Genomic DNA, 72,089 nt, shown 5'->3' on the forward strand with positions numbered 1-72,089 from the left:
TATATTAATATATTTGTTATTTGTTTGCATCTCATGTATTGGAACAAAAGGTTTACGCATGTCATTCGATATACTTTTTTTTAACTTCTCCTTTTTTTTTAACTTGCCTAATTTTAAGTCAAGCGAAGTGAAATTAATTAGAACGTTTTCAATATATATATATATATATATATATATATATATATATATATATATATAGAAAGGGAGAGAGAGAAAACGTTGTAATTAATTCTAATTCGCTATTCTGCCGATTGATATCGTTTAAATATATATGGGGTTCTCCTGGCCGGTTAACAAACGGAACATTGAAGTGGGCATTGTTTTCATCAGAATCTGTTAACGATAAGAAGGATTAGACTCACTGCTTCGTTGGATCTGCACTCTGCTTATACCTCGCCCACCGATGTGGCCAACAAATTGACGATCTTCTCATGAGGTACAGCCACTACGCTCTGGTTGTTGATCTCAATGATTCGATGACCGACACGAACGCCACCCCGCTCCGCAATGCCACCACGCAGCAGACTGCAGATCTAAGGCGAAATATTCAAAATATTAATTACTGCACAGTATATCGTTTCGTTTTCGTTTGGTCTATTTTTTTTTTTTGAATATGAGTCGTTTCTAAAATCACAAACCTACACACAGTGTTTCGCAATTTTCGCTCGACACAGTTTTCTCAATTTCAGCAGCAAAGACAGGAAGCCAACATTTGGCAACGCTCTTTTCACATCGCTTGAACGGACCTGACTCTACGTCACCGAATTAAGTTTCGATCAGTGCTCACACTGTTTTTGTCACAAGCGATGAAAGTGTGGTAGCTGCTGAAACCTAACGAGATTCGAAGCCGTTCTCTGAATCTAGCCCTCTCCTTGTAACCAAAACCCTTTAAAGAATTATTTCATATACACTTCTCGTCATTATGTTAGCGGCCCCTTTTATACCGCGATCCCATTACAAACGGCAAATCAGAGTATAATGGTTTTGTGCAAATGTATGTTACAGGCAGAAGGAGACGTGGCAGACCCCATAAAGTATATATAGTAAGGAGCAAAAGTGTTTCCATAGTTGACACTGAACTTTCTGAGTCAATAATATCCAACCGAATAAACCAAATCAAAAAAAATTTCTTTTCCAATAATATGTATTTAATTCTTAACAAATTGCCGTATTTAACAAAAACAAAAGTTAATCAGTAAAATATTCAAACAAAGAAAACTGAAACAAAACGCATGTGTATAATTTTGCACCTTCAGTGAAAAAATTAAATATGATTCAAAATTAATATTTTGTCCACAGACCTTTATTAGCTATTACACTTTTTATTCGGTTTGGCATACTCTCAACCAACTTTTCTATGGTTTCCTTTGGAACTCGGTTCCACTTCAGTTCTACACGCTTCTTTGGCACGACCTTTGGATCGTTTAGGTTGGATGGCATTGATTGATATTGCCCGAGCCGTCGCTTTACGATTGACCACAGGTCTCAATCGGATTGAGGTCGGAACTCCATCAGCATAAAATCTTGGTTTTATAACCATTCGCGGACAATTTTGGCAGTGTGCTTCGGATCTTGTTGAAAAATGATTTCCGTTACGGAAATTCCATTATATTAATCTTGGTCAGGACGACAAGCCGAGTCGATTGAGTCCTGTCCCTAGCTCTTATAGATGCTGAGATCGACGCGTTCGCACATACGAGCAGACGGACAGACAGACAGGCATGCAGACACACAGAGGGACAGGGCTAAATCGACTTGGCTTGTCGTCCTGATCAAAAATATATATTATTTATGGGGTCTGCCACGCATCCTTTTACCTGTTACATACATTTGCACAAAACCATTATATCCTGATTTCCCATTTTCAATGGGATCAGAGTATAAAAACAGGGCGCTAACCTAATAACGAGAAGCGCATGCTTAATCCCGAAAACGTTCTAGGCAATCTGAAAGATCCAAAATTTAGTGCTAATAGTGCCACGCAAGGCTGGCACTCGCCGGTGGAACTATTTTTACACAGACCAATCTGCCTTGGCCTTGCAGTTTCCGCTATTTAACTAGTGAACGCAATGGGCGAAGCAGAACTGAATCATCTGAATCTGGATGTCAAAAATTCACACAGCTATACAATACTATATCCCCAAATATCTAAAATAAATAGTTAAGAGCTATTTCAGAGGAAGAACACTTCTGAGGGTCCCCGAACTCATCTACTGTCAGTTGGAGTCCCCCAAGGATCAGTGCTGGAGCCTGTGTTATGAACTGCAATGTATGGCGGTTGACTGCACCTTGATCTGCCGCAGACTCGGCCTTTCCATAGGAAAGGAGCTTAAAAATATAGAGGATATGTGTAGCTCAAGTTGCAGAAACGGTCTGTTAGTCCGTCAGATAGTTAGTAAATCAGCAAGTCAATCAAAGCAAAAGTCAATATTTATCAGTGAATCAATAAAATATGCAAGTTACTGTCTCAATCACTATTTTATTGCTTTTATTACTCACCACGCCATTTTGCACGCTGAAACCCAGTTGATATTTGGTCTCTGGACGCTTGATTTTGACCTCGACGACTGGCGCACAGGGCACAACAGTGAATTTGACAACGGTTTGGTTTTTAGTATTCTTGATGTATGTCTGGCAAGTGGAGAGCGGTAGTCCGACCAGGCTTAGGCCGTTTATGGCGATCAGCTGATCGCCAATATTCAACTGGCCGCAACGTGCAGCAGCGCCAGAGCTCATGAGATTCGCAATGACGACTGTGGGCAGCATGGAGCCCCAACCGCTTTCGACAATAACCACACCAAGTATTTCGCCCTTGGCTTTGGGCACAACTACCTCCTTTTGTAGCTCTTTCTTGGCAAATATCTCGAGCTCGTCGCCAAAGATCTCCTGGCTGTTAAGCACCTCCTGGTAATCCATTTCCTTAACAAACCGATGATCCTCAATGCCATTAGCCTTTAAAAACTCCATGTAAGCCACTTGGAAGGCCTGCCCAATCGACTGTGCTATGAACTGCGCTTCGTCACTTTCAAACACGTGGCATATCATTTTGGGTGTGCGATTGGGTTTCGGCGCATCATCGATGTCCTGTGGCACGAAACGCCGCCGTGCCATCAGTACCACTAGATCCCCAATGTCGGCTATATAGGAGATGGTACGCAGAGCATGATCCATCATGATTTCCTTGAGATCGGTGTTCAGCACCATTATCTTCTCCGTCGAGATAAACAAATCCACCTCAGTACTGGGTTGCACATCGCCATCGGGTGCCTGATTCGAACAATTAGAAAATGTTACTATTAAGTATCTATATATTTCGTTTCGATATTAATATGGACTTTGCTTAGCTTCTAAGCATGTTGCATAAGGTAAACGAAAACTTAATTAATTTGGAGCAAATTATTTGAAATTGTGTTAATTGTTTCTATCTACTTACCAGAGCCTATGGTATACGAATTTAGCGGTTCGATCATGGATGGCAATACGTGGGTTCATTTAGCGAATTCGTCACATTCATAGCGAGCAGATCAGTTTGTTAGGTTGATGTAAATGGTAACAAATTTACGCATGAAAAAATAATCAAAAATTCCATGATTGTTCAGTATCAAGTATCTCTAGTAATAGCTAATAAAAATAAATAAATCCATGCATATTGCAAAACGCAAAAAGTAAATTCAATAAAAAACAATTACGAAAGTCGAGGTCCCCGACTAGGTGATACCTTGATCCCAGTCCTAGCTGCGCTTGCTAATATTTTCATATTACGATATTACCATTAATGTGCATCACTACTTCAAAATTAAACAAGTAAGAAAGCTCTAGTCGGGGTGCCCGACTAGGAGATAGCCTGATCCCAGTCCTCTCTGCGTTTTTTAATATTTTCCGTAGTTTGTATCGAGCATTAAAAAAATACAAATAAGAACTTACATTACCACACCAAGATTCGAACCCACATTTTGCGCATCAGCTATACCAACACTGCCACTTCATAATTAAAAAAAAAAATAAATCAATAAAAAATGTCTCATCATCGCGAGGATTGAACCCGAGCAGTCAATGCACTGCTTTCTTAAGCAGTTGCAAATTTGAATCGCAATTTCGATTCTTCGAATAGAGGACAATACACGCATTTGAATGTATGTTTGCACACGCATAGGGAAAATGCGTGCGCGTGGCGCTGCTGTCATGTGCTTTTGCAAATTGGCCAAACGTTTTGTTTAATAATTTCTGTTTTACTTAATGGATTTTAATTTTCAGCATATGATCTACATATTCTATTGGCTTCGTAGAGATGCAAACGCCTTCACATAAAGACGCAAGTTTCAACTAAACTTAAATTTTAAGAATTTGGGAAATTTTGGAGTCGGTATCCAAAATCCAACAAAAATCAAAACTGCATAAAATATACATAAAACTAAATAGAACATTTGGCTCTAGCTCTTAATACCTCCGAGATATAATTTATTAACTGCATTTCAATCATGTTTTTATTCGATAACAATTAAATGCGAATAGTTATCGAATATTTGAAACAAACTTGATCTGCGCGTGCTATACACGGTCCTACAAACAAATTTCAAGTCTCTAGCTCTTATATGCGTTTGAATCTCTACCAAGCCATTTTCATATGCTAAATTTCATTAATCCATTAAGTAAAACAGAAGTTATTAAACAAAACGTTTGGCCACTTTGCAGAAGCACATGTCAAGCAGCGCCCAGCGCACGCATTTTTCCTATGCGTGTGCACACATACATTCAAATGCTTGTATTATTTTATATTCGAAGAATCGAAATTGCGAATAAATACTGCTTGAGTTATCAGCTGCGACTTTAGTTCAAATTTGCAACTCTTCTTCTAAGCGGTGCAGTGGCAGAGGCGGTGCTCGTAAGCAGTTAGATCTGGAGTTCGAGCCCGATGCCGATGAACTATTGTTTATTGTTATATTTCTAACTATAAAGTAGCGGTTTTGGTAGACTTGATGCGCGTTGCGTAAAAATTGTGGGTTCGAATCTTGGTGTCGTAATGTCGATATTTGTTTTTTCCTTTTTTTTTTTGAATACTCGATACAAGCCACGTGAAATGTTAAAAAACGCAGATAGGCGGACTGGGATCAGGGTATCTACTAGTCGGGCATCTCGACTAGAGCCTTCTTGCTTGTTTTTGACTTAATGTACTACTTCTGATATATGTTAACGTTGTTTAATTCATGTATGGAAATTGCCATTAGATTCACTCTTCTAGTCTTCAAGTCCTCTCAACAAGTCATATATTGCTTTCAAAGCATTAAAAAGCAGAAGTTTTCTCAAACATAGTGCTTACTTTACTTGTTACACTTGTTACCCTTAAATTGTTACTTTTCTGGTTATTCACGGTTGATCGAAGTTTATATTCTTCTCAATTTTATGTTTAGATCTATGTTGAATACCTGTTTATAAATAATTATTGTACTGTTCCATAATTTGGCAAAACATTCTTGTAATCTATGCTATCAAGTGCCATTGATTTGATTTGAATTTAACGTTTTAGAACTTTGGAATTGTTATTTATGCACTTTGTATCGTTTCGTATCGTTATTCGTTATTCGTACGGGATTTATTTCAAAGCTTCCACGACAATTAACTGATTAAATTAATACTGTCCATTATTTATTTCTTTTGAGGGAAGTGGTGTTTCTACTTTAATAGTCAAAATACCACTCATAATGTGAGCTTGAAGGCCTATTCCGGGTATAAGTAGTATGTAGAAGAAGGCATTTCTTCATAATTTGAAAATTAAAGAAACTAATAACTGCAAATTTTTTCTGACACTTTTGTTTAAATTAATTATGACATTCACCATTTGGGATAGGCATAGAACCTTTGCTTAATAACTTTCACATTATTGAACGAATTTCAATGACATGATCTACATATTCGATTGAATATTTTTTAGCTGAAAGACTAGATTTGGAACTGAACATCAATTAAAAGAATTTAGCGAAATTTGGAGCCGATATTCAAAACCTAATATAAAAATTGTATAAAATAAACATAAAAGTACACTCTAACGGAATTCCGAAAATGTTTGTAATCAGTAACGTTGGGTCTACCACGCGTCCTTTTCGTGTCACATACATTTTAACAAAACTAGTATTTTTTGCTTTTGCTGTTGCTATCCAAATTAATTATTAAGGTTGAGCGTCCCTAGGACAATCTAGCATAGTTAGCATCATGAGGTTTGGATTTTTCAAAGCTTCCAGCTCATTAATAATTGGGTAATGAACCTGAGTGGCAAACTCTTCGACGATTGAAAAACTATAAAGGTTGCAAATGTTTTAAGGTTTATTGAACAATTACGTCTTAATAGCATATCATGTCTTATGTAACTGTAAATGAGTTAATAACAAGTAAGAAAGCTCTAGTCGGGGTGCCCGACTAGGAGATTCCCTGATCCCAGTCCTATTTGCGTTTATTAATATTTTCCGTAGTTTGTATCAAGTATTCAAAAAAAAAAAAAAGAAAACAAATAAAAAACGACATTACGATACGATAGGATTCGAACCCGTATTCTTTGCGCACCGTGCAACAACTCTACCAACACCGCCACTTCATAATTAAAAAAAAAAAATAAAACAATAAAAAATATTTCGTCTCCGTCGGTCGCAAACCATGGGTCCTGCTGCATACGAACGACGCCTCTACCAACGCAGCCACTGTACCTCTTGCAAGAGTTGCAAATTTCAAGTTGAGTAGCAACTTATAATTCAAGCAGAATTCAATCGCAATTTCGATTCTTGGAATAGAAAAGAATACACGCATTTGAATGTATGTGTGCACACGCATAGGAAAAATACGTGCACGTGGCGCTGCAGACATGTGCTTCTGCAAATTGGCCAAACGTTTTGTTTAATAACTTCTGTTTTACTTAATGGATTTTAATGAAATTTTCAGCCTATGATCTACATATTCTATTGGCTTGGTTAAGATGCAAACGCCGTCACATAATGGCCCTAGTTCCAATTAAACTGATATTTTAGGAATCTGGGGAAATTTGGAGTCGGTATCCAAAATTCAACAAAAATCAAAATTGCATAAAATATACATAAAACTAAATAAAAATAATATGGAGGCTCTAGCTCTTAAGACGTCCGAGATATAATTTATTAACTGCATTTCAATTATGTTTTTATTCGATAACAATTAAATGCAAATAGTTATCGAATATTTGAAACAAACTTGACCCGCGCGTGCTATACACGGACCTACAAAAATAATTCAATTCTCTAGCTCTTATAGATGCTGAGATCCACGCGTTCACACATACGGACAGACGGACGGACGGACAGACGGACGGACAGACAGACGGACAGACAGACGGACAGACAGACGGACAGTGATCAATCGACTCGGCTTGTTATCCTGATCAAGAATATATATACTTTATGGGGTCTGCCACGCCTCCTTCTGCCTGTTACATACATTTGCACATAACCATTATAGCCTGATTTCCCATTTTCAATGGGATCAGGGTATTAAAACGCTATTAGCTTTAATAAAACAGATTCCGAATTTTGTAGATGAGATAAACAAAACGACAATTCCGGTAAACCGATTCTTTGCCGAAAATTCGAGAGTAAGAATTACCGGGCAGCTATAAAACGAAACATCCACCAGTTTTACTTAAATTTAACACATAGTGGAGTTGCTAATAAAGAACGCACACGCCAAAACGGAGGTATGCATGTGATGACAGCATTCTTACGGTAGCACTATTGGATCATTGGTCTAAGAAATCATCTGGAGCATAATGGGTCACTATGAACCACCTTTTTCAATTAGGTGCGCTTAAGGTAAAAGGCGGAAGTTCTTTAACGAATATATTGCTTTTTTCTTGTGTATTCCAAACAGATTTGTTTATTTATCAAAAAAATCGTTCTTGACAACTTTGCACAGATTCTTTGTAAACCAGGAAAAAGCATACAAATCTAATCCGACAAGGGAACTAATTTTGTCGGCACTGCACGGAAACTAGACAAGGATTTTCAATAAGCAAGCGAAAACAAGTCAGAATGTTGCAGTCGACCGACAGCATTATACTGATATCCGATCTAACCGTTATCAGCACCAAAACTTTGGAAGATACATTTTTTCGATTCGACGCGCCGTCAAGAGGCATATATATATCATATCTCAGTAGCAACTTGTTAAATGTAAATTATTAAATTGTTAAATTTTGAGTTTACAGCTAAAAAAAATTAGAATATTCAGTTTGCATAATTTGTCAAGCTTCTAGTCGGCGTGAACATAAAACTTTTGGCAAATCCTTAAAAGGACTCACTAATAACTTCGGCTCACGGGGTACAATTTTTGGATACATCGATAGAGGAGGTAATTCAAGGGAGAGGGAGAGAGAGATTTTCGACGCTTCCAGTGTATAATTGTTTGCCAATCCATAGAAAGAGTCTACAGTAGCGTAACTATCAAATTCATCAATTTGCCACACTGTGCGCGTGTCGGCAATACCTTTTACGTCTGGAGTGTCCACGAGTATATAAGTTAACACATAACATTTAATATAGGGTATTTCATAAGTTTATAATCAACCCTCGCTATCGCGTGTTTCGTAAGTTAAGAAACAGCCCTCGCAATTGCGACACTGCATACTTTGTATCAGCGCGCTATAACTGCAATGGTCAGCGGCGGTAACCAGATACTTTTGTTTACTGCAAGAGTTTCCGTTATTGCCTAAGATTGCTGAGTCGGCTTGCCGACCATGACATTGTGGTGTGATGCGAGTTTTGGCTTAGCTTAAGTGAAATATTCTATGTAGCTAAAAATCAGTTTTGTATTGAAGTTTGAAGAATAAACCCGCACTACTCCGGCACACCGCCGTAATCGAATTGTTATATTTCTGATCATTGCTGAGCCACAAGGCCAGTTAATAGAAAAGGGGGTGAAGTCAAACCCTCCAACATAATCATCATAAGAAGATTATAATTACCCGATCAACGCTGGACCTGCCACCGACGCCTAGCTCATCGCTGGACCAGCAACTTATTGATTAAGACTATAAATACCCGATCAACGCTGGACCTGCCACCGACGCCTAGTTCATCGCTGGACCAGCAACATATTAATTGGCGCCCAACGTAAAAAAAAAAAAAAAAAAAAAAAAAAAAAAAAAATTTTTTTTTTTTTGGAATTTAAATCATGTAAGTGGATACTCCAGCCAACATTTTTTTTCAAACACAAAATTTCTTAAATTTACTTCATAAAAAATTTGTTAGTACTAGTGAGTATTTCGTATTGCAACAGATTAGATTATAATAATCAGAACCAAGTTTCTGAAATACGTGAGAGTGGCTGCTCTGAGAATTTAGGCTGATAAAAATATTTAGTGTTACTTTCTATGTGTCTAATTCGACCCATCTTTTGACGGCCCGTTTAATTTTTCGCGGCCACTGGCCTGCGCATGCCACGGTTCAGCCAATATAGAAGCCCTCGCGAGCAATCTAGCGACTCAGATTCCGACTGTGACACTCGTATCAGAGTTCCGTCTACAAGACTTATACCGGCAGTTCCTCCACCATCAGATAGAATGGATCCAGATCAGCTTAGGGAAGTAGTAAGAACGGCCATCAGCAATGCCTTAGCCGAACAGGCCGCTGCAAACCAGCAGAGGGAGCAAGCATTGACTCAAAGAATTAATGAGTTAGCTAAACAAATAGCAGCAACAAGCTTTGCCACCCCACAAGTAGTAGCATATTCTGCTATAGAAATTAGAAACGATATTCACTGTGACGAGCCGCTAGATGCCGTCAAGTGCTTACCTGAGTTCGCAGGAGCACAGGAATCTTATGTATCTTGGAGGCAGGCAGCATTAGCCGCTTACGAGATCTTCAGACCACATAATGGCAGTTCTCGTCATTATCAGGCTGTCATCATTATAAGAAGCAAGATTAGGGGCCCCGCAGACGCGGTGCTGGCCTCATTTGGTACTGTACTGAATTTTGATGCGATAATAAATCGCCTAGATTTCACATACAGTGACAAGAGACCAATTCATGTCATTGAACAGGAATTAGGTACCTTGAGGCAAGGTGGCCTGTCCCTGCTTCAATATTACGATGAGGTGGAGAAGAAACTCGCTCTTCTCACTAACAAAGTTAACATGTCATATGAGCCGACTTTAGCAAAGGGCCTATGTGAAAAATTCCGCGACGATGCGTTGCGTGTGTTCATATCGGGTCTCAAGCGCAGTCTTACAGACGTGCTCTTTGCAGCAAAGCCCAGAGATTTGCCTTCAGCACTAGCTCTCGCACAAGAAGTCGAGTCAAACCATGAAAGGTACGCATTCGCGGCTAACTTCGCAAAAAGTCTAGAAGACAAAGAGCGCAAGCCGCATGCAAAAGCACAGGGTCACCAACAGGAGAGGCATTCGCAGCAAGCCGAAACACAAGCTAGCGGTACAAAGAATCCGCACTTTAGCAAGCAAAGCAGGGCCCCAGTGCAGTCTGACCAACGAAGCAGCAGGCAGCACAATAATAATGGCGCACCGGTGCCCATGGAGGTCGATCCTTCCTTCTCAAGGGTCTTGCAGCCCACTCAGGCCCCTGCTTACGCGAATAGGAAGCACCCCGCATCTGACCGCACAAGCGGTCAGAGGAATCAGCAGAGGCTGAATCACGTCACACAAGACGTGGGACAGGGGGCAGAGGCGTATGCTGATGCCGCCTCTAGCGCAGCGGCACAAATCAATGACGATAGTTATGACTCTGAAGCCCTCAATTTTTTAGGAGCAAATCCCTGCTACCCGTCATCAGACGAAGAGTAGCAGGGACTGACATGCGATTCCTCATAGACACGGGCGCGGCCAAGAATTTCATTCGGCCACACGAGGGGTTGAAAGGCGTCCGCTCGGTAGAGTCCCCCTTTAAAATTCATTCCATTCACGGCGAGACACAAATCACACACAAATGCTTTGTTTCAATGTTTGGGTTAAAGGCAACCTTTTTTATTCTGCCGGACTTATCAACTTTTGATGGGATTGTAGGCCTTGACCTGCTAAAGCAGGCAGCTGCTTCGCTTTGTCTAGCTTCAGGACAACTTAAGTGGGGTACGGAGGTCGAACAAATCACCTTCCACACGTGCAAAAATGTAAATTTCACGAATGTAGACTGTGCAGAGGCATCCCCTTTAGCTAGAAGTTCTTTTTTGAAAATGCTAAAAGCTAGACAAAAGGCCTTTGCGGACCCAGACGAGGCGTTGCCGTATAACACATCAGTCGTGGCTACCATTAGGACCACAGATGAGCAACCGATCTATGCCAAGCTTTACCCATATCCAATGGGAGCAGCTGATTTCGTTAACAAAGAAATCAAAGATCTGCTAAAAAATGATATAATTCAAAAGTCCGTCTCTCCCTACAATAACCCAATATGGGTAGTAGACAAGAAGGGTACTGATGAAGCAGGCAATAGGAAAATGAGGTTGGTAATGGACTTTCGTAAACTTAACGAAAGAACCGTGCCTGACAAATACCCTATACCAAATATATCAATGATATTGGGGAATTTGGGAAGAGCCAAATTCTTTTCAACATTAGACCTCAAGTCTGGATATCACCAGATCATACTCGCTGAACGCGACCGTGAAAAAACCGCTTTCTCTGTGAACGGGGGGAAATACGAGTTCAAAAGACTCCCCTTTGGATTAAAGAATGCAGCAAGCATCTTCCAAAGAACCATCGACGACATACTGCGAGAGCAGATTGGCAAATTCTGCTATGTTTATGTCGATGACGTAATCATCTTTTCAGAAGATGAGGAATCCCACATTAAACACGTGGATTGGGTCCTAAAAAGCTTATTTGAAGCAAACATGAGGGTCTCCGTCGAAAAATCACGTTTTTTTAAGAAAAGCGTGAACTTTCTTGGTTTCATAGTCACCAGCACTGGCGCCACGACGGATCCCGAAAAGGTTAGGGCAATACAAGAGTATCCAGAACCTAAAACACTGTTCGAGGTCAGATCATTTCTAGGCCTCGCAAGTTATTACAGATGTTTCATTAGGGACTTCGCCGCTATAGCAAGACCCATCTCGAATATCTTGAAGGGTGAAAATGGAACAGTCAGTAAACATAGGTCCAGAAATATAAAAGTTCAATTCTCTGAAGTGCAGCAAAGGGCGTTTCAGAAATTGCGCGATATTTTGTCATCCGAGAATGTAATGCTTAGGTACCCCGATTTTAAGAAGCCATTCGATCTAACGACCGATGCTTCGGCTCACGGCATAGGTGCAGTTTTGTCACAAGAGGGTCGTCCTATAACAATGATTTCAAGAACATTGAAGGACAGCGAGGTTAACTATGCAACAAATGAGAGAGAGTTATTGGCCATCGTATGGTCACTTGCCAAGTTAAGGCACTATTTGTATGGGGTGAAAGACATTAATGTCTTCACTGACCATCAACCCTTGACCTTCGCAGTTTCGGAATCCAATCCAAATGCGAAGATCAAAAGGTGGAAAGCGCGCATTGACGAGTCTAATGCACGTATCTTCTATAAACCTGGCAAGGACAATCTGGTTGCGGATGCCTTGTCAAGACAACAGCTCAACGCTGTAAATGAACAAGAGATTGAGTCCTGCGCAGCAACGATCCACAGTGAGGTATCACTTACCAACACCATCGAGACAACAGATAAGCCCTTGAACTGTTTTCAAAACCAAATAGTTATAGAAGAGGCGCGTTTCCCCTTAAAACGAAGTTTTATTCTTTTTGGAAATAAGAAACGCCACTTGGTCAACTATACTTGCGTCGAATCGCTGCTAGACGAGCTCGAAGATGTAGTTTCACCCAAATGCGTGAATGCTCTCCACTGTAATTTACACACGCTTGCAATGATACAAGATACATTGGTTCGAAGATACCCGGCCACAAAGTTCTGGCACTGCAAAAATCGCGTAGTGGACGTATTGGCAGTTGGAGAAAGAAGGGAAATTCTCACGGCCGAACATAATAGGGCCCATAGGGCTGCACAAGAGAATATTAAGCAGGTACTCTCGGAGTACTACTTTCCAAAGATGGCAAAAATAGCCAATGAGATAGTACTAAATTGCAAAACATGTGCTAGGGCTAAATACGATAGACACCCCAAAAAACAAGAGATTGGGGAAACTCCGATACCCGCACATGTAGGAGAGATGTTACACATAGACATTTTCTCCACTGACAGGAAATACTTTCTCACTTGCATCGACAAGTTCTCTAAGTTTGCTATTGTCCAACCGGTCCCTTCAAGAACCATCGTGGATCTGAAGCCAGCGTTAATGCAGCTGATGAATTTTTATCCAAAAGCCAGATCCATCTACTGTGACAATGAACCGTCATTGAACTCAGAGACCATCGTGACTATGCTCGCAAACAAATATGGGGTCAGCATTTCAAATGCACCACCATTGCATAGCATCTCGAATGGACAGGTTGAGCGCTTTCACAGCACTCTCTTGGAGCTAGCCAGATGCCTAAAGATCGATAAGGGCATAAGTGACACGGTAGAAGTCATTTTACTGGCTACAACTGAGTACAATAAGTCGATCCATTCGGTCATCGACCAGAGACCAGTTGATGTGGTTCAGGCTCAACCAGATGAGCCACAAGAGAAAATACAAGAAAAGATCAGAAACGCTCAGATGACGCTTAGAGCTAGGGAGAACGCAAATCGGCAGAATAGGGTCTTTGACGTTGGTGACAAAGTTTTGGTCAAGTCCAACCGACGACTCGGAAACAAACTCACACCTTTATGTGATGAGAAGGCCGTGGATGCAGACCTGGGGACCGAGGTCCTCATTAGAGGGAGGGTGGTCCACAAGGACAACCTAAGATGACTCTTGTTTTTTTTTATTTTTAAGCCACTAGGCAAACTTGTATAAGTTAGATATAGTTTTTCAATTTACTTTTAGCCACTTGGCATAGTTTTTATTAAACATTTTTGGTGGTGGGCAAACCTTTTAAAAAAAAAAAAGTTGCTAAAAAGAAAGGAAACAACCTTATTTCACAGGTTGGGATCCATAGTACTCCTTTTCTTATCAGTGGCTTCGGCACATGTCACCGACTACTCGCGTGCCAAGTACATTCCCATCATCGACGGCGAAATCTTGATATGGGAAGAATACGCCTACGTTAGGCACTCGGCAAACCTCTCAGAATACGTGCGAATTGTGGAAGAAACGGTCAAATTAATTGACATGTTCCCGCTATCCCACATGAAAAAACTTCTGAGTGTGGACACGGTACATCTACAAGACCTATTGGAGGCGTTAGGCACGCATCATAGAGTCGCCAGAAGTTTAGATTTCCTAGGGTCCATACTGAAGGTTGTGGCGGGTACACCTGATGCCAGGGATTTAGAGCAGACTAGATTTACTGAAAGGCAGCTAGTAAATGCCAACAATAGACAGATAGAAATAAACACTAGAGTTCAAGACCAGCTTAACCAGTTGACATTCACTGTCAATAAGATTCTCAAGATAGCCAAAAACTCACAAGTTGACACTAGCCATTTATTCGAGACACTATTGTCTAGAAATAGAATGCTGGTAATGGAGTTGCAAAATTTAATGCTTGCTATTACTCTTGCAAAGGCTAACATTGTTAGCCCAAACATTTTGGACCACTCAGATTTGAAATCAATTTGGCTAGAGGAACCCACCAACACTCCCATAGGAGATCTTATGTCCGTTGCGTCCGTAAAAGTCCTTCAATCCATTAACACTATACATTTTATAATTAAATTCCCAAAGATTAAACAAGCTTGCAGAAAAATTACGATTTATCCTGTCATTCACAAGAATTTCATATTGCGATTGCCTGACAACATCATAGCCGAATGCGATGGAAAAACCCACACACTGCAGAGTTGCACCGCTTCACCTGGAGCCACCTTTTGTCGTCTGGCATTAGAGAGTTCATGTGCCAAAGAGCTCCATGCAGGTGGCACGGCACACTGTGAAATCCAGCCGAGCAACCTGGAAATAATCACCCACGTAGATGATGGAATCATCATTCTTAACGACGGGTTCGCAAGGATCCAGGTGGATAACGGCACTGAAATCCAAGTACACGGCACGCATCTCATTACGTTCGGGGACCGAGTCGCGATCAACGGGACTCTGTTTTACAACCACAACAACGTACGCAATAGAGTCCCGGGCATTGCCAACTCTCCCTTGCTGAACATCACTGCCAGCCAAGATGTCCTCAGCCTCCCTTATCTTCATCGTTTAAATGAACGTAATTTGGAGGAGATACAGCAATTCAAGAAAGACGCCGGAACTGATCAAGCTTATCGTGTGGCATTCATCATTGGAGCTATATGCTGTGCTTTAATCTACATTGGCCTCACCCTTTGGCGGTTCATCGACGCAAGGAAGTCTGCGAAGCAATTACGAGAAGTCGTCGCCGGAATTGGGTCGGCCGAGGGCGGCCTTACACTTGAAGGGGGAGTAGTTAACACATAACATTTAATATAGGGTATTTCATAAGTTTATAATCAACCCTCGCTATCGCGTGTTTCGTAAGTTAAGAAACAGCCCTCGCAATTGCGACACTGCATACTTTGTATCAGCGCGCTATAACTGCAATGGTCAGCGGCGGTAACCAGATACTTTTGTTTACTGCAAGAGTTTCCGTTATTGCCTAAGATTGCTGAGTCGGCTTGCCGACCATGACATTGTGGTGTGATGCGAGTTTTGGCTTAGCTTAAGTGAAATATTCTATGTAGCTAAAAATCAGTTTTGTATTGAAGTTTGAAGAATAAACCCGCACTACTCCGGCACACCGCCGTAATCGAATTGTTATATTTCTGATCATTGCTGAGCCACAAGGCCAGTTAATAGAAAAGGGGGTGAAGTCAAACCCTCCAACATAATCATCATAAGAAGATTATAATTACCCGATCAACGCTGGACCTGCCACCGACGCCTAGCTCATCGCTGGACCAGCAACTTATTGATTAAGACTATAAATACCCGATCAACGCTGGACCTGCCACCGACGCCTAGTTCATCGCTGGACCAGCAACATATTAATTTATACATTCGTTACGTACGGACAGCACGTCGGATACTGCACAACATACTGTTTCACTTCATGAATGAGTACGAAATTAAAAAAATATTATATTAAATGACAACTGAAATCGGAATATTGAATACAAACAGATACATATGAATACATAATATAAAATGAATTAAACTAAGATTTGAAGTTAAGCTTTTAAAATTAAAGCTTTGGAAAACTAACTAAAGCTCAGAATTAAATCATAGTATACAAGTAACACTAGCAGATACACTGAACCCTGCGACGAGCTGATATCGCAATCTTTCTACAATTCTTATATATGTACATGCATTACAAACAACAAATGCGTACGCACATACCCACGAACGCATAAGCATGCGCTCTGCTTACTGCGGAGTTTACGAGCCGACTGTGCTTGAGCTACAGTTTGAGCCATACCTTGGGATTTTAATTGATGAATAACTTTTCTTATATATGAGGTGACTTAATCAAATTCAGACTGATTCAAATTTTTTTTTATCTTTTGTCGTATTCAAGATACGCTTAAAAAACGGACGACAGACATGATTAGATCGACATAATTTTATGGAGTCTGCCTGCTGCATACATTTTCACAAAACCATTATCGCCTGAATTCCTATTTTCAATGGGTTCAGGGTATAGAGGTTCAGGTTCATTTATATCAATGAACTAAAATTATGAAATTTATGTGTCTTTGAGGCATACATAGTACAAATTAAGAGGAGTATATAGCAATAATCGCTTAAGTGTATTATTTAAATTGTTTTTGTTTTTTGTTATATGCAGGTAATTTAGGTAGTTTACCTTGATACGAGACACGGCCTCCTCAGCCTGCATCATCCGTGTCGATTTTGTGGGTTGGCCCTCACAGACGAGCTGCGTGGAGCCCAAGTATTTCGCCCGAAATAGAACGCCTTCAATGAGCACTGCACCGCCTTTTGGTTTGATTGATTGTTGTTGTTAATAGAAAAGAGAAAATCTATTAGTAAGCAAGAATATAGTATAGTTTTGGTATAGATATATGTACATATATTGTGAGTGTGGGTGGGTGCATGTGTGTGTATGTGTGCTTCTGCACTTCCTAAATGAATTCTTCCCAATCAACCAAAGCACAATGGTCAAACACTAAAACCTCAAAAAGGCCTAAAATATTGTTTTGTTTTTGAGAAAAGTCTAAGAGAATAACACTAAGATTTTATTTAAACAAATATAATATAGTTTCAGAGTGTATCAGCATTAAATTAATTTTTTTTATGTTTACCTTAGTTAATGATTACATCTGGGCAAACTACATCTATCGAATATGAGATTCAATTCTTGCAGGACTAATTGTCATTTATTGTCTATTATCATATTAAAATTAGCAAATGAAAATCTAGTCATGTTCAAATGAGCGAATGTCCCCTTCAATAGATAATAAATTTTGTTATATATCATTTGGCATTAGCTTAAAACTCAAATATATTTGGTATGTGAGTGTGTGCTTTGGCTTTGTGTGTGTTGTTGTATTATTGGCTCTAATAGTTTGGGTACTTAGTTGCGACTACATATTGAAATTGTATCTTACAAAGTATTGTACACACACAGACACAGTAAAATGAAGGAACGAACGATGCATGCAATAAGCGAAAATTTGGCAATAAAATATGCGAAAGAATATAGAAAATACATATATAAGTATTTAAATATTTATCGATAGCAAATATCATAATTATATCATTTACCGATTTGCATATATTTACTGCAAATCATATAGTACAATTTTAATAAATCTAATTCAATTGTATTCAATTCAATTTATGTTTTTTTGATACCTCTGCAGCGCATTTGTTGGCTAACTATTTCTAACTTTCTAATTATAGGATTGTGTATTGGATCTATGGAGTAATATTTTGTTAAGCAGTCAGTAAGGCGGACATATAGTTTTTAAAGGACTATGCTCACAAGCCCATTGAATACTTAATGTTGATTTCAATTTAATTTTTTTTTTTCATTGAGAAAACAAGTAAGAAAACTCTAGTCGGGGTGCCCGACTAGGAGTTACCATGATCCCAGTCCTATCTGCGTTTTTTAATATTTTGTAGTTTGTATCGAGCATTAAAAAAATACAAATTAGAACTTACATTACCACACCAAGATTCGAACCCACATTTTGCGCATCAGCTCTACCAACCACTTCATAATTTAAAATAAAAATAAAAAATCAATAAAAAATTTTTCGTCACCGCGAGGATTGAACCCGAGATTAAACGCTGATTAGCGCCGCCTCTATCAACGCAGCCACTGCACTGCTTTGTTAAGCAGTTGCAAATTTGAAGTTAGGTAGCAGCTAATAATTCAGCACAAATCTAACCAAAACCAAAATTGTATAAAATGTACATAAAACTAAATACAAAATTTGGAGGCTCTAGCTCTTAAGACCTCAGAGATATAATTTATTAACTGCATTTCAATACTGTTTTTATTCGATAACAATTAAATGCGAATAGTTATCGAATATTTGAAACAAACTTGACCTGCGCGTGCTATACACGGACCTACAAAAAATTTCAAAACTCTAGCTCTCATAGATGCTGAGATCCACGCGTTCACACAGACGGAGAGACGGATAGACGGACAGACGGACAGGGCTCCATCGGCTTTTCGTTCTGAACAATAATATATATTATTTATGGGGTCTGCCACGCCTCCTTCTGCCTGTTACATACATTTGCACAAAACCATAATACCCTGATTTCCCATTTTCAGAATGTTGGACTCGTACGTAAAGCCGTCCCATTGAAAATGGGAACTCAGGTTATAATGGTTTTGTGCAAATGCATGTAACAGGCAGAAAGATGCGTTGCAGTATGAGTGAATGCGTCGATCTTAGCGTCTATAAGAGCTAGAGACTTAAAATTTTTGTAGGTCCGTGTATAGCACGCGCATATCAAGGTTTTTTAATATATTCGATAACTATTTGCATTTAATTGTTATCGAATAAAAGCATGATCGAAATGCGGTTCAAAAATTATATCTCATATGTTTTAAGAGCTAGAACCAAATTTTGAAGTTAGTTTTATGTATATTTTATGCAATTTTGATTTTTGTTGGATTTTGGATACCAGCTCCAAACTTCCTCAAATTCTTAATAATTAAGTTTTGTTGCGTTTGCATCTCTACCAAGCCAATAGAATATGTAGATCCTATGCTGAAAATTTCATTAAAATTCAGTAAGTAAAATATAAGTTATTTCACAAAACGTTTGGCCAATTTGCAAAAGCACATGTCAAGCAGCGCCAAGCGCACGCATTTTTCCTATGCGTGTGCAAACATACATTCAAATGCGTGTATTCTTTTTATTCCAAGAATCAAAATTGCGCTTGAATACTGCTTGAATTATCAGCTGTTATTTTAGTTCAAATTTGCAACTCTTCTTCTAGGTGGTGCAGTGGCTGCGGTAGAGGCGGTAATCGTAAGTGGTCAGTGTCCGGTGGCGAAGGAACATTTTTTATTGTTTTATATTTTAAATCTGAAGTGTTGATGTTGGTAGAGTTGATGCGCGTTGCGTAAAAATTGTGGGTTAGAATCTTGGTGTCGTAATGTCGGTTTTTATTTGCTTTTTTTTTTTTTTAATACAAGATATAAACTATTGAAAATATTTAAAAATGCAGATAGGTATGGGATCAGGGTATCTCCATGTCGGGCACTCCTACTAGAGCTTTCTTATTTGTTTAATTATGAAGTAGCGGTGTTAAAAGTGCTCATGCGCATTGCGTAGCTAATGTGGGTTCGAATCTTGGTATCGTAACTGCGATTTTTATTTACTGTTTTTTATTACTCGATACAAACTACGGAACATATTGAAAAACGCATATGGGACTGAAATCAGAGTATCACTTAGTCTGTCACCACGACTATTGCTTTCTTACTTGTTTTAATCTTTGGTTATCAAATGTAAAGTCTCCAGTACTTTAACTAATAGCGTTTTTAAAGCAGTATTTCATTATTTGCCACGCTACAAGTGGGCATATCGGAATACTCTTTATCAGGCGATGGTACACACGGTGTATATATTCCAAATTTCAAGTCCCTAGCTTCAAAAGCGCCAAATGGTTCGCTTTCCTACGGACGGATGAACCGCAAGACGAACTTTGCACAAAACCAATATATTCGCTCATTTCGTAAGTGCACTGGTCACCTACAGTTTAAACGGTTTTTAGACCGCCAACGAGTATTATGTAGAGCGACTACAACAAAATTCGATAAAAACTGTAGTTTTAATATATCTTATGATAGCTACATATATAATTTTTACTCTAAAACTGGTTACCTTTTGGAGTATGTTAGTAAGTGAGTAAGTAAGTAAATTTACGTAAAAGCATTTCATGTAATCCCTTTTTCTGCATATACCAGATCTGAAAATGTTATTTAAAACAAGAATTGAAAGAATTTCGCTTATATCTGGCTAGCACAAGACCAACTGTAACTCTAACTCTTTATTACGAATTTCAGACAGGAATCCGTTATATGTAGTTTAATCAACTATGCTATGGCAAAGGTATTTCAGCTTCGGCACGCCAAGCTTAATATATTGTTATCATTTTAGGATTATGCTGCTTTTTTTTTTGTAAAGGCTGCGCTTGCTCTTCGATTGCGAGTTGCAAAAATTTTGCGCTACTCCGAGCAATGAAGAGCAACAGCTATAGATTTCAATATTAACGGTTATATTAAGTTCTATATGAGGACACTATAACTGCAATACGTAAACGAAGGATAAACCCAAAGCATTTACCTTCTTTGCTCTTACTCTTTTTCACTTTTTTCTCTCCGCTGTTGCTGTTGCTGCCCGCGGCGCTGCCGCAGCTGTTGTTGCTGCCAATGGGAACATTGTTGTTATTGTTATTGTTGTTGGCAGCGGTGCCATTGGTGGGATTGTTTCCATTATTCATAACAGTATTGGCCACACCGCTGGCAGCACCAACTATGCCCCCGCTATTGATGCCCTCATTTTCCACATCCATCTTGGCAAGCGCTGGAGCTGAGCGCTCCGAGCCACCTCCTGTGTTGGGACTACCATGGGAGAGAAGTCCGCCAGCATTCACCACAGCAGAGGCGACCACATCGGCAGCTGTGGTAGCTGTCATGCCACATATATCATGGCCGTTACCGGCAACTTTTATCGGTGATTTGTGGCTGAGCTCCGAGGAGTTGCCTGAATGGCTCTTCTGTACAGCGCAGACACCAACGCCAATGCCGGAACCAATTTCGACACCGATGCTACCGCTAACCAGATCGATCAGCTTACCGGTACCCGATCCGCCCAGGCTATTTGAGCTCTTGGATGGAATGGGCGGCGGCAGTTCAGGCGTCGAGCTAAGCAACGCATTGTAACCGTTGCGTGTCTTGGTGCTGGGCATTTGCTGTTGCTTCGGCGATATTTTGGAGAGCAGTGAGCTACGCGGCTTGCGATCCCAGCCTTTGTTCTCATCATAGTAGCCCTGATCGTCCAGACGTTGATGGCCCAGCAGACGGTCAGTTTCGAGATCCGTGTCCACATCCTCTTCGTCGGCGCTATGGTTCTTCGAGTGGTTGTCAGAGCTTGATTCGAGTACTGCCTTACCAGCGCCTCCGTCCAGATGCCGTGACAGCCATATGGGCGAGCTTATCACAGGCGAGGGCGAGCGTTGCACCGGCTGCATGTTGCTCCGCTCAGGTATGGGTGGCGGCGCAGGACCAGCACCTCCACCCACACCACCCATTCCACCACCAATTATGCTATTACTGCTGCAATTGTTGCCGGTGTTGCGCGATTTTGCATTACCGCTGCCAACGCCTATGCAGGCGGTGGGAGAGCTTCGCTGCAACGTCGACCCGATGACCGCATTCAGCGATGTGTGCTTACTGCCCTGCCCAGCGGCCAGCAGCAGATCTACTTCAGCGCTGCTCTTTGGTTTGCGATGCGGTGCCGGAGCCGGCGGTGGTGGTGTCATCTGCACCATGTCCGGACGGTGAAAAATACCTGCAAAGTATTGAAAGATTTATATGTAGCTCAAAATGAAAATTGCGTGTTAACTGCATTTTACTCTGCTTACTCTAAAATAATCTAAGACATCAATCGAATAGCCTTCGCCTACGTTCTATTGCTGCAGAGTTTTAAAAATATAACTTTGCGGTGCATTCTGCAAAACAACAACAAAAATTGTACATGCTGGGTTTAAATTTTAAGATTCGCTTGCTACGCGCTATTGTAATTGGAATTTATGCATTTTTGCCGTTTGGCGTTAGTACGTCTGTTCTCAACTGCTAACTCGAGCTACGTTGGCAATGACATCTAATGTCAATGACCCCACTGAAGCCGTAAAATAAAAGCCGAATATGCAAGCCTGGCTTAACATTGTTATGACAAACAGACAAGCCTCAATAAAATCAATAAGCTCAAGTGTCATAGATATAGCCTTTGTGCAAGGCATTAGCAACAACAAAAATACCTACATAAATAGCAGAGTTCACCAAAAGCCATAAAGAACAAGTACCAAAGCTCTAGTCGGGGTGCTCGCCTAGGAGATACCCAGATTCTAGTCCCATCGGATGCACGTGTTCACATATCCGGACAGACGGACAGGGCTCAATCGACTCAAATGCCGTTGTGATCAAGACTATATATACTTCTGTCTGTTAGATACATTGCACATGACCATTATATCCTGATTTCCCGTTTTCAACGAGAGGGTATGAAAAGTTTATCCAGAATCAACCAAGCATCACTAAGTCCAAAGCTCGAAGAAGACGATGCAGGCTTCAGTTTCAGTGCAACCAGCTTAAGAAAGACAAGCCATATTGAGTTTGCTTCAAAGAGCTTCACTCCAGTACTGAAGTCACACTATTAAAAGAGGAGCTGGAATCTTAAATCCACAAAATCAGGAATGTGCACTATCCACTGAGCCGTATTGACAAAACCCCACTGAACATATTTTTTGGTGACTTCCAGGCTTAGGCTTCCACGAATAAACAAATGCTGGATCTACGAGTTATCTGCAGATAATATGGCACAGTGGAGCTGCCGAGAAAATTCAATAATCTGATGCAATGTCATCGCTGTCAAGAATATGTACATACACAGCGCTACTGTCACAAAGCTCCCAAGAGTGTGCGATGCGCCTGGAAACATACATCCAAAGATTGCACCAGTAAAAAGGGGCAATCAACTACAAGGGCAGCTTAATATACAAGGAATTGCTCAAGTTACAATCTCCAGTGAAAAATGCAGTCCCACTCAATCACCTAATACACCGTATTTTCATGAACACTGCAACGCCTACAAGTAGTGTTTCATATGTGACATAGTATTCACCGAAATACTTTAGCAACAACAGCACCAGTTTCATGCACTTAACTCAAAAAAATGCGACAATTACAAGCCCAGTAGGCAAATATACTGACCAGTTTAATGGCACTCATAAATGTAACTAAGCTTGGCGCCAAATAATGGCTCTATGTGTTGGCATCTGGAACGCCAATTGCCTGAGCAACAAGACTGGATGTGTTCCTCTCAAAAAAAAAAAAAGAAAAACAGTGATATCATGTTAAAATCAAGAGCTCATGAGTGCAACATCAAACAAATATTCTAATACGAGCATTTTCACAATAGAGGAGCAAACAGTTTTCGTGGATCTTTGATCCTTATATGATACACGCATACACCATTACTGCTAACCTCTAATGCAGCAATGAAGACCCCAGCTATTACCCTGCCTACGTATATTTAAGCGATAGAATTGCCTTAATCTATTGTCCGCCAAACATTGGCCTGTTTAATCAATATATCGCCCAACTACTTGACCAAAGTTTGAATAAAACCCTCATTGGTGACGACAGGAATAAGTGGCATCCATTTGGGGGTACTAATATAGCTATCCCCTGACCACCACTAATAGTCGCAATTCATACGCAGCCACAGCTTTTCCCCACTAGGAAAGAACTACTGCTGGTAAAATCAAATTTAGCAGTTATTATACGCAACCCACATTACTCTCTGTATACAGAAATGGAAGTAAAAACTCATGAAGACGTGGATTACGCAGCAAACAAACTCCAATAATAAACAGTTAATGCTGAGCACCTAGCAGCCCACCCTCTCGTCAAACATATTTATCTGCGTACAACATACCCTCAGCTAGGCGACTACGCAGATGGACTGGAGCTAACTGGTTTGTGAGAAACGCAGTGCTACATAGGGAATTTATCAATTCCTACAGTCGCTGAACTCATTGGGTCACATGCGGTAGACTGCCAGCGCATGATAACTTAATCACAAATAATTTGGTCACAACAATAACAGGCGAAGGCAAAAGAGATTACTCTAGACCATCGGAGAATTAGTTAAATTTGAATAAAATAAAGTTAGTTGTAATTAAGTGTAGACTTTAAGATGTATATACTGGACCAACTCACTAGGTTATGCTTAAAGTTAAATGCGCTATAGAGTCAGCAATAAACAAACTAAATTACAAAAAAAATTATGTATCTACGCATTAGATTATCCTCAACTACATCTTACAAATCACCTTAAGTAAATTTATTTCGCCTGTTAACAGTTAATAAATTTGTTATCATAATTTTTTATATGATTTAATTTTTTATTCTCTACTTACTGATGGAGTAGAGCGAATCCAATTCTGGATCAATGTTTTTGAACACTTTGCTATTGCTGTTACTGCTGGGGCTCTGACCAAGAAGCTCTCGTTGATGTGCTAACTGCGACGGTTGCTGTTGTTGTTGTTGTTGTTGTTGCTTGGGGTTTCCGTTGCTAGGACTCGTGTGGCTGAGCTGGGGGCCGACCTCGTTGCTGTCCGTGGTGGAGATAGTCAGGTTGTGCATGCTATTTAAGCTATTGTTAGTTGAGATACGCTTCATGTCCATTAGCATGGAGATGCCACCTCCAATGCTGGTGCTGGTGCTTAGATTGCCTTGATCTTGACTCTGATTCTGACTCTGACCTTGATCCTGACCGTGACCTTGACTTAGTTCCTTTATCTGGTTTGCCTGGCCGCTAGGTTTCTGTTGGTTCTTATTGTTATTATCTGTGTCACTGGTGTGACCCGAAGAAAGTCCATCCTCTAGCACGGGCATAGCCGAGGCATAGTACTTGGCGTAGTTTGAACAAGATGTCGACACGCCGCCATTCATCTCGCCCGAGAGGCCTGTCAAATGGATTGTTAAAAATGTTGAGAAGCTTGTAAGATAGATTGATAATAAGCTACTTACTGTCAAGATCGCCGCAGTTGGAGTCATAGTCAGTGGTCTCCGGTGAGTAGCGATAGTTGTGTCCGCCCGTCAAGCCAACACTCACGATCTGGCCTGCGCTCTGACCCAAGCCGCTGCCGCTACAGTTGCTCAGCAGCTGGTTGTGATTGAGCCCATCCTGTTCACCTTCTCGCTCGCCGCTGCTGTGACTGGCTGAGTCCAGGAAAAAATCAAAGTCGCGCAATAGAGGACTGCCGCTGTAATGCCGTGGCAGTTGTGCTGGCCGGGACTGTAGCTGCGCCTGTAGTTGTAATTGCGACTGCATCTGCAACTGTGGTTGCGTATACGCGCCATAGACATGGCGCTCCGTAGTGTTCGGTTGTTGCATGAATTGTTGTTGTTGGTCCTTCTTCTGCTGTTGCTGGCAATAATCTTGCTCGACATGTTCGTTTTCATTCTCTGCATCCTCTTCCTCTTCCTCCTCCTCCTCTACATCCTCCTCCTCGTCACGTTCAAAGTTGCTATGAAATTCGTACTGTATGTCCTGCAAAAATAAAATTTTCAATCCCAATTACACTATGCCTTAATTTTGGTAAGATACAAAAAAAAGTTATCGATTCACAATGACAATGACAGACAATGATTGCATATTCATTCACATGGATAAACATATAGATAAGTGGTTTATTGCCAAAATTAATTGTTGATAGGAACAGGGAATGATTGGCTTTAGATATTCAGAGATGCATGAATGAATATCATTTCAACAATGGAAATTTTTAAAGCCTAGTTAATATTATGTATATTAAGTATCGCTTCATGATCTTGTTACCAACTCTTATCTACTTACAATGCTGTCCACATCGCTGCTGTTCTCCACGATTGGTTGTTCGTCGTTTGACGGGCATTTAAAGAACTCTTCTAATACTTTACGCGTCTCAGAGAATTCGTAGAGGTAATCAAAAGTTGAGGATTTAGGATGCAGTCTCAATGGACCTGGAGTTGTGAGAGTTGTACCCATGGTCGAGGAGTTGCTAGTGATTGCTGTTGCTAGGGTCGCAGCCAATGGCGGTGTTCTAGCAACTGTGGTTGTTGTTACTACTATGGGTGGCGGTGAAATATCCGCACAGCTCGTTAACTCATTCGCCGTGGCCGTGATGGCGGCCTCTGGCGTAGTTTGGTCAGATATGGTACCAATTTCGGAGACATCATTGCTCGTATCTTCGGCATTGTTGTCGCCGCATGATGCTTTGTTGTTGTTGTTGTTAATGCTATGGTTGCTGCCATTGCTGTAAAGCTGCTGATGCTGTTGTGTGGGCGAGCTAGTTCGAAGCTCACGCGGTGGCGAAATTATGCGCTGCAAAAATAAAGAAATTGAAAACTGGAAAAGCTTTTTAAAACTACGAACTATACCTGTGGAAAACCAGGCCGAACTGGATATGCCTGCGGCGGTTGGCATTGGACCAGTGCTGAAAGTGCAGTTCGTGCCGGCGTCTTTTGCAAAGAGTTTGCCGCACTTGTGTTATAATTTATGGGCTGCACTGGTGCCATTGTTGGTGTAGCTGCAGTTGCAGCAGGTTTTGCTGTTATTGTGCCAACTGGCAGCTCGGCTTCGCCTGCAGCGGATGTACTGTTGGTCGCAATGCCAATACGTCTGGGTGAGCCTTCATATTCTATGGTATTTAAGATTGATTAATTATTTGAATAAACGCGCAGTAGAAATGCACTGCTTTGATACTCACCTATGATGCCATGGCGCGGCTCCAGAGCCAGGGTGTAGTTGCGTTCCAGTTGCCAGCCATCCCGATATGTAGCGCCATCGTCGAGCATGCGTCGCGTATGTGGCTCTAGTATGACATGCGAACGACCTTGGCTACCAGGCTGCGTCTGATTAGCGGTCTGCTCTTTGCTGCTCCTGATCTCCTCCGGCGTCAGAGTGCTTGACTCGGTCGTAACACGTAGATCTTGAAAGGTACGTGAGAGCGAGAGATAAAGAAATAGCTTGGAATGTGTATTGTCGTCTGACTGACTGCGGTTTTTGCCAATTAATTGCAACCGATTTAATTATGCACCAGGGCTCTATTACTTTTTTACTTAACCCTTCATATATATTGACAGTATCGTTCATTACGCATGAATTGCAACTTGATGTCATGGTCATCCCCATAGAGTTAAGACCAGCTGGCTAGGAAAAGGGCTTCATATATGGAATGGCACAGCTATTTGAGCTATGTCAAAACAATAAACAATCTAGCTAGTGAGTCTGCAGCCCCAAACTCAAGAGTTAATTTTGTCCACCCGGGCGATCTCAGCGATATCGTTTGATACAAAATCCAGAGCATGAAACTTGAATATATTTACCCTTATTTGCTATATGTAGTACATGTTTATTTTATTTTTATGACTCATCCTTTCATATTATCGATATGAATCGATATTTCGACCTGCTTTTTGTGCATAATTGTAAGATTATAATAGCTAGTAAGCCCACTAGATAACTCTTATCTGTTGTTTAAAAGTTAAAGATGTTATAATACTGCCATTTACTTACGTTGCCAACTTTCAGAGGATTCATTATTGATTAACCGGTGTTCTCGATCGTCGGTGTTGACGTGTCGTTTGCGCTGCTGCTGTTGTTGTGCTACCGCAAGGGGACTAAGGTGGTTACCGCGTCCCGCATGTGCATCCTTCAGCTGCAGATGCTGTTGCTGTTCCAGAAGCATTTGCTCACGTTCTTGTTCTTGTTCTCGCTCTCTTTCACGTTCACGTTCCCCACGCAGCCGCTGTTTACGCGACTCCCAGTCTGTTGGATGTTGGTCCAGTGACGATTTGCTGCCGTACAGATATTGGCTAGCTAGTGAAGTTAGCCCATCAGCACATGGATTGCTGGCGCCAAGTGAAGACTGTTGCTGCCCCCCAACAGTATCAGCAGATAAGTTGCAGTTAACAGGACTGCGACCTGTGTACAATAAGTGTGGCGTTTGAAGACTCTGTGCCTGCGTCTGCCTCTGTGCTATGCTGTACAATTGTGGTACCAGTTGCTCCCTTTGCTGATGATAAGCTCGTCTTGCTGAGGCGTGCATATGCTGTTGATCTTGCTGCTGCAGCTGTTGTTGCTGCTGTTGATGTTCATCGGAATATTCTGTAGGCGAGTGCAATAACGTGCTAGTACATGGAGTAGCCGACTCCCAGTAATTCTCTTTGATAAACGGATTCTGGCTGTTTGTTGCAATTCCGTTGCCAGTGTTGTTGCTGCTACTGCTGCTATTGCCATTCCCGTTAAGCAGCGCAAGATGTTGGTTTTGCCTATCGGCTGATATGGCACTGTTCCGTTTGCGCGGCATATCTGTATAGCTATAGCCACGCCTGATATCGCCTGTATGATAGTAGAAAGATGCTGGATATGCTGTCTGTGGTACCGACTCTTCGGTAAGCAGCTGCAACTGCTGCTGCGGTTGGTGCAAGCTTTCGTCCTCTGCCAATATAATGCTGTCGATGTCCGTATCACCACCGTTCACTATAACAGTTGGCGCTGTTGGTGGTGTCAGTGGTGCACACAAAAATGGATTTGTCGATATACGCGGCGTGACCGAAGATACCGACTCTGAGGAGTGAGACGAGGCTGAATGCGGTGGCGGAGATTGTGTTATTATATTCACACTTTTATAGTAGCTGGACGTGCTGATGGACGTGACAGTAGGTGACTTTCTCCCTATTATCTCTGCTGCTGCTGGTGGGTTGCTGCCACTGTTCAGATTTACTTCCGCAATTTGTTCATGTTGCTGTCGATTGTTGTTGCTCGATAGCTGTGGATTCAGCTGCTGCTTTTGTTGCTGCTGTTGCTGCTGCTGTTGTTTGGGTCGGCACTTGGGAAATAGCAAATTAATTTGATCGTTGAGCGGTGGCGAAGGCGAGAGCAGACCTCGCGATAAGTTCAATGGCTGCTGTTGCTCATGGCCACTAACGCTGTTAGAGGCGTTGTTGATGACAGAGTCCTGCTCCAATCCGTTGAGCGCGTTATAGTTGCACTGGCGAGCGGCAGCTGTAACCGTTGTTGTGATTGATTCTGTTGTTGTTGAGGCTTGTAGACGCTGGTAACTGGTATTGCTACTTCCGTGCAGACTGACTGTACTGTGATTAGGCTGTTGATGTTGCTGTTGCTGCTGCTGGTGCTGATGATGGTGATGATGATTAGTGCTACTAGTTGTTTGTCCAGCAGCCAATGTTGCCAATATTTTGCTGACCATTATTGTTGCCAATAAACTGAAAACAGAGAAGCAAAGAGCAATTGATGAGCATGGCAACTTTAATATCCGCTTATATTGCGCAAAAGCAAGAGAAGCGAGTGGGCACTGACTAAAGCCTCCTTTGCTTACAGGCACACTGTCAACCTTTATAATGTTTAATCGGAAACAGGGCGTGACAGTAACGAGTTGTGTAATGACTCTGTCGCCACCGCTGCTGTTGTCGAAACAACACAAACACGGCTATAAGACACCCTGAATTTTAACTGTGTAAAATGATAAATGAAACAGCCAATCAATGTCCTTCAATGGATTTACAGGTGTTTGCCCTTGTTTGTAATTTATATAACATATTGATTCGAAAATAAGTATGAAAGCTCCAGTCGGGGTGCCCGACTAGGAGATACCCTGATCCCAGTCCTCTTAGTTTAATATTTTCCGTAGTTCGTATCGAGTATTCAAAAAAAAAAGGAAACAAACAAAAACGACATTGCAAGACCAGGTTTCGAACTCGGACTCTTTGCGCAACGTGCACCAACTCTACCAACACCGCCACTTAATAATTAAAAAAAAAAATAAAACAATAAAAAGTATTTCATCTCCACCGGTCTCGAACCCTGGACTTAGCCACATAGGAGCGCCGCCTCTACCAACACAGCCACTGTACCGCTTGCTCAAACAGTTGCAAACTTGAACATAAGTAGCAGCTAATAATTCAGCACAATTCAAGCGCAATTTCGATTCTTCGAATAGAAAAGAATACACGCATTTGAATTTATGTATGCACACGCATAGGAAAAATGCCTACGCGTGGCGCAGCTGACATGTGCTTTTGCAAATTGGGCCAAACATTTTGTTTAATCACTTCTGTTTTACTTAATGGATTTTAATGAAATTTTCAGCATATGATCTACATATCCTATTGGCTATTATTGGCTATTGGTTGAGATGCAAACATAATGGCCCTAGTTCAACTGAAATTAAATTTTAAGAATTTGGGGAAATTTGGAGTCGGTATCCAAAATCCAACAAGAATCAAAATTGCATAAAATATACATAAAAGTAAATACAATTTGGAGGCTCTAGCTCTTAAGACGTCCGAGATATAATTTATTAACTACATTTCAATCATGCTTTTATTCGATAACAATTAAATGCGAATAGTTATCGAATATTTGAAACAAACTTGATCTGCGCGTGCTATGCACGGACTTACAAAAAAATTTCAAGTCTCTAGTTATAAAAGATACTGAGATCCACGCCTTCACACATTCGGACACACGGACGGACAGACAGACGGACAGGGCTCAATCGACTCGGCTTGTCGTCCTGATCAAGAATATATATACTTTATGGGGTCTGCCACGCCTCCTTCTGCCTGTTACACACATTTGCACCAAACCATTATACCCTGATTTCCCATTTTCAATGGGATCAGGGTATAATGACTCTAATATTACGATTCATTTCTGCATTGCATGTCAATTGCAGGTGACAACAGAAATATATATATTTTCGTTTTATATATTTGTATACCCTGATCCCATTAAAAATGGGAAATCAGGGTATAATGGGTATGTGCAAATGTATGTAACAGGCAGAAAGCGGAATGGCAGACCCAATAAAGACGACAAGTCGAGTCAATTGAGCCCTGTCCGTCTGTTTGTCCGTCCATCCGTCTGTTCGTTTGTATAAACGCGTCAATCTCAGCATCTATAAGAGCTAGAGACTTGAAATTTGTATCAAATATTCGAAACCAATTCCCATTTTATTGTTATCGATTAGAAACTTGATTAGAATGCAGTTATAAAATTATTTTCCTTTTCCCCCACACTGAAGGTGTAGTAAGAAAACAATCGTCGGGGTGCCCGACTAGAAGATACTCTGATCCCGAGTATCAAAAAAAATCTAGTATTAAAAAAAAAAAAATAAAAATAAAAATCGTCCTTACGATACCAAGATTCGAACTCACAATTTTTACTCAAAACGCATTAACTCTACCCACACCGCCACTTCATAATTAAATAATAAAAAATAATAGAACACGTCCTCTCTTCGCCGGCAGGCTCAAACCCAGAGACTAACCGCTTACAACTTTCGCCTCTACCAACGTCACCACTGCACCATTTAGAAGAAGAGTTGCAAAATTGAACTAAAGTAGCAACTGATAATTCAAGAACTATTCAATCGCAATTTCGATTCTTCGAATAGAGGACAATACAAGCTTTTGAATGTATGCGTGCACACGCATAGGAAAAAGGGGAGCGCGTGGCGCTGCTGACATGTGCATTTGCAAATTGGCCAAACGTTTTGTTTAATAACTTCTGTTTTACTTTATGGATTTGAATGACATTTTCAGCATATGCTCTACATATTCTATTGGCTTTGTAGATATGCAATGGTCTTATTTCCAACTAAACATAAATTTGAAGAATTTGGGGAAATTTGGAGCAGGTGTCCAAAATCAAATAAAAATTAAAATTGCATAAAAATACATAAAACTAAATACAAAATTTGGAGGCTCTAGCTCTTAAGACGTACGAGATATAATTTATTAACTACATTTTGATCATATTTTTTTGTATAACAATTAAATGGGAATAGTTATCGAATGTATGAAACAAACTTGATATACCTGTGTTATACATGGACCTACAAAAAAAGTCTAAAATCTCTAGCTCTTATATATGCTGAGATCGACGCGTTCACACATACGGACAGACAGAAAGAGAAAGAAAATCGACTCGGCTTGTCGTCCTGATCAAGAATATATATACTTTATGGGGTCTGCCACGCCTCTTTCTGCCTGTTACATACATTTGCACAAAACCATTATAGCCTGATTTCCAATTTTCAATGGGATCAGGGTATAAAAAGGGCACAAGTCGGGAGAGGAAGAAAATCAATTGCAAAATACTCACATTGGGTTAACTATGTGAACCGGCTTCGACAAAGCCGTATCGTTGTTATGCGCTCAAATGGGAAATATGTTTTCGTTTTTGGAATGTCATACACAACAGCAGAAGCCAACAGAATTGTAGCCGCTGGTCTTGGTTGGGCTTGGTGCTATACGCTACGACTACCATTGGGATACAAATAGAGGAGCATGAAGGTATCCCAAAAATCTACACAACAGCTAACAATGTATACCATAACAGGTAATATCAAGGACAGCTAACTGGAATAGTAGTAAACACGGCACGGCTAGCTGGGCAAACATTTTCATTGCCTGACATTTATGAGCTTTGTGTATTCGTTCTTTTCTCCAAGTTATATTCCTCTCTGGGTTGCGATATGCTGTACCACTCCATGTTGGAGTACTGTAACTGTAAGCTATCTAACGGCCACTACATTCAACTTGACATCTTCGTATTTTCACATCTAGACGAAGTGGCATTGCTGTGCAACGTGTGGCATCTCGCATCTACATCAATCTGTCGCTTTGCTGTTCCACTCTTGACTATGCGCTAGCCTGCCTCTCATCGCTCAGCTCAGCTGAGCTGCCTGTTGCCATTTTTGGTCATTTAGGAGGATATATGCCGTCACTGTCCTCTGTCTTTGTTTGTGGACTTCTATGAGTACCTATTATGTGAGAATGGGGCTATATAAAATAAAACACATAAAAACCAATATTACGACACCGAGGTTCGAACCAACGTTGCCTACTCAACGCGCATCAGCTCTACCAACATCACCACTTCATAATTAATCTATAAAACCAAGTAGGAACGGTCTAGCCGAGGTGACCGACTACCCTGATCCCAGTCCTCTTTGAGTTTTTTAATATTTTCCGTATTTTCTATCGAGTATTAAAAAAAATAAATAAAAATCGACGGCGCGACACCAAGATTCGAACCCACTATTTTTACGCAACGCGCACCAACTCTACGAACACCACCACTTCATAATTTAAAAAAATAACCCTGGGACCCAGCTGCTTACGAGCGCCGCCTCTACCACCGCAGCTACCGCACCACTTGCAAGACGAGTTGCAAATTTGAAGTTGAGCCGAGTCGATTGAGCTCTGTCCGTCTGTCTGTCCGTCCGTCTATCCGTCTGTCCGTATGTGTGAACGCGTCGATCTCAGCATCTAGAAGAGCTAGAGACTTGAAATTTGTATAGGTTCGTGTATAGCACACGTATGTCAAGTTTGCTTTAAATATTTGATAACTATTCGACTTTAATTGTTTGTTATTGAATAAAAACATGATTGAAATACAGTTAATAAATTATATCTCGGACATTTTAAGAGCTAGAGCCTTCAAATTTTGTATTTAGTTTTATGTATATTTTATGCAATTTTGATTTTTGTTGGATATTGGATACCGGCTCCAAATTTTCACAAATTCTTAAAATTTAAGTTCAATTGGAAATAGGGCCATTATGTGAAGGCGTTTGTACCACAACCAAGCTAATAGAATATGTGGATCATATGCTGATCATTAAAATCCATTAAGTAAAACAGAAGTTATTAAACAAAATGTTTGGGCACTTTGCAAAATCACACATGTCAGCAGCGCCACGCGCTCGCTTTTTTCCTATGCGTGTGCATTATTGCATTGTATTATTTTCAATTCGAAGAATCGAAATTGCGATTGAGTACTGCTTGAATCAGCTACTACTTAACTTCAAATTTGCAACTACTTGAGCAAGCAGTGCAGTGGCTGAATTGGTAGAGGCGGCGCTCGTCGGCGTTTAATCTCGAGTTGAATCCTTATGGCGACATGACATTTTTTATTGATTTGTTTTTTTTTTTTAATGATGAAGTGGCGGTGTTGGTAGATCTGATGCGCGTTGCGTAAAAAGTGTGGGTTCGAATCTTGGTGTGGTAATGTCAGTTTTTATTTGTAATACTCTATGCACACTACGGAAAATATGAAAAAACGCAGATAGGACTGGGATCAGGGTATCTCCTAGTCGGGCACCCCGACTAGAGCTTTCCTACTTGTTTTATTATATTTTAATTAATATTGATCAATGAAATGTTAAAAATGGTTAAAAGAACTTATTTATTTTATCGTAACATCACTAAAAGTTTCAATTATGATTGTCTTGACTCTTAAACAGCTAAGACTGTTAAGAACGAATAGTCAGTTAATAAATCTGCAAACATTTTATTAGTCGATTGTGGTTCATAGAAGTGCGTCAAAATTTTAAGATACAGGCACGACAAAATCAAAATGGCTGTGCTTACAGTCCGACGTCAACTGATGGTCGGGGCGACCAAATCAATTGCATCAGCCGTTAGAGCTAAATACCTGACCCTACACGCGAATGGAAGGTTGCAAAGCGAGGAATATCTACAACGTGGTCCGTTGTGTCGGAACCCAAGTCATGGGGCTATGAGAGCTGCTGCCGTCATTACGGTCACATTACGGCAGGACAATAAATGGGGCGCGTGTATCACGTGTTGGCACGATGGTGGGTTATGTGGGACATTACGGCCGTCTATGATGACATTAATTATGCAAAAAAAAAGTCTTCAATGTATAATGGAGACGGACAGTTTAAGTGCGAGCAACTGCGGCAGTGTGGAGACGGAAGTGGGGACTACCGGCAAAACACCCAAGAGCTTTCCTTAGAACTGGGCGCGTGACACGAGACAGTCATGCGATTGGAAATAATAAACAATTGAATTAGATTGAACGATACAAAGATAAAGCCCATGAGATTTTTTAAGTCATTCCTCTGCAAATTAATTGTGCGATATTTAGAAAAATACTACGAATAATCGAATGGAATAATAATTACGAACAATGTGCAGAACAATAAAAACTTACAATTTAACTATTCATTTTTATTAATAAGCGGTTATATTTTATACAACAAAACAGAGACAAGGCAGTTAAAGAATTATGTAGATAAATCTTTATGTTTATGCTTAGTCTTATGCTTATCCTTATAAATATGAAACTCTAGTTTATATCTAGTTGCGAAAATCGACATCATGACCCAGCGCTAGGTATATGGGTTAGACTTCTATCGGCGTCCATTGGCGTCGAGTGGGTGACTGCGGGCAACATCGTTGCGATTGCATGTCGGACTCTACGATAATGAAACATGCAATTTATTCTAACCTAAATTTTTGTTTTGCAATTATTCGAAATGCAAGCGGACATGCATGTAAACTTATCCAATAAAAGATTTCATTCTTCTTCAATATATATATATATATATATATATATATATATATATATATATATATATATATATATATATATACATATATGTATATACTTTATGGGGTGGCAGAGCTTTCTGCCTGTTACATACATTTGCACAAAACCATTATATGAAAGCTCTTTCACATATTTTCCCTATTTTCAAATTAAATAGGATTGAAAAATTTGGGGAAATGTGAAAATATCCAAAATATAACAAAAATAAAAATTATATAGATGTTGTTACTGTAGCTATTAACCCGTACGATATTATCAGATATATTTAATTGAATAGTTCTATCGAGAAATAAAATGTGAATAGTTATAGATTATTTGAAAAACTTCATATGCGCGTGATATAGACAGACCTATATTAATTATTTTTAAGTCTCTAGCTCTTATTGGTTCTGAGATTGACATTGGCAGACACGGGCGCGACACGTCCAGAAGCAAAAGGCGTTCGAGCTGACTTACTGTGCAGGTATACGCAACGTACTTCAAGAGTCCATGATCAGTGCGCAAGGGAGGGGTAGCTTTATCTTTGAGTGTTTTCTAATTTCTAAATATTAAAAAAGATTAATCAGCAGCTGGGGCATTCACGGTCACATACGTTGGGACACAGCTGATCATCATATGTGTACTCTGAAGAGTTGCAAAATCTAAACAAAGTCTACAACTTAATCTTTAGAGCGAAGTAGTAGCTGGTGAAAATGGTGCATACTGGGCTCACATAGTAAGCTTCCAAGCTGAATTAAAGCTTCCAGACCATTATTTGCATAGTTTGGAAACCGTTGTTGACCACTACAAGCTCCAAGCCTTGGTTGTCGGGGCAAGGATAGACGCCACGATGGAGGATGATCTGCCATACTTTGCGCGATACTATACGTTTCAGCGATTATTGTGAAAGCAACAGATATCTCTACAGTATCAGCCTACGATTAAATATCAATATCCACAGGTCGGCAAAGATGTTCTACTACTACATTTGAGTTTAGAACTACATGAGAAAAGAGCTCGGAATTGGAATATTGGCTAGATTAATTTTTATCTTTCGCAGATTTTCTCTGGTCACGGATGTATCCGTAGTTACTTGAAGCGGCTTGATCATGATGAAACTGACGAGTGTTCCTGTTTGGGGAAGGTGCCAATACGCAATATTCCAATGTGGATGGTTTCTGAAGAACCGGAGACGTCTCTTTATAAGAAAAGTCAACTTCATGAAAACCATGCTGGAACCGGCAACAGTCATGATGCATTTCAGATGCATTGTTTTATGGGCGTACCGTAAGCATCACACAAATGTAAATGTATTAGATTTACAAATACAGGTATATATATAGCAGTAGAAAACTCGGTTTTTTCTGTTTTGAATCTTATAATTGTATTTGTAGTCTCTGCGTGTTTGTTGTATGATTTAGGTCAATTGTTATTTATTGAAATGTATATATTCTTTTTGCTATTCTTCAAAAACGAAAAAACTTAGCTTACATTCAAAAGGCGCGAGGTCAATGGTCAACGAACGGTTCTTCGCAAGCTATAAATATGCGAGTATTGTAATATGTAAATGAAGTGATATGTACATGTAGCTATTTTGGCTTGCTTTCCAATGCCATCGAAAACCGAAGCAAACAAAAACCAGTAAGAACGGTGCAGTTGAGCGCTACCGAATGCATAATACTCATTCACGAGCTGCAAAACTTTGCAAGATGTAGTATATATAAATTTTGACAAATCAATAGCGTGTAACTGGTTCAGGCCTGAACATACAAAATAAACGAGGGTTATAAACATTCCGTCTAAGCACTTAACTACTAGCAGCTAGTGCAAATGAAATAAAAAAAACTATAGTAAGACAATATGCATGAGTCAGGGTATTAAAACCCCAGCTTAGAAGAATGAAGAACTAATACAAAAATGAACAACATTGCATTGTTAAATTTTGCGTTTCTAACTGTAAAGTTTCAGAAGATATTGCTTTTTCTCATTTGCTAAGCCCCTTGTGGCGTTTACATATAATTTTTGACAGTTCTTAGAAGTAGTCTACTGCAATGTAATAAGCCATGCCCCCAAAGAGAGTGTACAATTATAGAATTTTTACAATTCTAGCCCTAAAACTTTATAAGTTATAGACTTTTACGTCGATCTGTAGAGTGACTTATGTGAATATTTGAGCTCTAGTTCTAAAAACTGTAAAATCTGTACTTGATTTGCCATGACCCCAATGGGCGTAAATATATCCGCCATACTTTTTTGATCTTGCGTTTTCAATGCAAGTATAAATTCCAAATTAAGTCTTTAGCAGTTCAATTGTCGAATGTGTATAAAAAAAAAACCTCGAAATTCAACGTATGTTAAAAATACAAATAGTACGTACTATATATATTTATATATATTTCTCTAGCTCTTTAAAGTGCTCTGACGAAATAGAAGAAGCAAAAAGTGACTGCTTCTCAATCAGTTAATGTTTAGGACCCAGCAAGGACGAAGGACGGGTTAATATACAGGAAATGGCATGTTGGCCAATTAACCAAAGTAAAAGCCGAAAATATCTGCGGAAAGCCCTCTCTTCTTCGTTGCAAAAACGAAAACACTTAAAAGAGTTGAAATACTTTTAAATTTTTCTCAATAGTAAAATGGAATATTTTTCACATTTATTTTTGTTTTTTAGGCTACTAATTAATATTATTTAACTTTAAATGATTAATTTACCCTTTTGCTTTAATTTATTTTAAATGTTTTATATTTCATATCTCAATCAAAATGTTTTCAGTGACGTCCGGAATTGTTATAAATAACATAGCCTGCAACCACAGCAACTTCTCGAGTGGTTAGCCACTACAAAATAAAACCAGCTACCAGCTGGCAAAGTCGCGCATTAGGGCGAGAAACGGGTGCCGCAGCTCCCCGGAAGGAAGTGCGTGGAAGACGGGACTCGACACATCAGCTAGAAAGCCATTTTATTCTATTTCCGTTTCCGGCTGTTGTTGCCAGGCGTTGACGTTGACTGTTTCTTCTTGTTGGTATTCTACTACTGCTTTTACTTCTGCTGCTGTTTTTGTTGAGCTGCCGAGTATGTAATGTGTTTCCGATTGTCACAAAATATGGCGAGGCTTTGGCGTTAGATGCGTGCGTGCTAAAGTAATGCAAAATAACAATGAACTCAAGACCACTCATGCCAGAACACTTAACCCAGCTAGAGCAAAGCCAGACCAGGCAACGTCAAATGTCTTGTCGTGCTTCGAAAGTTGCAAGCTCCAAGCTCTAAACTCCAAACTCAATCCCAAAACCAGCATGTGTATGTGTAGAATAACTACAGATTCTTCAAGGAAGCAGCTTGTAAGATATCCTATGCCAAGAGGTATGACCAATTGTACACGCGCTGCATAAGTAACACGTTAGAGCTCTCTAGTCGAGACTGCTTGACTAGGAGATAGCCTGAACCCTGTTGACTAAGATATACTTTTTAAAACAAATTCTTAGAGCGTGATTATGACTTGCAGATGTGTGTATTTCAGCATAAGTCTATAGTAATTGAAATAAGTATTTTATCATCTTCTGCATAGTCTCTAGCTTTTGTGGTTTACGAGGTCGTTGCGTTCAGGTAGACGGGCTGACACTCAAACGGACTTGGCAAGGTCGACTCAGCTTGTCGTCAAAATCATGAATACACAGTTCGACACAAAAGTGTTTTCACATGTTCTTTGTTCTTTAACATAAAAAAAATATACTAAGTATGAGATTTCAATATTTTTTTAAATTATATTATGTTTTTTCAAATTATTGTCTTACAAAAATAATTAATCAAAATTAAACAAGTAAGAAAGCTCTAGTCGGGGTGCCCGACTAGGAGATATCCTGATCCCAATCCCCTGAGTTTTTTAATATTTTCCGTAGTTTGTATCGAGTATTCAAAAAAAATAAGAAAATAAATAAAAATCGACATTGCGAGACCAGGTTTCAAACCCGGATTATTTGCGCAACGTGCATCAACTCTACCAACACCGCCAATTCATAATTTAGAAAAAAAAAAAACAAGTAAGAAAACTCGAGTCGGGGTGCCCGACTAGGAGATAGCCTGATCCCAGTCCTCTCTGCGTTTTTTAATATTTTCCGTAGTTTGTATCGAGCATTAAAAAAATACAAATAAGAACTTACATTACCACACCAAGATTCGAACCCACATTTTGCGCATCAGCTATACCAACACTGCCACTTCATAATTAAAAAAAAAAATAAATCAATAAAAAATGTCTCATCATCGCGAGGATTGAACCCGAGCAGTCAATGCACTGCTTTCTTAAGCAGTTGCAAATTTGAATCGCAATTTCGATTCTTCGAATAGAGGACAATACACGCATTTGAATGTATGTTTGCACACGCATAGGGAAAATGCGTGCGCGTGGCGCTGCTGTCATGTGCTTTTGCAAATTGGCCAAACGTTTTGTTTAATAATTTCTGTTTTACTTAATGGATTTTAATTCTCAGCATATGATCTACATATTCTATTGGCTTCGTAGAGATGCAAACGCCTTCACATAAAGACGCAAGTTTCAACTAAACTTAAATTTTAAGAATTTGGGAAATTTTGGAGTCGGTATCCAAAATCCAACAAAAATCAAAACTGCATAAAATATACATAAAACTAAATAGAACATTTGGCTCTAGCTCTTAATACCTCCGAGATATAATTTATTAACTGCATTTCAATCATGTTTTTATTCGATAATAATTAAATGCGAATAGTTATCGAATATTTGAAACAAACTTGATCTGCGCGTGCTATACACGGTCCTACAAACAAATTTCAAGTCTCTAGCTCTTATATGCGTTTGAATCTCTACCAAGCCATTTTCATATGCTAAAAATTTTATTAATCCATTAAGTAAAACAGAAGTTATTAAACAAAACGTTTGGCCACTTTGCAGAAGCACATGTCAAGCAGCGCCCAGCGCACACATACATTCAAATACGTGTATTCTTTTTTATTCGAAGAATTTAATTTGCGATTGAATTGTCCTTGAATTATCAGCTGCTATTTAACTACAAATTTCTAACATCTATTAAAAGAAATGCAGTGGAGGTGTTGGTAGAGGCGGCGCTCGTAAGCGAGTAATCCCCGGGTTCGAGCCTGACGACGAAAGAACATTTTTTATTGTTTTTTATTTTTTAAATTATGAAGTGGCGGTGATATTAGAGTTCATGCGCGTTACGTAGACAATGTGGGTTCGAATCTTGGTATCGTAATGTCGATTTTTATTTGATTTTTTTTGTATACTCAATACAAACTACAGAAAATATTAAAAAACGCAGATAGACCTGGGTATCTCCTATTTGGGCACCCCGACTAGAGCTTTCTTACTTGTTTTTAATTGAAGTAGTGAATGTTTATAAAAGAGAAAAAGAGAGAGAAAGAGCGAGAGATTAATAGAAGACAAATTAAGGATATACAAAAGTTTTTAATAGATTCACACTCGACTATAGCTAAATCCGAGTTACGTCCTTTCGTTTTTCTTCTTATTAGTACTATATGCGGGGACTTTTAAATTTTTTAAGAAAGCTATAAACAGAGACTTAATAATACGAAATCGACATGTCAATCAATGTTAGTTATTTAAATTTTTCAAATATATATTTGTACAACATTATTTTATTATATGCCGCTATGTTTTAATAATTGAAGACAACCAGTAAATTTGAGATCCTTTGCAAATGCAATATGATTCAAAGGTATTTGGCTTGTGAAATATACTTTACAGTTGCATCTAAGGAAGGAAAGATTTGAATGGTTAAACCAGTCATGGTCAACATGCTCGACAATAATCCAATTTGTCAACAATAATATTACATAACCGGATGGCTTGGGCTCCAATGAGATCAATCCATATACTTACCTACTTTAAATATTTATCTATTTCTGTGGGGCAGGTCTAGGACATGAAATCTTTTATATCGCCTGTGGTTGCTTGAGTCATCCAGTAGTCTAAGTGCTAGAGCATTGTCGTGGGCTGTTGTAGTTTATTCATGTATCTGTTTGCATATAGTTTTATTTCTTCTTTAACAAGGGGCAGTTTAACATCTTTATGGATATTATAATTAGTCACATACCAGGGTGCACATATAATCATTCTGAGCGTCTTGTTCTGGTATTCCTGTATAATTTCGATATTTGAATTACCCCATACCCCATACAGTTATATGCGTAGGTCCATACTGGCTTTAGTACGGCCTTATATAGCCTTAATTTGTTCTCAAGACTAAGTTCAGAATACAATACATTTTCCTGGTTTTCACCTTGAGCTGCTCTAGTTTCGATTTGATGTGCTGCTTCCAAGTTAGCCGCCGATCAAGATGAACACCTAGATATTTTAAAGATTCACTAACAGGTATAGCATGAATGTTTAGTGTGACTGCAGGACAACTTCCAGGTCTCAGAGAAAATGTATCTTGCACTGACTTTTGCGTGTTCACTATTATTCTCCACTTTTGAAGCCATACTTCAATCAGACCGAGTTCTTTTGGAGTAAGTTGGATGCAACTTGTGGGTCAGTGTTCGTAGCACTGATTGCGATATCATTAGCATATGTTGCTATCTCAACAGCGTTTGTTGTAGGTAGGTCAGCTGTGTAAATTGTATACAAAACTGGACCCAAAACACTCCCTTGCGGAACACCAGCTTCAGAAGTGTATATATATTGGATATATATATTGTCTGTATATATATAATTCATTAACTCAGCATTAGATAGCTTCTAAACAAGTGCGAGTTTCATAGCGAAGCCGTTGATTATATAACATATTTGACTGAGTATCAGAACTTATGAAATTCACACTTGTTGGAAGCTATCTAGTATTTAGTTAATTAATTGGCAGAACTGATGGCAGTTGGAAAGGCTTATTGAACTATTTATTATTCAATTGATATAAAAACTAATGTTAAGCAAGTTGGAATGTTGTAGTAGAGCGCTATCGACTTTATAATATTCGTTCACAGATTACAGAGACTATCTCTGTCCTTCTTTCTCCTGAGTATATATTCGGAATTTCAAGTCAAAAGTAATAGCATTTCCGTTATGTCAGTTATTGTATAACATTGTAGATATTGTATCAATAAAAGCTTAGCAGTTAAGACGAGGGTACCAACGAGAATTGTTACGCGTATCAAGTCCGTAGCTTCAATAGCGGTAAAATGGGTTGCGTTTATACGGATAGATGGACGAACAGCAAACCGCATATTGCATACAAAAATAAACTGTATATACTATGTAAACAACTCTAAAAAGGAAAAATCTTTATTAGTGAAGTAGGTGATATACTAGTGTAGTAATTTCCATCAAATCAAATATAAACCGGCAAACTTTGTTATCGATCGCTTCTGAACGTATTCAATTCGGCTGATATCGATCCAGCAAGCACTTGTTGGCCAATTGACAGATTAATTGACTGACACTTGTCATATCGGTCAATTATCAAAGACAATTCGAATGGTTACAAAATCAGAGTAGCTTGTCGTGGTGGCAGATGTCCTCCTGACCGCGCCTCTCACCCATAGAAAAATTTGCAATTTTGTTTTTTCATTCAACGTTGATGAAATGTATTTCCTGGAATGAAAGGCGACTGCGGAAAGCCATTGTAACGAAGGAACTGCACGCGATTGACACAGAAACGAACTGGACCGTAGCAGGAGGATGCCTCCTGGAAGATGCCTTCTGGTTTTAGGAATTTGAAAACAGTCCGGAGATGACGCTAATATTAACACTGGCTGTCGTACTGCAACTCTACCTCATGTCCGGGCAGCTGTTTAGCGTTGCTGCAAGGACTTGCGGAAGTACGGTACGGCCAATCAGTCGTATTTTGGATTAAGTAGCAGGTGCAGCTCATGGCCCAGTTTTGTATGTGAAATAACAAGATAAAAAGATGAAAAGCCAGCCACTTTGTGTGGGATCCGCTAATGGCCTTGCCTAATGGCATATACATGTAATTACAGGTAAATAATACTTGTCCGAAGACTTTAATCGAGACGTCAAGTTAATTCCCCACTGGCCAAATTACTTTTCATTTGAGTCTGCCTCAGCCGAAGGTCACATTACCCATTATAAATTGTACGAAGTCTAAAAGATTACCTCTATGTATCCGTTAATAAGAATACAAGTCAGATCTCCAAATTTGAGCTTAGAACTATCCCATTTGATGCTGGGGAAAAGTAAATAAGTGAAAATAATGTGAAAACTTGGTGAATATGGACATATCAGGTAGAAACAGATATGACAGACCCCCTAAAGTATATATATTCTTGATCAGGCCGACGAGCTGAGGCAATTTAGTCCAGCCGTTTGGCTGTCTTTTCGTTTCTCTGTCTGTCTGTATGAACGAACGCGTTGATCTCAGAACCTAAAAAAGCTAGAGACTGCACGCGCAGATCAAGTTTTATTATGCAGGCCCTCTGTTTGTTTGTTTTGTACTTCTCTAATTTTTTTTGTAGTTTATAAGTAGTTTGCTGTATTTTAGATTCACCTCAAATTGCAATCTTCTTTCCTTTTAGCTTCTACGGAAGCGATATTCCAGCAAACCATTTGCGTTTGGCCAAGTTTTTCCTTTTTTTTTGCATTACAAATAGAAAATTCAATCGTCAATTTCAATCCAAATCTGGATTCCTTATCTGCATTTAAAAAATTTGAAGATATCTTAATTTTTCTTCAAATCGATTCATTCAAATGTTCTTTGCCCAAGTAGAGGCGACTTTTTTACTTGCATAACGCTTGCATAATTTCATAGGTTAGATTACTTACCGAAAGTATTTGAATTACAACATGAAACAAGTCGATAGCGTCGACACCTGCGATAAAGGGGGGAAATAATATCATTGGTTAATTTTTTGATAGTTATATTGTTGAGTTATTTAGCAAACGCCAATGCTTCCCATGCTCAAAATTATTTTCTTTTAATGACGCAACTGACAAAGTTTCCAGTTTCACCTAAGCTCTTCCCTCAAAGGAAAACAATTAATAACAACAGCACGAGGTATGACAGATGTGATTGTTAATGGCAATGGCAATGGCAATGGCAACATGCTAGGATAGACCCATATTAAGCAGACTCACAAATTTCACTTAGGTTTTAAAAATTTTGGGAATAGTTATCGAATATTTAAAACAAACTTGATTTCCGCGTGCTATACATAGTCTTACAAAAATTTTCAAGTCTCTTGCTCTTATAGATGCTGAGATCGACGCGTTCACACATACGGACAGACACAGACGGACAGGGCTCAATCGACTCGGCTTGTCGTCCTGATCAAGAATATATATACTTAATGGGGCTTTCCACGCCTTATTCTGCATGTTACATTACATTTGCATATCAATATTTATGAGCGAAGCACCACAAGTGTAAAATGTATATAAATCTTCAAGCACATATTTGTGTGTAAGTGTGCAATGCAATGAATAATGTAAAGTTCCTAATATGGTTATATGCAAACAGATACATGAATAAACTACATAACCACGACAATGCTCTAGCACTAAGACTACTGGATGACTCAAGCAACCACAGGCGATATAAAAGATTTCATGTCCTAGACCTGCCCCACAGAAATAGATAAATATGTAAAGTAGGTAAATATATGGGTTGATCTCATTGGAGCCCAAGCCATCCGGTTACGTAATATTATTGTTAACAAATTTGTTTATTGTCTAGTATAAGACAGATTGCAAATAAAAACATAAAAAACAAGTAAGAAAGCTCTAGTCGGGGTGCCCGACTAGGAGATACCCTGATCCCAGTCCTTTGAGTTTTGTAATATTTAAATAATATTTAAATATTAACAAATAAAAATCGACATTGCGAGACCAGGATTCGAACCCGGATTATTTACGCAACGTGCACAAACTCTACCAACACCAACACACAAAAAAAAAATAAAACAATAAAAAACATTTCATCTCCACTGGTCTCGAACCCGGACCAAGCTGCATGCGAGCGGCGCCTCTACCAACGCAGCCACTGTCCTTCTTACACGAACTGTTGCAAATTTGAACATAAGTAGCAGCTAATATTCAGTACAATTCAATCGCAATTTCAATTCTTGGAATAGAAAAGAATACACGCATTTGAATGTATGTGTGCACACGTATAGGAAAAATGCGTGCGCGTGGCGCCGCTGACATGTGCTTTTGCAAATTGGCCAAACGTTTTGTTTAATAACTTCTGTTTTACTTAATGGATTTTAATGAAATTTTCAGCATATGATCTACATATCCTATTGGCTTGGTTGACATGCAAACGCCTTCACATAATGGCCCTAGCTCCAACTAAACTTAAATTCTAAGAATTTGGGGGAATTTGGAGCCGGTATCCAAAATCTAACAAAAATCAAAATTGCATGAAATAGACGTAAGACTAAATACAAAATTTGGAGGCTCTAGCTCTTAAGACGTTCGAGATATAATTTATTTATTGCATTTCAATAATGTTTTTATTCGATAACAATTAAATGCAAATAGTTATCGAATATTTGAAACAAACTTGACCTGCGCGTGCTCTACACGGACCTACAAAAAAAATTTCAAGTCTCTAGCTCTTATAGATGCTGAGATCCACGCGTTCACACATACGGACAGACGGACAGACGGACGGACAGACAGACGGACAGGGCTCAATCGACTCGGCTTGTCGTCCTGATCAAGAATATATATACTTTATGGGGTCTGCCACGCCTCCTTCTGCCTGTTACATACATTTGCACAAAACCATTATACCCTGATTTCCCATTTTTAATGAGATCAGGGTATAAAAATATGAAGCTTTTCACTTTATTTTGTATTTATTCGTTGTCGAGCACAATGATTTACGAGTGCTTATGTCTGCAAACCAATCGACCCATTTTCCATCCCAAATTCATAATCTGTTGCTGGACAAGGGAATTGTTCAAGCATGAACATACAGCATATTCAAGAATTCTAAGCATGCCGTCAACACATTGCAGGGAGTGAAATAGGAATAGATCAAATTACATGTTTAGGTTTTAAAATTAGACATACGAATGCTGAGCCTTACACAATCGGCATAGATTAGCTAGATTTAAGGGATGAAATACGCTTGAGTACGGGTGTAAGAACTCTAGCTCAGACGAATAAAGATCATTACGGAACTGAACGCCACCACAGTCAAGTGTATTCACACTGGTCCGGAGAATACAAGACTAAATAATATCATAGTCAAGTGTAATCACATTGGTTCTTCGAGTACAATCTACAAGGCTACGTTTTGTGATAAGTGTAAAAGTGAAGTACACAATTGTTTAAATGATTTTCTTTGGCTTACCAATTCAAGCTGTGAGTAGAGGCACAGCACAATCAACCAGGCGATCAAAACAAAAACACCTCCAACAGGTCAAGCCAAAGACTAAATCAAGAACAAATTTCACGAAACAACACAAACAAAATGCTCTCGGCGAAAACGCTTGAGTTGCTCAAAAAGCAATCAGAGATCTATGAAAAGATCCGGCAGAGCATCACAAACAAGGATGCCTTACCAGTCATTGATAAATTAGCAGAATCATCTGCCAATCATCTAACGCTGATCAAAATCGGTGTCGTGGACCATCAACTTTAAGGAGAAAATATATGTGGAATAGTGGAAATGGAACTGCTTAAGAACAATGATGAAAGCAATATCCGCAAGTTCTTGGACACAGCCGGAGAATACAAGACTAAATAACATCATAGTCAAGTGTAATCACAGGAAGAAACCTAAAGTTTGAGCGACAGTGAGAGAGAGAGAGAGAGGGTTGCGAATACAGCTGAATAAATTGAAATGATGATGAGTCCAAGAGAGAAGCGGCTTAAAGAATCTGAGTTGCGACTCATGTGAGATGAATTACTCTTTATTTTCTGTTTAATAGATGAGTTTTTCTTGTCATAGATCTTTGTGCTCTGAGCAACTCTTTTATATGATTAAATTGAGGGGTTCGGTTAAATAAAACGCTGGTCTGAATGTATTTAGAGCTAGTAACTCTGATTTTGTTTGCATTTACACCCTAAAACAACTGTCAGTATGTGAATAGACTCGTATTTCATTAAATTTTTGTATCATAGATATTCATTTTTTTTAAATGCTTATACTCACAAATTTAAATGAGTATATGGGTTTTGTCTGATCGTAAGAACGCAAACCATTTAGAGTATATATACACTTAGTGAAAGTGTGTCAAAAATTAGTTAAATCGTTAGTTAATTAGTTAAAAGTCTGTATCTTTTAATGTTGTAGAGCTCTCTGACCTCCTCTATCCTCTCCTCTAGATCTATCTATTGGCAGACCTCATAAAGTGTATATTTTCTTGATCAGGACGACAAGCTGTTCGTGTGTCAGTCTGTCTGTATGTGTGAACGCGTCGACCTCAGCATCTTCAAGAGCAATGAACTGAAATTTTTTTTAGGTCCGTGTATAGCAAGCGCATATCAAGTTTGTTTCAAATATTCGATAACTATGTCCGTTTAGTGCTATCGACTAAAAACATAATCGAAATGCAGCTAATTTATTATATCTCGTACGGCTTAAAAGCTAAGGGGTCCAAATTGCAGAACAAAATGTGATAACAGTTTCTCGACAGCTTGAAACAAAAATAATTTTAATTTTGTCGTTTATTTTGTTATAAATTTTTAGTTTTGCATTCTTCTTATATGATCTTGTTCAAAACCAACAAATTTTAAATATGTTTGTTAATATTAATAAAAGGCGTTTAGTTTTGTATCTATTTTTTTTCGGTGTGTAAAGAGTTTATTGAAAAGTTCTTACTTGAACAATTTGTACTTAGAATAAATCGTTTTAGTAAGCACACAGTTACATAACTAACTAACCCTAACTTACATATTTTGAATGAGTCCAGAGTAAGAAATGTTATTTACATTGCATGTGCCTGGACGTTACTCGGCCTTTTAACGGCGCTATTTGAATTTTGTGTTGGTTGTTCTGATGCATTTTTTATGTGCTAAAGATGAAGCTACTGATAAACACGTTTTAATATAGACTCACTCCATAAATTATGGTTTTGATACCTGAACAAACTTCGATAAAAAGCAAAAGCAACGCAAACAAGTCGAACGCCTCCTTTTAACAACTTTGTTGGTTAGCGATTGCATCGATTACTTCAGGCTATCAGAAAGAAGCAATAGCTGCGATGGCCTCTGTGCTGAGGGATCACCGATTTTTGGACTCGCCAAACGAGAGTGGGGTGCCAATTTTTCAACTTCTACAAATTTGTTGAAACTAATATTTAATAGCAACGGTTAGAAAATTCAATTATTTGTGTAGGGGGTTGGTGGGCAGGGTGGTGCCTAAACTTGCAATTGGCTGGTCCTCAATTGTGAATGCTTGCTAGCGAATGGCCGTGGCGTTGGCCGGCAAATGCCAAAGACTTTCCAAGATATACAAGCCAAAAGCTAAAGCCATTAGTAAACCCTTGTCAAATTTGGCAAATTGACTTTTGCCTGGCCAAGGCGACATATTTTTACAGCAATTGCTATGCAACACTGTGGCATCAGCATAAGCAGCAGCAGCAACGGCGCCATACAGCTGATGCAGCTTATCTTTGGTCTGGTAGTACGCAGCAGCAGTAGTTGATGATGGTGGTTAAAATGATAATACCAAGGAGTTGAGTGCAGCTAAGAATGCATCCCGTTTAGGACTGGCTTTTGAGGCAGGTAAAATTGGAATTGTTTCAGTCAGGACAAAAGTAAATTAATATTAAAATGGAAATTCAGGGTATTATGTTTTTGTGAAGGAGGTCTAATAAATTATTGACCTTCTTAATCGGGGCGACGAGCTGTGTCGACATAGCAATGCATATTTTAATTTTTTTTGGCAAAAAAGTCGAAAAAACTTCCATTCAAATCAATAGTATTTGGATTTTTGGGTTCAGTGTCGGGCTAAGCAATAGTGACAATAGTGCAAAATGAATATGTAAGAATGTTGCGGTGGAACGCTGCCGACTGCATAACTCATTTACGACCGAAGCGCTGCCTGCTTCAAAACTGTTGAGGTCAAGGATTATCGGATTGCCTTCGCCTTCATTAGGAGCGTACATAAATATTTTGAACATACCCTTAGAATAAGTCTACAACAATGTAACTGTCAAATTTTTGAGCTAAGGCTGTAAAAACTTGGAAAATTACAGTATATTTTCTATACACCACGCTTCCAAAGGGTACAGCTATAGAGGAGGTCAACGGTAGCTCAATAATTCTGGCAATAAAACTTTAAGATATACAGTCTGTTGCATTTGTTATACCCTGATTCCATTAAAAGGGAAATCGGGGTATAATAGTTTTGTACAAAAGCATGTAACAGGCAGAAGTAGTCGTGACAGACCCCATGAAGTGTATATATTCTTGAACAGGACGACAATTGATTGAAATTGAAATTTTTTGAAATTTTTTCGTCCGTGTATATCACGCGCATATCAAGTTAGTTTCATATACTCATGATCGAAATGCAGTTAATAAATTATATATCTTAAGTCTTAAGAGCTAGAGCCTCTATATTTTATATTTAGTTTATATATATTTTATTTTATTAAGTAAAACAGAAGTTATAAAACAAAACGTTTGGCCATTTTGCATGTCAGCACATGTCAGCAGCGCCACGAGCACGCATTTTTCATATACGTGTACACACATACATTCAAATGCATGTATTTTTGTCTAGTCGAAGAAACGAAATTGCGATTGAATTGTGCTGAATTATCAGCTGCTACTTAAGTTCAAATTTGCAACTTTGTCTGCATGCAGTGCAGTGACGTTGTTGGTAGAAGCGGTGTTCGTAAGCGGTTAGTCTCTTGGTTCGAGCCTGGCGGCGATGGAACATTTTTTATTGATTTATTTGTTAATTATGAAGTGTCGGTGTTGGTATTACTTGTTGGTTTTTTTTTTAAATTACTCGATACACTACGGATAATATTTAAAAAACGCAGATAGGACTGGGATGAGGGTATCTCCTAACCGGGCACCCTGACTAGAGCTGTCTTACTTGTTTTTATTACGATTATTTTTATTAAGCAGTGAATTGATGGTAGTGGTAGAGACGGTTCGAGACCTGGTTGGTAGTGGAGTTGACTCCACCTTTTTTCAGAACAAGCAATTCAAAAATTTGAATAGTTTATTCAAGATACAAGCATATTAAAAACGCAGATCGGTCGAAGTTATGGGTATTTCCTAATCGGGAGACCCCGACTAAAGCTTTCATAGTTTTTGTTTATTTTTGCTTTGACATACATTTTTCTTAAGACAAATGAGACGGTGTCCTATAAATTTGGGTCAGCACATGGATGAAGCGTCAACTGGGTCAACACAATGGTGCAACGGACTCTTACTAAATAATATATACTGCCGCTGCTAGCAGCAGCAAAACAAGTGAACTCAGCTCGGAGCAAGTGCAACACGCGCTGAACGGCTGTAATAAAAGGCTATGGAATGGTTAGTTTGGACGGTTGGGAGGCTGAGCTAAGCGGATTGAGGCTAAGCGGATTGAGTAGCTGCTGGCGGCCAAAATAAAAGCTGTCACATTGGCATTGAAGATGCCAAAAAAACAACGTTCCAGGCGCACACCCAAGCTCACGTACACTAACACACACACCAACCTCACACATACACATCGACATACACACGCAGAAATGAAATGCATCAAGTTTGACATCGAAAAAGATGGAGGCGAAATGTACAGCAAGTAATAAAATGCTTAAAAGCATGAGAGCCGAACAAACAAACGAAACAACAATAACAAATGAACACCCCAAAGGTGAAGCTGGATGCGGGGTTTGTACTCCAAAAGGGGCAAAACAAGGGGAACTCAGCTGGCAAACACAACACCAGCAAATGCAATCCAACAAGCAGTTTTAATAAGCACACACACCGAAGCACACATATTTTAAGGCCTGCGCAAAAAAGTTCACAAATAACATTCAAGTGACGAAAAGTTAAGTAAAACTCATCGTAACCATGAATGACAGCTTGGCAGTTCGAAACCGTTAGTTAAGGTAGAGTTGGCCGCAATGCAGCGATAGGTAGTATAGTTAGGCTCAACATGATTTATCACGTTTACAAGGGAGCTTGAAAAGCACCAAGGGAGACGCTAGGCTAAAAACCTTATCTTACTTTGCTTTAAAAATTGTGCAAATTGCTGTTCATTTGCAGGAAACAGCCTTCTTGCGTAAGAGTTCATACAAAGCTAGTGGAGAGACACACAAGAAAAATGGGAGTTAATCATATAATTAAGGAAATGAAGGATACATATATCATAGAGAACAAATCACTAAGATAATTGATTGATTGAACCGCTACGCCTTAGTTGCGGACTTAGTGAACAATTGAATTGGGGCCGGAAAGACTATGATCTTGCCTAATTTTTGTTGAATCAACATCTCGTAGTGATGATCGCCAACAAGCAGTGAAAAGGGCTCCAGATTCTTATGCTTCTCGGCAATGGGCAACAGGCTAACACCTGCGCAGTTGATGTACACAGTTGGCACGGGAAGTATGAGAGCCATCTCGTAGGCAGTTGCCATTTTGGGGCACCAGATTGCAGCGCTGGCAAACGGCAGATTTTCCTTGGCAGCCAATTCGCCCAGTTCCTGGGTGTGGCGGAATGTGTGCAGGGTTACCACAGTGCTGGGATGATTGGCGCTAAAGTAGCTTTGGTTGAAATCGCATACGATAATCGGTGAGCCCTCGACCATGCTGTATTTAAACCCAATGTCATCTGGCTTCAGTATGGTAATCAGCTCGGCCCCCAGGCACTCAGCACGACGCAGCGCCTTGGCATAGAGAGTGTGGGCCTTGACCTGACGATGCATCACAGTCATCCTATTGCGCACCTTCTCGATCAGCTGCTCTCGCATCGTCTCGTGTACAAATACAGCCCCAATCAACCCCCTGCCAATAGGCTCATATAGCGTTTGCAAAAGCGGACCAATTGCTACATCGGTGTTTCCATTTTGACACAAAATGATCATGCTCGGATCTACCCATTGGACATCGCTTTGATCGCCCGGATATGGTGGCTGACGCCAGGTATAAGCTACCCTCGCCATAAGCTACTTCTGTCTTCAAAGAAACAACTGCCAATTAAGAATTCGCAACTTTTAAAAGATTTTGATTTTTTTAACGAATTTCACTTAGTATTGTATAGAACTAATAAATTGTATTTGTTTTGAAGTATTTAACATGACTTAATTGAGAATATTTCTTAACTTTTTGGAATTCTACAATTTGAAACTGCATTGAAATTATAGTCAATTAGCAATGATCTAATTTATACTTCTACAACCGTGCTCAGTTTCATATTAAGGGTGTGTCTTTTCATCCGCTGACAACCATAACGGCCCTGTCCGAATGGCCCATGAATCTATTTACCTCTTACTCAGCAACACCTATTTAACCATACAAGCCAGAACTGAAAAGCATTCAGTCAATACGCAAAACTAATTCGAATTGTACCTCCACAACTCTGTACAACTCTTATTAAATATGTATTTCCTTAAAGTCCAAATAGGTATATACCAAACTTACAGAACGTTTAATGTTCAAGCATGAATATGTCACATACATACACGTATGTCATAAACCATAAGATAACGTTATCTTACGATAAGTAATAAAAATGTCATCCCTTAGCTGTAGCGACCAATGCAGTGGCTGATAAGAAAGTGAAATGAGTCTAGACTAAACTAACAAGTAAGAAAGCTCTAGTCGGGGTGCCCGACTAGGAGATACCCTGATCCCAGTCCTATCTGCGTATTTTAATATTTTCCGTGTTTGTATCGAGTATTAAAAACAAAACATAAAAATTTATATTACGACACCAAGATTCCAACCCACAATTTGTACGCAACGCGCACCAACTCTACCAACACCTCCACCTTATAATTAAAAAATAAATCAATAAAAATGTCCCACCGTCACAAGGCTCAAACCCAGGAAGTAACCGCTCACGAACGCCGCCTTTATCAACGCAGCCACTGCACCTCTTGCAAGAAGAGTTGCAAATTTGGAAGTAATTAGCAGCTGATAATTCAAGCATATTCAATCACAATTTCGATTCTTCGAAAAAAAAGAATGCGTGCGTGCTTGGCGCTGCTGACATGTGCTTTTGCAAATTGGCCAAACGTTTTGTTTAATAACTTCTGTTTTACTTAATGGATTTTAATGATAGCATATGATCTACATATTCACATTATGGCTCTATTTCCAACTGAACTTAATTGTAAGAATTTGGGGAAATTTGGAGGAGGTATACAAAATCCAACAAAAATAAAAAAAATGTACATAAAACTAAATACAAAATGTGGAGGCTCTAGCTCTTAATATGTAAGAGATATAATTTATTAACTGCATTTGGATCATGTTTTTATTCGATAACAATTAAATGCGAATAGTTATTGAATATATGAAACAAACTTGATATGCGATTGCTATACTTGGACTTACAAAAATGTTCTAACTTTTATAGATGCTGAGATCGACGCGTTTATGTATACGGACAGACGGACGGACAGACAGACGGACAGGGCTCAATCGACTCAGCTTGTCGTCCTGGTCAATAATATATTTACTTTATGCGGTCTGCCTAGTCTCCTTCTGCCTCCATTATTCCCTGATTACCCATTTTCAATGGGATCAGGGTATAAAAACAGATAGGGCGAGCCTTAGAGAATCTTCCAGGCGGACACTTCCGGGTAGAGCTGTCTTAGTGGTATTTAGTATTTACTTTTTTTTTAAGTTATTGGACAATCACACAACACATAACATATTAAAGATTTGTTAGCGAATTCATAAAAACAAAGGAATTTACCAAAAATGTTCATGAAAGACCTAAGAGCCAAATCATTTGCATTGGAATAGTGTACGGTGTGTTGGCATCAACGACCATTTTAGATAACGCTCAGCTACCGAAAACCCGTTAACAAAGTTAATTACCAGATTAAACTGACTGTCCGTGGCATATAAAAGACAAGGCAAGACACGCTAGGTGGGAGCGGTTAACACAGTTCAAGCGACGAAAATATGAGAGAATTATTAATTAAAGAGTGCAACATCTCCGAAAATTGTTCGAATCAGGAGCCCAGCCAACGCAAACCAATGCTTCATTGTACTACCACACTGACAAAATCTTGAAATGGGATGGAGACAACAGTCATAGAGATGAGCAGTGCTTCTGCTGTTGCCAATGCACCTCAGTTCAAGAACAGCATTTTTATTTACATCTATATTGCATGTCCTGCGGCCTTTAAATTTTGCTAGACACAGAATCTACTGCAGCCACCCTCTGGCGACTGCCTTTCTTTTAAGCGGGAGCTAGCACACAAAATGTGAGCGACACAGCGATGAGTGTATCCACTGCACGGCCAATGAAAGTGGACGGACAGAGTCGTCCGCTTGGGAAAAAACATCGGCAATCAAATATTTCAGCTGCTGAAGAAGAGTCCCAAATCTATGCTTTTGGCACTTGTGTTTCCACAGCTTTTCACTTCGCTGGTTGACCGAAGACTACTTCGTATAGTTGGTGATGAGTCAGCGTCAGGTGTGTTAGGTGTTGGACCGCTGTTATGTTGAAACACTACCACAAATGAAATAGTAACAATATTGTATAAATGTTGCTGATGCTACTGCTGCCACTGTTGTCGTCGCTGCCTTGTTGCATAAGTAATTCAATTTGACTTTTTGTTTTGAAGCCTCCATGGAATGGCAATAGAAAATGCTAGCAGTTAGCAGAACGCACGTGTAGTAAAGTATTTGAGCTAATGTTGACTGAATAATTGGGCTGCATAGTAACTTTTCTTTTATAACATTTTTGTTTACGATTTTATGAGACTTTGAAACAGCCCAAAAAAAGAACCAATAATAAAAGAATCTTTATGAGTCATTTGCATAGGTGAACATGCAGCTGATAATCCATTGCATCCTTGCCATCGCCACTTCATAATTAAGAAATAAAACAAATAAGAAAGTTTGTATCGAGTATTCAAATAAAAAAAAAAAAACAAATAAAAATCGTCATTACGACTTCAAGATTCGAACTCACAATTTTTACGCAACGCGCACCACCTCTACCAACATCGCCACTAAATAATTTAAAAAATACAATAAAAACTATTCCATCGCCTACATGTTGATGAACCCACGGACTAACCGCTCACGAGTGTCGCCTCTACCAACGCAGCTACTGGACGAAGAGTTGCAAATTTGGAGCTAAGTAGCAGCTGATAATTCAATCGCAATTTCGATTCTTCGAATATATGTAAAAGAATACACGCATTTGAATGTATAGGAAAAATGCGTGCGCCTGGCGCTGCTGACATGTGTTTTTGCAAATTGGCCAAACGTTTTATTTAATAACTTATGCTCATCAGGGTATAATGGCTCTGTGCAAATGTATGTACAAGGCAGTAGGAGGCGTGGCAGACCCCATAAAGTATATATATTATTGATCAGGACGACAAGCCGAGTCGATTGAGCCCTGTTCGTTTGTCTGCCTGTCCGTACGTGTGAACGCGTGGATCTCAGCATCTATTGAGCTAGAGAAATTTTTGTTGGTCCGTGCATAGCACGCGCAGGTCAAGTTTGTTTCAAATATTCGATAACTATTCGACTTTAATTGTTATCGAATAAACACATGATTGAAATGCAGCCTCCAAATTTTGTATTTAGATTTATGTATATTTTATGCATAAAATATTTATAAAACTAAATACAGTTTGGCTCTTAAGACGTTTGAGATATAATTTATGAACTGCATTTCAATGATGTTTTTATTCGAGAATAATTAAAAGTGAATAGTTATTGAACAGTTATTAAATTCGATATGCGCGTGCTATACACGGACCTAATAAAAATTTCAAGTTTCTAGCTCTTATAACCTGGGATCGACAGGTTCACACATATAGACAGACAGACAGACAGACGGACAGGCCTCAATCGACTCGGCTTCGATACAGCTCATCCGCTTACGATTGCCATAAGACATAAAACCATATCCTTTGAAGGTCTGCATTCTCGTTGCGACCAGCATTGTTGACATTGACTTTGGCCAAAATCTGTAGCAGGACGCAATATCCAATGGCAACTCAACCGGAAGATGCATTGACTGAATACATGAATAATAAATTAGTGTTGCTCACAAAAGAACATAACATACGAACGCTTACTAAGTTACACAAAACAACTGCAAGGTCTCGCAATTATAGTTCGAAATATCTTGCACATTCAAGATATAAATATATATATATATATATATATATATATATATATATATATAAATATATATATATATATATATATATAAGTTAACTTATAACACTTAATGTAAGGTATTATTCAACACTCATTATCGGGTGCTAGACAAGTTAAGGAACAGCCCTGGCAAGGGCAACTCTACTTACGCCGGTGAGGCTATGATTTGTAAAAATATAGATCAGTCTCGTGTTTTAACTCGTACTGATAGGACATGCTAAAGATTGGTGTCATATAAGTCAAATTAAAAGTAGTGAATATAATAAGAAAAACCAATAAAATTAACTGTTTCGATTATTCAAAAAAGAACAATTCAAAGCAGGGTTAAAAAGCGTTCTTCCAGTAAACCGCTTAAATAAATATTCACTCCGGCACTTGGCCGTTAGATGGCTTATTTCATTGTCTGAGCCCAAGGCCAGCAATAAGAGGCACAGTCGCCTCTCAACCCAACTTTCAGTCACCACAGGACTGGAAACTATATAATTTATATATATAAAGTAGGGAGCGTTTCCATAGTTGACATTTTGAACTTTGTGAGTCAATAGTTTCCAAACGAATGAAGCAAATCAAAACGTATTATAAAATAAAATGCATGCACATCGAAATATGCTACAAAAACTCTAAGGCTCTTCTGCTTTAAGTAACATTCAGCAATAGCCAAGAAACGTGCAAGCTGTGAACAAAAGTAAAATGACTTTTGGTGTTTGTCATGATATACTGCTTATGTTAAGTGGTCACACAATTAGACTCCCGCTGTGCCACAAAACGGGCTACATTCATGGATAACGCGCCCCGCGGCTTTATCTGTAGTAACACGAAAAGTGCATCACAGGCATTTCGGTTGCATGATGTGTAAGCGAGTGTTTAGGAACAATGTTATGCGGATTTTTGGTGAACCTGACTCTGAGCCATGCTCAAAGTCATCATAAGCTATCATACAATTAAGGGCCCCAAAAGACTCTGAGTTGCTCAAGCCTTTTTTTTGGTTAGGCTTAAAAAGTGCCAAACACTTTAATTGACCGCACTGCAAGTTGTATTTGCGGCAAATAACCTACTTTCATATACGTATTCGCTTAGAACAGAATAGCGGCATGCCGGATGGGGGGAGGTGGGAGGAAGAGGCTTGCCACCTAAAATATTGGTAGTGTAAAAGTTGAGGGTAGCACGTAATGTCGGCCATTTGCTTAGTCTAATAACTTGTACTTGCAACAACCTCCGCTGCATTGCTAGACAAATTATTGCCATTGCTTAAACGATGAAGACGCTGAAATATGGCAGTGACAGCAGCAACATACGGCCAACCACACACACACTCAGACAAGGCAACTGTTTAAGCAAACATGCAATGCATGTGTAGCCGCTATATACTCTCTGCATCCTTCATTCTGCAACCCCCTCTTATTCAAATAAGCAAAGAAAAAGCAACTGCTTGGCATGGAATTTCAAATGATCAAATAAAAAAACAAACAAACAACAACAAGAAACTGTTACACGTTTTTTGTATATGGCTGTGTGTGCTATACGAGCTTTTTGTTCAGTTGTTAAAGACCCACTAGAAAAAGAAAATTACGTGCAATTAAAACATTTGTAACTAATTTGAAGAACAACCAGTAAGAAAGTCTAGTCGGGGTGCTCGACTTGGAGTTACCCTGATCCCAGTAATATATGCGTTTTTAAATATTTTAAATAATTAGTGTCGACTATGATTACATTACGGCACTGAGATTCGAACCAACGTTGCCTAAGCAACATACATTAACTCTACCAACACCGCTACTTCGCTAAAAAGAACAAAATAAACGTGGGGAAATTGTCGGGAACCAGCGCCACCTCCACTAACATCGCCACTGCACCGCTTGTGTAAGAAATTGTCTCAAGTTAAGTAACAGCTGACAATTCAAGCACAACTCAATCTCAATTTCGATTCTTCAAATAGAAAAGAATACACGCATTTGAATGAATGTCAATAAAATTCATAATGCGTGCGCACTTGGTGCTGCTGTGCTTTATCAAATTGGCCAAACGTTTTGCTTAATAACTTCTGTTTTACTTAATGGATTTAAATGAATTTTTCAGCATATGATCTACATATTAATAGAAATGCAAACTCCTCCACATATTGGCTCTATATCTAACTGAACTTAAATTTAAGAATTTGTAGCAGGTATCCAAAATATAAAAATAATCAAAATTTTAGAAAATATAAATAGACATAAACACAAAATTCTATCTCTTAACCCGTACGAGATATAATTTAATAATTGCATTTAGATTATGTTTTTATTCGATAACTTGATATGCGCGTGCTATACACGGATTTCATGTCTCAATCTCTTATAACCTTAGATCGACGTGTTCACACATATGGACAGACAGACAGACAGGCCTCAATCGACTCGGCTTATCGTCCTGAACAAGAATATAGATATTTTATGGGGTCCTTTTGCCTGTTACATACATTTCCCTGATTTCCGGTTTTCAACTTTTCAACCAATGAATATACCCTGCAAACAGAGCAGCTAGTTTCAGTATCAATTAGTGACAGTTTTAAAAGACATGTTATGGCATGGAGGCAGAAGCATCAGGACGACGAGTCTGATCTAGCCATGTCTGTCAGTCTGTTCGTCCGTCCATTTTCCCGTATGCATGAAAGCGTCGATTTCAGATAATATACGAATTAGAGAATTGTATAGGATGCGCCCACTGGATCATCCACATGGCTGTGATCGAATTCTCCAACTACTCTACTCACTAAGGACCAGAAGATGCGTGTCGCCGAGGAATTGTGAGGTCGACATGCTATAGATACCATATATAAGATATATTTAAAAACGCAGATCGGTCGAGATTCAAGGGATTTTCTAGTCACTCTCTTTTAGTGTTTTGTTACTTGTTTTACATAATATTGTTCTTATAGGAACCGAGATTTCCGTTGGCACAGCTCTGGCACACTTTGAAATTCGCGACCTGGATGAATTGCCAAGCAAATAGGAGGTAGTCAAGGAAGCGGTAAAGAACTACTAACTGATGTAGGTGTGAAAAAACGCTTCGGACAGCTTTCGGTGGCCAGCAGAGAGCAACTGCTGGGCTCTATGTGGCAAAGCTTACAGCCCTGATCGAGAAGTCAAAAGTCCGGTTAGGATGGTCAGTAAGCAATCGCAAAGCAACGCTAAAGTCAGAGCGTGGCCAATCTGCCTCTTAGACACCTAGGCACACCATTCAGAGAATGCGGGGGCCGAAACAACGACGTTTTCTGCTAATAATGATGACAATATGAGGCTACGTTCGTCATAACCGTACCCTAGGACGACTTAATCACCGAAACCGCATAGTGGAACGCTGCAGACACACATTTAACGGATTGTCTATGGCGCTTGATGTTTCCGGAGCTATTTGAAGTGATTAGGCTATGATCAAACTATCGAGTATTCCTGGTGGGAGAAGACTGGTAAAGATGCCACATACACAATATTCGACGGTTTCTGAAGATGAGTACCCAAAGTAAACAACCCAACCGCGGTGACTTCTAATGCAACAAGCAACTAGCTACAGCTAGAAGTCTTCACGACTTTCTGCTTCTTCTTCTGCTAGCATGTTTGGTAGCCGCATTTTTGTTACTCATGGTTTTACTGGATAGACAGGCTGGTTGACTGTATCCCATTCCATTCGCTAAATATAGCTATATAGCTATAGCTTCTACTTATATGGCTATTGCCTATTATACTGATTCTTTTACTACTAATACTACTGCTACTCCAATTAATAATACTGCTAATACTGTTACTACATTTACCACTAATTCCTAATTCTACTACTAATGTGAGACTTCTGATTTTTATGACTGGCATTGCAGTTGCGGCAGCTGATGTCAATGAAGAATTATATTATATTATTTCTTATACTGATTATGCTACTTCTATTGCCACTTACTATTTACTTTTGATACTAGTACTTACTCCTACTACAACAACAATGATTTATTTCTACTGATACATTTCCCACCACCATTACGACTATTTTCTATGACTACTACTACTATTTGTAATGCTGTGTGAAACATATCACTGTCATATCACATTTCACACTGTCAGTGATATTTCAAATATTACTACTACTGCTGCAACGCACATCTAACAGTATATGGAAAGGGATATTCTGACCAACTTGACTTTATATTCCAGTGGCGCCGCTTGAGCAGTAGGATGTTACAGGGCAGCAATCAAAATATATCACGTCGTGACACGAACTCACACTTACAGGCATAAAATTGGTTGAAAAATTGCATAATGTGTGTTGCCCCAAAACAATCTTCAATTTACTTGTAGTAACTTTTGAGAAAATTAGAACAAAAGTATAATGTAAGAAATCAAGGTATAATGATTTTATGTATGTATATGCATATCACAGGCAGAAGGAGACGGGGGGAGGCGGGACAAGCAGAGTTGATTGAGCCCTGTCCGTCTGTCTGTCCGTCCGTCTGTCCATATGTGTGAACGCGGCGATCTCAGCATCTATAAGAGCTAGAGACATGACATTTTTTCTAAAATAATATTCTGAAAATATTAAAAAAGGCAGATCCTATCTATGCTCTCTTACTTGATTCATTACTATTTTATTTCTTTCAGATTAGTCAATATAAAAAACGTTGTACAAGATTGAACTTGCATTTATATACATTAATGCACTTAACATACTAAAAGTGTACAAAAACGTGTAGCTATTAAAATGATATAAAAAGCTAGTTATAAAACTCTATTCATGGATGCCCAACTAAAAGATACCCCGAACACGGATCGTTCTGAGTTATTAAATATTTTCATATCTTACATCTAAAACTTTTTAAAATAAAAGTTGCAAGTCTAAATTTAAGTAAGTAAAGTTTCAAATCATATCATTCGCATTGCGATTCTTAGAATATTCATTCTGTGAAGGCGTTTGAACTTATACCAGCACGCGCACGCATTTTGCCTATGCGTGTGCACACATACATTCACAAGCGTGTATTCTTTTCTATTCGAAGAATCAAAATTGCGATTGAATTGTGCTGAATTATCAGCTGCTACATAACTTCAAATTTGCAACTCCCTGTATAGGCGGTGTAGTGGCGGTGTTGGTAGAGGCGACGATCGTAAGCGAGTGATCTCTGGGTTCGAGGCTGTCGGCGACCGAATATTTTTTATTGGTTTATTTTTTAATTATGAAGTTTCGCTGTTGGTAGATTTAATGCACGTTGCGTAAACAATGTGGGTTCGAATATTGCGTTTAATTGCAGCAAGCGGTTAGGTTAGGGGATGAACTGAAGTACTATGTGCCGTTTTACGTTTTAACCGAAATAACCGAAATAACAGCTATGGCTTGCTGAACTAGAGCAGTTATTTGGATTATGTAAGCAGGAAGATCCCTTCAACAGGCTTAACCTTGTCCCCATCAATCTTGAGCACCTGAGAGTCATTAAGAGGAACTCTGAGTCCGCGGAAATTGACCTTCAACACCTTCTGTAAGGTGGCAAAACCACAGGACTGACGCCTTAAAAGGTGCTCGCTCATATGAAGCGATTGGCTTCCGACTTTAAAATTGAGGCATTTATCCGCTCTCTCTCGGAGTACGGCAGCCAATCAACTGGCCTTTTATCGTAACCGAATCGTCGGCGCCGAGCGCTCATAATCTCCTTATCGATTTATTGCTATAGGTCATGGGCTAGGGTAGCCAAACGACCAATGTAAGAGGTCGCATCCTAAAACAGATTCGATCACGATCTGTTAAATTTCAGTCGGACTGGATACGTGTCTATAATTAATATAAAATTTGACAACAACTCCCACGTTGGGGAGGCAAATTAGAGCCTTTGCGATTATTATTATTACTCATTACAATTGGGGAGTCACCTGACAGGTCACCAAATATGCGGCGGGTGGCTTATTGCAGGGATACATTCGATCCGATAGCATATCTGGCAACGCTCAGACCAGATCTTGGCCAATCTGCCTCTTAGATACCATGCCAAAGATGTTAGAGAAATTGGTGGAGACGTAAATCACTAACTGCGCTGGTCTATCCCCAAACCAATTTGCTTTCTGGAAGGTCAGTTCAGAGTCAAGTCAGACTCTCTCATGCTCGAGCTTCCGTGACTATTTTGACCACTACTAAAAAGCACCCGTAAAGAGAGAGAGAGAGAGAGAGAGAGAGAGAGAGAATAATATAAAACACGCGGGGGCCGAAACAGAAACAACGCCTTTTTCTGATGAGTGTCATGAAGCCCGTCATCTTCTACGCAGCGTATTTAGCACAGTCTGAGGCTGCGTTCGTCGTACCCCTGGTGGACATATTTACCGAACCCGCACAACGGAACGCTAGAGACACACAATTATCCCGAAACTGGAACCTTACTTCAGTAAGGTAACGAGTATTCCAGAAGTGAAAGACAGTTGGTGAAGGTGCCACATACACAATATTCGGGTATGGGCGGTTTCTGAACCTAGACTAAACAGTAAGCCACTCCATTAAAGCAGACAACTTAGTGAAAACCATGCTGGAATCGACGGTCCTTTGGTTTCTAAGCTCAATAGCGGCAAAAGCGCAAGGCATTGCACGAAACCAATATACTCATTTCATTTCTTGAACGAGTATAAACACACACAGGCATACAGTAAGGGTCATTTGCTCCCTTTGTTGCTCACAAACACACATAAAGTGAGAGTGAGCGAAATGGACGTGCCATTTGTGCGGTTTCTTTACGTTATGATTATATCTTAATAAATGTTATGAAACACATAAATCAAATTGCGAAAATGCCACAAGCAGTAGGACAAATGCCCACGACGAGCACTGGACGAGACCCTGCTAGCGTCCACAAATAAACAAGACAACAAAAACACTCTGAGTGCCAGAAAGGGCCGCAGCTCATGAAGATGGCGAAAGCGAGAAAGAGAACGAGAGAGAGAAAGAATGAGCAGCGATAAAGAAATTTAGAATATCCGCACTTAAATTCCTGTTGACGAATGCAAATTCATTAAAAGTACACAGTTGGCAGAGTGTGCAAATGGACTTGAAGAAACAGAGTAGCAAAGGCCAGCGGCAAGGTTTGTTGGCATGCAACTCTCCAAGCTCTAAGCTCCGTTCTCATTCAACTCTCCACTGCAGAATTTTAATACACTAAGTAACACGACAGCTTGTCAAATGTTTGGATTTGCTTTGTTTTTAATGGTAATACTGCTCCCACTTTCCGGCAAGCCGTAGGGGCAAAAATATAACCTCATTTGGGCCTGGCTAAGAATCGTGTCCAGGCAAATGGCAAACAAACAAACAAAGTTAACCAAAAAGTATAGCAAGAGTTTTCGCAAAATGATTTACTTCCTTGCGTCCGTCAGTGACAAGTAGAGAGAAATGCGAGAGACAAAAGAAGAGATAGTGCCTAGCCACTAGAGAGAGACTTTCGAATATTTTGGAGAGTACTGGCAACAGGCTAATTGGTCTGTACGACTCAATTTCTCCCACGGGTTTGCCAGGCTTAGGAATCATCACAATCACGGCGCGCTTCCAGCAGGCTGGAAAGTGCCGGATGCGGAGCATGGCGTTGTACACCATAGTTATGTAGTCTATGGTGGAGTCAGGCAGTGCTCTAAGGACTCTGCCGTTTATTAGATCATATCCAGGGGATTTTTTTTGCCTTCACTCTTCTGATGTGTTCAAGAACCTCTTCTTTTGTACATCCAGTTATCTGGTCTTCAGCTGGGAGGGGCGAGAGAACGATGTCTTCTGTTGCTTCGATTTCTGAGGCCTCTGCGGTAATCACCGGCGTGAATTGGTCTTGAAGGTGGTTTGCAAAAGCCTCAGCTTGAGCTTCGTCTCCAATGTGCCAGGAACCAGAAATGCTCCGAATGGGATGACGTCGTATTGGCTGCCGTTTGAGCTTTCTTGTAAATTTCCATAATTGAAACTCTGCGTCAGTGGGCGATTCAGCTCGTACCAGCGCATCGCTGATACACCTCTTTTGAAGCAGGGCGAGAGCAGCTTTAAGATGCCTCGTGGCTTCGTTGTACATGGATTTGGCATCAGGCGTGCGTAATCTTAACCAGCGTCTCCTGGCCCATCTTTTGTGTATTAGTAGGTGTTGGGCCTCCAAGGTGAGGGGGATGTTGTACGGAGACTGTTGTCTTGTTTGGCAAGATGGTGGGGCGGCTTGGTGCGCAGCTTTGACTATTTCTTCCTGCAGTTTGTTTGCTGCGTAGTCCACGTCTTCAGGAGTGTTAAGTTCCATTTCTATGTGCAAAGAGTAATGGAGCTCGCGCCTAAAGACTCCTAAATCTGATCCTGCTGGCAGTAGTTGTTTCCTAATGGGCAAGGGCTGTGGCTGCGCGTGGATTGTGACTATTAGTGGCAGGTGGTCAGAGGATAGGTCCAAGAATTCTTCAATGGTCAATTGCCGGTCACAGATCAGTGACAAGTAGAGAGAAATGCGAGAGACAAAAGAAGAGATAGTGCCTAGCCACTAGAGAGAGAGAAAGAGACATAGTTCACTATTCATAATTTTTATTCGAACAATTATGCACTCAAAATGCACAAAATAATTCTGCCAATCACAATTCAAGACTTAAAATGAACCCAATGCAGTTGTTTCGAAATTGGTATTTAGTCATGCAGGTCTTGATCAGCACTTTGTCAATGAAATTAAATATTAAAATTAAAATATTATATATTAAACAAATTATACTATATACTACCCAACTTTTGACAGCTGTATAATCTTTTTCGATAAATCGATTTGGACGCCTATAACTTTAAAACTCTATCCCAATGTTCTTAATCGGTGTCAAATAAAAACACTTCTTTATTGAAAATTTAATTCGATTCTGAATTAAGGCTGTTTACTTTGAACTGTTATTACCATCTATTTAGTATTTATATCGTATATACATATATACTATATACTTTGAACATCCGCCTGTCCTATAAATTCTATATACATATATATAAATTTATATATAAATATAATGCACAGTTGTTTCTCTGTTGTGTTATTTTATTTAAGAACATTTGCTTTGGTCTAACAGGCGGATGCTCTAATTAATATTTTCCTCTTTCTCTCTATTTTATTTTCTTTCTGCATTCGGCACACAGATGTCGCGTACGCACAAACATTTTCATTTCTTGTAGAGCACATTTCAACTTCAAACGAACTACACACACATACAGAAATGCAGCTGTGTGTCATTTTAGCACAAAAACACACACACATTGGGATCAAGTCAAGAGTTTGGTTTACTTGTGTGTGTAATAGATAAAACTCTTGCGTTGTTGTTGTGTACAAATGATGACAGTGGCATCAGTACAAAATGCTGGAGAAACTTGCTGAAAAAGTGTATTAAATTAAATAAAAATCGTCTACCCCTGTTGGTGGCTTGAGGGGATTAGGACAACTGGGATAGAAGTATGGCTGTAGGGGGGTGACAAAATATGGCAGCAACTTTTAAACTCATTAAAATTAATGAAAGCTACGCACTTCAGCTCAACCTGGCGATGCCCTACGCCAAGTGCAATGAGCGGGCAGATCCGAGGCAGGCTGGTTGGGAGCCAATGTAATGGCGCGTCTAATTATACAAGGGACCGAGCAAATTGCAGCCGAGGCATCAGCTGAATAAAATCACATGAAAGTTCATTAAAACACATTAAAGTAGAGCCAGCAAATGGGCAAATGGCAAAAAAAATTAGGGCCCTAGCCAAACAAGTAATCAACACGTTAAGTAGCTTTATCATCTCTGGTCACCAATGAACATGGTTCAGATTACAATAACAATGAGAAACACATTTGCAAGCTAAGCTCAAGTTTTCGAAAGCAGATAGCGTTACAGCAAGAAGCTCTGCAGATCGCGTTGCTGTTATTATTTGCTTATTAATTATATTCCAAAAAATGCTAACTGCAAAATAGCTTTTCATTTTGCGTATATTTTGCCGCACTAATTTCTCTGCCTTTCTATCAGATCAAACAGCTTTATATGAAATGAGTTCTCTAGACGAGTGTGTCCGCTATGAAATATTAATTGGATTTATAAACTGGTAGAACAGCTTAAAATTGAAAAGGCTATATAATTTCCTGTAATCTTGACCCAGATTTTATGAGAAGTCTTTCTTTATTTCAAATTCCATCAAAACCAATGTAAGGGACATAGGTATACGAATTTCTTATTCAGAATTGTAGCTCATATCAGTTGCGTTCATGCGTACAGACGGACGACAGCAAAGCGGACATTGCAGAGCAACAATATATACTTTCAAATGCGTATAAAAAGTAACAATGAAAAACAAAGAAACTATTATTACAGACACAATCTGACCAAATCTGGGATAGCTCGCATTCCGCAAAACACTTCGAACCCATTAATTAATGCAAACAAGTATGAAAGGGCGTGGCTCTCGACTAGGAAATAACCTGATCTCAGTCATATTTGCGTTTGTTAATATTTTCAATAGTTGATATCGAGTATTACACAAAATAAACAAATAAAAACCGAAACGTGTTCTATCAACTCCGCTTCTTCATAATTTAAATATAAAAAAAGAACAATAAGTCCTCTTCGCCACCAGGCTCGAAAACCCAGAGATTATTGTTTATGAGCTTCGCCTCTGCCAACACCGCCAGTGCAATGCTTGCAGAAGAAGTTGCAATTTTGAAGTTAAGTAGCAGCTGATAATTCCAGCACAATTTAATTGTAATATCGATACTTCGAATATAAGCAAGTAAGAAAGCTCTAGTTGGGGTGCCCGACTAGGAGATACCCTGATCCCAGTCCTCTTTGAGTTTTTAATATTTTCCGTAGTTTGTTTGTATCGAGTATTCAAAAAAAAAAAAGAAAACAAATCAAAAACGACATTGCGAGACCAGGTTTCGAATTATCGGATTATTTGCGTAACGTGCACCAACTCTACCAACACCGCCACTTCATAATTTAAAAAAAAAAAAATAAAAAAAAGCCTAATCGACGCGAGGATTGATCACGAGAACTAAACTCTAACGAGCGCCGCCTCTACCAACGCAGCAACTATACCACTTGCAAGAAGAGTTGCAAATTTGAAGTTGAGTAGCAGCTGATAATTCAAGCAGTATTCAATTGCAATTCGATTCTTGGAATAGAAAAGAATACACGCATTTGAATGTATGTGTGCACACGCATAGGAAAAATGCGTGCGCGTGGCGCCGCTGACATGTGCTTTTGCAAATTGGCCAAGCGTTTTGTTTAATAACTTCTGTTTTACTTAATGGATTTTAATGAAATTTTAAGCATATGATCTACATATCCTATTGGTTTGGTTGAGATGCAAACGATTTCACATAATGGCCCTAGTTCCAACTAAACTTAAATTTTAAGAATTTGTGAAAATTTGGAGCCGGTATCCAAAATCCAACAAAAATCAAAATTGCATAAAATATACATTAAACTAAATACAAAATTTGGAGGCTCTAGCTTTTAGGGCGTCCGAGAGATAATTTATTAACTGCATTTCAATCATGTTTTTATTCGATAACAATTAAATGCGATTAGTTATCAAATATTTGAAACAAACTTGCCATGCGCGTGCTATACACGGATCTACAAAAACATTTCAAGCTCTTATAGATGCTGAGATCGACGCGCGACACATACGGACAGACAGACGGATAGGGCTCAATCGACTCGGCTTGTCGTCCTGATCAAGAATATACAGTGGTTCACAGCTTATTTCAACCAGCAGCTTAAAAAAAGTTTGTTGGGCTATAAAATCTAAACTATTGAGGGTATCCCGAAAATTTAAATGCGGGTTGTTAGTGTGATGTTTAAACTAATAAAAAATCAATTCATTTATTTTTTAAATATTTTTTCAATATTTAATAATGTTTAAAAACTAAAAAATGAGACCAAAACAGTTCCACAGCTTATTTCAACCACAAACTTTGCAGCTGATGAAAGATCCGTTATTTTGGAATGCAACGGTAGATTCTTGTTCTATGCTTTATTCACTGTTTTCGCAGTGTGATAAAATAAATTCTTGCAGAATTTTGAAAGCTCAACTTTCAGAAAAGTGAATTTAGCAAAATGGGACCACGCACACCTATTGAGCAGCGGGAACTCGTTCTCAAACACTACAAAAATGGTCATTCCCGTAGAAAAATTGCTGAGATGGTTGGATTTAGTGATTCTACAGTTCAAAGCATCATATACCGGTTTGTCCGTGAAAATAGAACCCACGATAAGGGCAGAAATGCTCCAAACAAAATTTTTAATCCCACGGACGAGCGCTATATTGTGAGAAAAATCTGGGATAACCCAAGGATATCGGCTCGACAAGTAGCCAATGATGTTAAGGAGGAGTTGGGCAAGTCATGCCACCAAGAAACTATTCGCCGTGTGCTTCGGGAACATGACTTTAATGGCAGAGTACCACGCAAGAAGCCTTTTTTAAGCGATGTTTGGGATGGATGGGCCCTCATATGTGTGGCGTAAGCCTAACGCAGAGCTTGACGCAAAACATTTGAGGGCTACAGTAAAGCATGGCGGAGGCAGCCGGCGTTGGGAACTTAGAGTTCATTGAGACTACGATGGATAAAGACAAATATCTTGATATTTTGAAGTCCAATTTAATTCAAAGTGCTCAGAATCTGGGCATAAAGGAGGACTTCAGATTTTATCAAGATAATGACCCGAAACACACTGCGGGAATTGTCCAGACTTGGTTGATCTGGAAATGTCCGCACGTTATGAAACCACCAGCCCAGTCACCAGATTTAAATGTAATCGAGAATTTGTGGTCGATTTTGGAAAAAAACATTCGCAAACACAATATATCCAACAAATCGGACCCAAATTCTGCATTGGTTGAGGAATGGGAAAAAATTACTCCAGAAGTCACCAAAAAGTTGGTTGAATCTATCCCAAAAAGACAAAATAATAGTTAACCAAAAGGGTGGTCACACTAAGTATTAATTTCTTATTATTTTATGTTATTTTAGTTATTATATTATTATATTATATTATATAATGTTATTTCATAAGTGGTTGAAATAAGCTGTGGAACTGTTTTGGTCTCATTTTTTAGTTTTTAAACATTATTAAATATTGAAAAAATATTTAAAAAATAAATGAATTGATTTTTTATTAGTTTAAACATCACACTAACAACCTGCATTTAAATTTTCGGGATACCCCCAATAGATTTTATAGCCCAACAAACTTTTTTTAAGGTGCTGGTTGAAATAAGCTGTGAACCACTGTATATACTTTATGGGGTCTGCCACGACACCTTCTGCCTGTTACATACATTTGCATAAAACCATTATACTCTGATTTCCCATTTTCAATGGGATCAGGGTATAACAATGAACAAACCACAAAATTTTGAATGTCGTAAAGATGGCACAATTGTCTGCATTATGAATTGGACATCGTTTCGTTACAAAATTACAATTTATATGTGGTAAAAAGGTGAAAAACATATCACGAACTAGCGAGAGGACCAAAATGTATGGACATTTTGCGAATTAATACATTTTTCATGAGCACAACTGTTAACGAAATATTGAAATTTTCCCTTATTAGTGGAAAAATTATCGCTATTATACAATACACAATACACATAACAGCGAAAGTGTTCCCGCTTACCGGGTTACTCGTTACTGCCTAATATTAGTAAGTTTTGTGCAAGATACAATACCTGCTGTGTATTAGCCCTGGTGTTAATCAGGGACTAAGCTCTATAGTGTAGCAATATTGCCTAGTTTGGTTTTTCCTCATTCCAGAAACTTTAATAGCAGCGGCTTTGAATGCGATATGTATATATATATATATATTTTTTTTTTTTTATTTATATATCTACATAACATCCATGTACAAATATATATACATACATGTATATATTTAGCAGCCATATAGATGTTAACTTTCGATCACAAGGTATTTAAAAGTTTGCTAGATCTGTGCATACAACGTTGGGCTTTAATTAATGTCAATGCTTGTTGACAATAACAATAATACCAACAACCACAACATTTTCATCAGGACATAAAAAGTCGTTAGAACGACTGACAAATACTTTTTCTCGCAAGAAGTAGTAAATTAAATGTTTTGTTTTATACCCTGATCTCATTGAAAATGGTAAATCAGAGTTTAATGGTTTTGTACAAATGTATGTAACAGGCAGAAGGAGAAAGGAGTATATATTATTAATCATGTTGACAAGCCGAATCGATTGAGCCCAGTCCGTCAGTGTATCAGCATCTATAAAAGCTAGAAGCTAGAAGAAATTTAGATTTGGATCCAAAAAATAACATAAATCAAAATTGTATAAAATATACATACAACTAATACAAAATTTGGTAGCTCTAGAATATAATGTAATAACTGCATTTCGATCATGTGGAATAGCTATCGAATATATGAAACAAACTTGATACGCGTGTACTATACACGGTCCTAAAAAGTCTCTAGCTCTTGTTGATGATAAGATCAACTAAGATCATACAGACACACGAGCAGAGCTCAATCGACTAGGCTTGTCGTCCTGATCAAGAATATATGTACTTTATGGAGTTTGCCACGCCGCCTTCTGCCTTCCGATTTTCTATTTTCAAAAGGATCGTTGTATAATAACGTAGATAGAACTGAGATCAGGGTATCTCCTAGGCGGGCACCCCGACTTGTTTTTGTTTTTTGAAATAGTAAACATGTTTATTTATTGCAGCTTATTGTCTTAGACTCTACAGCGTATTTAGCTCTAAGCCTTACATAGTCAGTCGGCCAATATGCCAGTATATACATCCGAAATTCTACACTTATAGCTACTCGAATACTTATATACTGATATTTATAATTTGCATCCATACATGTTGAAAAGTTCAGTGGAATAACTGAGCTTGTCGATCCCAGCTGTTCGGTTTGCCATGCCCCAAGAAGGGCTTTGTGCCTAGCTTACTTGCAAATGTATAATGCGTTGCTTTACAGACTTGACAATGAGCGATATAAAAATGAGTGTATTTCTTTTTATAATACTTTTAGCTTAATGGTGTCATTAATACCTGTTGCCAGATTATTTGTTTTCAAAAAATTTTAATTAATAATATAATTCATATTTT

General features: G+C 39.1%; 2 protein-coding genes across 2 annotated transcripts; both read right to left on the bottom strand.

Moving 5' to 3' along the window:
* Positions 1-248: 248 nt before the first annotated feature.
* Positions 249-29,566, bottom strand: LOC111595982. The gene is made up of 12 exons (XM_030224178.1): positions 27,855-29,566; positions 27,046-27,267; positions 26,717-26,976; positions 26,154-26,660; positions 25,325-25,847; positions 24,712-25,260; positions 20,917-22,079; positions 20,853-20,880; positions 16,883-17,013; positions 2,500-3,267; positions 393-533; positions 249-333 (listed from the first exon to the last, which is right to left on the bottom strand). The coding sequence occupies exons 1-12, from the start codon at positions 29,548-29,550 to the stop codon at positions 262-264; spliced, it is 6,060 nt and encodes a 2,019-aa protein (XP_030080038.1). The 5' UTR covers positions 29,551-29,566; the 3' UTR covers positions 249-261.
* A 22,394-nt stretch (positions 29,567-51,960) lies between these two features.
* On the bottom strand, positions 51,961-52,939 carry LOC111595983. The gene has a single exon (XM_023309969.1). It carries the CDS (start codon positions 52,789-52,791, stop codon positions 52,039-52,041), a length of 753 nt encoding a protein of 250 aa, XP_023165737.1. The 5' UTR covers positions 52,792-52,939; the 3' UTR covers positions 51,961-52,038.
* Positions 52,940-72,089: the final 19,150 nt, after the last annotated feature.

Source organism: Drosophila hydei, unplaced genomic scaffold (genome assembly GCF_003285905.1).
Source record: "Drosophila hydei strain 15085-1641.00,03,60 unplaced genomic scaffold, DhydRS2 tig00000383-arrow-arrow-pilon, whole genome shotgun sequence".
Taxonomy (NCBI): Eukaryota; Metazoa; Arthropoda; class Insecta; order Diptera; family Drosophilidae; genus Drosophila; species Drosophila hydei.

Excerpts from the sequence above, each read along its gene's own strand:
- LOC111595982 (XM_030224178.1), bottom strand. The coding sequence starts at position 29,550 with ATGGTCAGCAAAATATTGGCAACATTGGCTGCTGGACAAACAACTAGT. Across the intron at positions 17,014-20,852 it reads AAAGAGTAAGAGCAAAGAAG|GCGGTGCAGTGCTCATTGAA; the intron begins GTAAATGCTTTG and ends TCAAACCAAAAG. Across the intron at positions 534-2,499 it reads TCAGCGTGCAAAATGGCGTG|ATCTGCAGTCTGCTGCGTGG; the intron begins GTGAGTAATAAA and ends ATTTCGCCTTAG.
- LOC111595983 (XM_023309969.1), bottom strand. The coding sequence starts at position 52,791 with ATGGCGAGGGTAGCTTATACCTGGCGTCAGCCACCATATCCGGGCGAT.